This window comes from Emydura macquarii, unplaced genomic scaffold (genome assembly GCF_026122565.2).
Source record: "Emydura macquarii macquarii isolate MOO-44397 ecotype Brisbane River unplaced genomic scaffold, CSIRO-AGI_Emac_v2 contig_1002, whole genome shotgun sequence".
Classification (NCBI taxonomy): Eukaryota; Metazoa; Chordata; order Testudines; family Chelidae; genus Emydura; species Emydura macquarii.
Window position 1 is genome coordinate 1,392,841 of NW_027131139.1, and position 71,447 is coordinate 1,464,287.

Here is a 71,447-nt window from a genome sequence, read left to right on the forward strand (position 1 = left end):
ACCATCAGTGCTCACTGGAACATCCTGGGACCTGGGGGATTCCAGGCACTAGTCCGCCTTCCCACGGCACCATCCCTCAGTAACTCAGGATAGCCTGAGGGAGGCGACATTAGCCCTCCGTGGTCTCTAGGAGAGGAATCCTACTCCTAGACCGATGAGAGGGAATCCACCACCTGAATCATCCCGTGTCAACCATCAAAGGCGCAAGAGCCAGGTTCGAGCCCTTCAACATCGGGTTGGCCCCAGGGTCAGTGGCCAGTTCAATGGCCATATGGAACCCGTGGGGGGTTCCCCATGGCACCAGGGCCCTACTCTTACCAGTGGTCAGGAAAATGCTCGGTGGTGCCGGTGGGCCCACAGGAAGCTCAGAACTCAGCATCGGATGCAGGTACCAAGCTTCAGGAGCAAGCATCTACATCAGTCCCCTTGCATGAGAAGGAGATATCACCACCTCCACCAGCACTGCCATTGTCTTCTTCATCCCCGGATGAGGCAATCACCGCAATCCCGTTGGATGATTTTTGAGCCCACCAAGAGCTCCTCAAAGAAGGTGGCCTCCAATAATGGGGTTAGATGCAGAGGAGCTCAAGGAAACCCCGGAGAACCTCTTTGATGTGCTGGCAGCTGTGGCACTGGCCTGGGTGGCTGCCAGTAAACAAAGGCATACGCAAAGTGGCCAAGGCCCTGTGGCAAACTCCATCTTCTCTGCCATCAACACCCAAAAAGACCGAAAAGAAATACTGCATCCCAGCCAAGGAATTTGAATATCTATTCACATACCCTCCTCCTGGGATCGCTAGTGGTGGCAGCCATTAATGACCAGGATAGACAGGGTCAGACGAGCTTGACCCCCAAAAATAAAGACTCAAAAAAGATAGATTTGTTTGGGAAGAAGATTTATTCAACAGCCAGCCTCCAATTTAGAATTGGCAACCACCAGGCATTGTTGGGGAGGTACAATTATAATATCTGGGACTCCCTTAAAAATTTGGAGATGTGCAGCTGCAGGAGCAGGCACAGGACTTTGCCACCATCTTGGAGGGGGGCAAGGCAGTAGCCAGGGCCGCTCTGCAGGCAGCTTTGGACACAGCAGACTCGATGGCAAGATTATGGCCTCTATCCCAGGAAGTGAAACAGTCCATCCAAGACCTTACGTTTGACAATAGTGTGCTCTTCTCAGATCAGACCGACACTATACTCCATGGGCTAAAAGATTCAAGAGCCACCCTCAACTGTTAGGCCTATATACATCGCAGGCCTTGAGATGACAGTTTTGCCCTCCTTAGCAGCAGCCTAGGATTCAGGCTCCACATTTCACCCCTACAGGAGGAAGGATAACAACAGGGGCTTCAAAAGACATCACTCTGCCCTGATCTCCTCATCTAGTACCCACCCGGGGCCCTCACGGCACTCAAGCAGGCAATGCCAGTCATTTTGAGGCTGCGCCCAAGGATGGCGTTCCAGTCTCTTTCCAGGATCCATCTTCATAGTTATTCCTGAACCGACTCGCCCTCTTCCTCCCTGCATGGGCCCAGGTTACATCAGACCATTGAGTCCTCAGCATCATTTTGGCAGGCTACAGCCTACAATTCTCTTTGCCCCCTCACAACTCCACCCCTCTTCAGGGAGCTCTTGTGACAAAGTGGAGGTATTTCTTGGGGGGTTTCTCTGAATGCTGTGTGCGTGCCTCAGTTTCCCCCCATATGTTACTCATGTACGTTGGTGATGAGATCCGGATGTGTGATCATTTCACGTCAGACCTCATCATGTACATCCACGCTTTCCCACTCACAATGGCCTGGACTCGCTTCAAGCTGCTGGGCTATATTGTGGTATGTGGTATACCACACACGTCTAAGGCTCAGGCCACTACAGTCATGGCTGGCCACAGCATATACCCCAAGCAGACACAGCCTGGACCACGTGGTCACAGTACCCCCACACAACTTGTCATTGCTGAGTTGGTGGTTCAATCCCCATTCAGTGATGTAGGGCATGCCCTTTGAAGGGTTAGTCCCCTTGGTCACCCTGGTGTCCGATGCCTTGGACTTGGGATGGGGGGCTCACATCTGTTCCAATCACACTATCGAAAAGACCTGGTTGCAGTGTCAGGGAGCTCAGGGTGATCTGTCTGACTTGCAAAGTATTCCTTCCCTGCGATACTGCTGCGATGTACTACATCAACAGGCAAGGCGGGGCTTGCTCTCCAGCCGTGTCAAGAAGTCATGCGCCTGTGGAACTTCATTGGACACAATATTCACATCACGGCACCTCATCTCCCAGGAGCCAAGAATGCCACAGCAGACCTCCTCAGCAGATCCTTCTTACCCTGCCACGAATGGTCACACCACTCAGAGGTGGCCAGCATGATCTTCTGGAGGTGGGGCTCTCCCAAGTGGACCTTTTTGCATCCGAACTGAACAAGGTGTCCTCAGTTCTACTTGATGCACGGGCTCGACGAGGGGTTGCCTTCCTTTTCTTGTGGACGGAAGCGCTCGTACGCCTTCCTGCCCATACCACTGATACAGAGTCCTGTTGAAAATCAAGAGACAAGGCAGATATGACCTGATAGCGCCTGCATGGCCGCGTCAGCATTTGTTCAGCACAGTGCTGGAACTGTCAATCACCCTACTGCTGAAACTGCCACATTGGCCCAATCTCTTCTCTCGGAACCGGAGCCAGCTCCTACATGCAGACCTAGAATCCATATATCTGAGGGCATAAAGACTGAGTGGCTAAACCCTGTAGAACAAGCGTGCTTATCTCAGGTCCAACAAATCCTGATGGACAGCAGAAAACCCTCCAGCACATCGTATCTGGCCCAGTTGGAAAGGTTCATCTGCTGGGTGTCAGACTGAAAAATCTCACCTCACCAGGCATCAATCCAGGCAATTCTAGACTGCTTGTTCCATCTTAAACTTCAGGACCTAGCTAAAGGTCTTCATTAAAGGTCTATCTGGCAGCCACCCTCCGATCCAAGGGGAATCCATTTTTTCCCACTGCAGGATGGTTAGGTTCCTGAAAGGCCTAGGGAGGCTTTACCCTCAAGTTCGGGACTCATTGCCCCCCTAGGATCTGAACCTAGTTCTATCAAAGCTCATGGGGCTCCCCTTTGAGCCCTTTGCTACCTGCTCCTTGTTGCTCCTCTCCTGGAAAGTGTCCTTCCTTGTAGCAATCACCTCGGCGTGGAGGGTGTCTGAGGTTAGAGCAGTCACCTCAGGGCACTGTACACAGTGTTCTATAAGGACAAGGTCCAGTTGCGACTCCACCTGGCCGTCTTACCCAAGGTGGTGTCCCAGTTCCACAATAACCAAGACATATTTCTCCCAGTGTTTCTTCTGAAATCACATGGCTCAGAAGAGGAACAAATGGCACACACTTGATGTCAGGCATGCCGTAGCTTTCTACACAGAGAGGGCAAAACCCTTCCGTAAGACTATGCAACTCTTTGTTGCAGTGGCAGAAAGAATGAAAGGCTTACCAGTTTCCTCCCAGAAGATCTCCTCATCGATAACTTCCTGCATCAAATTCTGTTATGAGCAGGCAAATGTTCCTCTGCCGGGAATCACTGCAGCCCATTCCACCAGAGTGCAAGCCTCTTTGGCAGCTTTTCTGGCGCAGGTACCGATACAGGACATCTGTAAGGCCACTATCTGGTCTTCAGTCCATACCTTCACATCCCATTACGCCATCATCCAGCAGGCAAGGGACAGTGCCAGCTTTAGCAGAGCAGTGCTGCAAACGGTGCACCTGTGAGCTCCGAGCCCACCTGCAGGGGATATTGCTTGTGAGTCACCTAGAATGGAATCGACATGAGCAAGCACTCGAAGAAGAAAAGATGGTTACTTACCTTTGTAACTGTGGTTCTTCGAGATGTGTTGCTCATGTCCATTCCCTGACCCACCCTCTGTTCCTGCCATCGGAGTTGACGGCAAGAAGGAACTATGGGGGCGTAGGGCCAGCGATGCCTCATATACCGCGACATGAGCACAGGGACCTAAGGGCACCAGAGGTGGCCCTACAGATACTGCTAAGGGAAAAAAATTCTGGTGACCATGCAGGTGGGTGTGCACACCCCTAGAATGGAATCGACATGAGCAATACATCTCAAAGAACAACAGTTACAAAGGTAAGTAACCGTCTTTTTGAAACTCAGTCAAGCCAGGATCCAGGGTTCAAGACTTGTTGCTTTGCAGTATAGATATAGCCCCCTTAGACTCATGTTCTGGGAGTCCAGCAACAGTTTCCCACAATCCATGGGCTGACTTTCTGTCTTCTGAACAGTAAAGTGTGGTGGAAAGTTAAGTTTTTCCATATTGCAATATGAACAAAGGGTGAGAGTGGCCATGTTTTGGGATGGCAGTAAGAAGTCTGGGATATGCAGACTCAGGCCCACATAATGCAGTGTAGACAGTAGAGCCCCAGGCTGAGAGTAGCATTGGGTTCAACAATTCCTAACCTGGGGTTACAAATGAACGTAGATGGTCAAGTCGTAGGTTAACAAACACAGGGTCTGTTAACTTGAGTTTTACTTATTCTGGGCTTATTTTGCAATGCAGTCATACGCTTTGTGTCTGCCTGTTCAAATTCAGCAGCCAGCTGGTCCACTTTGCCCTTCCACACTGGCAGCTGCTTTTCCCCCTTTGCCTCACAGATATTATGCAGTAGTCAACTTGCGATGCTAACCATGGAGATGTCTTTCTTGCTGAGATGAAGAGAGAGAGCCAGCGCCTCTGCTGAGTCAGTAGCTGAATATTCCCTTCGTGCTGTCGAGGTGGCCAGTGTACAGCTTCATGAGCCAGGGAGGCAAAGAGGCAGGCTGGGTCCCCCCAGAACTACTACCGGCGTTTCATCATTGCCAATGGCAATCCATAGCTAGGAAAGAACATCTCTGCTTGTAGCTTTTTGAAAAGTCCTTTGCTCTTAAAGATGCGAGCATCTTGCACATTCTCTGACTGGCCCACATTGATATCAGTTAAACATCCCCGGAGATGCACTAGCACTTGCATCATCACAGAAAAATAAATCACTGTCTGGTAAGATGGGATGGAGCCAAAATCGGGATAAGATGTGCCATGCATTGCCATTTGCCTCACCACAGTTTAAGAACCCCATTACTGCAATGCCATCCAGTATTTCTCAGATGTTACCAAGAGTCCTGTGTAGAAGATATGGGGGAGGGGCTCTGCACTTCTGCTTTCCTTTCTTGCCCCCTTCTTGCCTTCAGCTGGTTAATTACCTTCACTGTCAAAAATGTACATCTAATTTCGGTCTGAATTTGATTTAAGTTGATAGATGTTGATTTCAGCTGACACTGAAATTGCCAAAAAGTATTTTAGGGTGTTGTGGGAGCCGTGTTGGTCCCAGGATATTAGAGAGACAAGGTGGGTGAGGGAATATCTTTTACTGGACCAACTTCTGTTGGTGAGAGAGAAAAGCTTTCAAGCTACACACTGCTCTTCTTCAGGTCTGGGAAAGGTACTCAGAGTGTCACAGCTAAATACAAGGTAGAACAGATGGTTCAGCATAAGTGGTTGACACACATTTCAAGGGCCCAATATGCCAACTTCTGCATGAGCCACCTCGAGGAAGAATTTCTTGACAAATGCATCATGACATCAATATTCTTCAGAAACATGATGATATTTTCATCCTCTGTACAGAAAATCTAAACTCCCTTATAGATTACCACAAAGCCAACCACCACCACCCGCCCATACATTACAATTTCTCTAGAACACTCCCATACTATCATCAACTTTCTGGACTCACAATCAGTTTCAACAATGGAGCCCTACAGACAACTGTCAGGCCAGTCCGCCCTGAGACCTGTTATTGAGCCACTGCAGCTAAGCTCAGCTATTACATGGTACTAAAGTCAAGATTTAGAAATATTTCAGAAATTATTACACTAACTATTGGGGTTGGTCCTGCTTTAAGCAGGGAGTTAGACTAAATTTGCTCCTGAGGCCCCTTCCAACCCTGATCTTCTACAATTCTATGACTGCAACTCTAAGCATCTACACTAAATGTCTCTCTCGCTGATGTAACTTGCTGGCTACGCTGACTTAATAACTTCACTTCCATGAGAGGTGTAGCGCTTAGGTCAACATAGTTAGGGTGATAATGTTAACGTAGACACTACGTTACTTACGTCAACTTTAGTGGCCTTCAGGAGGTGTTTCACAATGCCCCACTGTGACCACTCTGGTCACCAGTTTTGTGACCCATCCGTGCCTTGGGTAGCCCACCTGAAAATGCCAAGGTCAGGCAGGCTGCAAAAAGGAGAGCAGATTCTCCCAAACTGGTGGCTAACACTTCAGTAAATTCACCAACCAGTCACAAATAGGGCTTCAGTTCCCCCACATTGGTTATCAAGAAGCTAAAAGCAAGAAGCTACACAGCCCCTTTATTGTATTTCAGTCTCAGGCTCCCAGTCAGCCACTAGGTCCAGTAAAGGGATAAGTTATTAAAACTCTCTTCCCTTTACCAAAAAGGGAAATCCCCAAAGGGTCAGTCACAGTACCAGATCAATATAAGCTTGGATCTTACCAAAAATATCACGCTGCCAGCCACTCCTTTAGTAACTAAAACTAAAGGTTTATTATAAAAGGAACAAAACAAACAATAAGAGAAATGTTAAATGGTCAAAGCAATCAGATACATACAAATGATTTGAAAGTCCATATACATCAGGTTTTTTAGTAGAATTGTGGAGTTTCCAGGCTTGTATAGTCCCTCTGGTGCACATCCAGTACCTGGATAGGTCTCAGTCCTTGGTTTCACAGCTTCAGTTGCAGATGCGTTGGTGCAGAGCAGTGGTTCCCAAGCTGTGGCCTGGGGGCCAAAAGTGGCCTGTGACTTCCCTCCTGCTTGCTGCAGAAGGGAGCTGCTGCCTAAGGACCTAGGCAGTGCGTGTTTCCGTGGGTCTAAAAGACGGGTGCAGGCCTCTTGCTGCAGCCAACGGGATTGGAGATCAGTGCTCCCCCGGCTACAGCAGGGAGCACAGCAAAGTGCTCTGCCTGGGTCCATACGCGCTGGAGTTCCTGCTGGAGCCAGATGGCAGGGAGATCAGTGCTCCCTCCCCTGGCTCCAGCAGAGAGCAAAGCACTTCGCCTGGCTCTTTAGGTGCTGTGGTCTCTGCTGGAGCCAGAGGGAGGGGAGCGTGGATCTCCCATCCCCCTGGCTGCAGAAGGGAGCCACAGCCTAGGGACCCAGGTGGAGTGCACGGGGGGCTACAGGTTTCATGTGGTTCCCCTGCTGCAGCCAGGGAGATGGGAGATCAGCAAGGAGGCAGTCTCCTCGCTGAACTCCTTTCATCCAGCTGCAGGGGGGGTGGGTGCTGCTGGCAGAGACTGGTGGCCCTTCAGAGTTGTAAAAATGATATCTGTGGCCCTCGAGCCAAAAAGGTTGGGAACCACTGGTAGGAGGCAGGAATGAAGACTAAAGACAATATAAATGTGGTTCAGCTGCCTTTTATGTCAACTTGCCATGCTACTAGTGTGGAAATTTACAGAAACATGATGGAATCCAGGGTCACCTGGGCAAGTCCTGGTGACTCATAAAGGTGTAGCCCTGGCTTCTCTCCCTGAGCTCATTGTACCTGTGAGTTTCCTTAATGGGCCGTTAAGCAGGCTTATTGCTGCTGCCATCCTATCTGGGGTGTCACCCAGAACCACAGCACAAGTTGAAATATCAATGTCTCATACATATTTTGAACTTATATCACAGATACATACACACACACGCGCGCGCGCACTTATCCATTTTAGCGAGTTACATCCTTACCAACAGTACCTGACATGGCATATCCCATACGAATTATTGTAATTTTGCAACACTGATATTAAATTATATTCTAAAAGTTTCCCTTATTCCAGACAGCATCACGGGTTTGAACTCCGCTGCTCAGAAGCCAGGTACACACCCCTCCCCTTTCCAGGCCTCACAAATTTTTGAAATTCCATTTCCTGTTTGCTGGCTGTGGAGAGCTCTTCTAGCAACTGCCCAGCTGACCATGCTGGCTTCATGCTGCAGATGTGCTCCTGCCTGGAGTATGCAGGAGGTGGTGAATCTCCTGGGTCTGTGGGGAGAAGAGTCAGTGCAGGCACAGCTCTGATCCAGCTGTAGAAATGTCGATATCTATGAGCAGATCACTTGGGATATGTGAGAGAAGGGCTGAAGGAGGGACCCGCAGGAGTGCCGTGTGAAAGCCATGCTGCTGCAGGCGTCCCAGAAGACAAGGGAGGCTAATAGTTGCTCTGGTGCGGAGCCACAGACATTCCGCTTTGACATAGAGCTGCATGCCATTGTTAGCAGAGACCCCACCACCACCTCCAAGAGCCCCATGGATATTTCAGCGGAGCTCGAGTCAGGCCCCTGGAGTGAACTGTGAGGAGGAGGTGTTGGAGAAGAAATAACATGGAGGACAAGCGACCAAGGGATCCTGTGGTGCAGCAAGCCAGGATCTGTTTTTGACTCCAGACTAGTCGAGTGAGTCCCTACAGTCCAGCACAGGTGAGCCTGATGCAGGGGAAGGAACCTCTGGTAAGTATCATAGAAGATTAGGGTTGGGAGGGACCTCAGGAGATCATCTAGTCCAACCCCCTGATCAAAGCAGGACCAACCTCAACTAAATCATCCCAGCCAGGGCTTTCTCAAGCTGCACCTTAAAAACCTCTAAGATTGGAGATTCCATCACCTCCCTAGGTAACCCATTCCAGTGCTTCACCATCCTCCTAGTGAAAAAGTTTTTCCTAATATCCAACCTAGACCTCCCCCACTGCAACTTGAGACCACTGCTCCTTAGTCTGTCATCTGCCACCACTGAGAACAGCTTAGCTTCATTCTTTTTGGAACCCCTCTTCAGGTAGTTAAAGGCTGCTATCAAATCACCCCTCATTCTTCTCTTCTACAGACTAAATAATCACAGTTCCCTCAGCTTCTCCACGTAAGTCATGTGCTCCAGCCCCCTAATCATTTTTGATGCCCTCTGCTTGATTCTCTCCAATTTGTCCACATCCTTCCTGTAGTGGGAGGGCCCAAAACTGGACACAATATTCCAAATGTGGCCTCACCAGTGCTGAATAGAGGGGAATAATCACTTCCCTCCATCTGCTGGCAATGCTCCTACTAATGCAGCCCAATATGCCGTTAGTCTTCTTGGCAATAAGGGCACACTGTTGACTCATATCCAGCTTCTTATCCACTGTAACACCCAGGTCGTTTTCTGCAGAACTGCTGCCTAGTCAGTCAGTCCCCAGTCTGTAGCAGTGCATGGGATTCTTCCATCCTAAGTGCAGGACTCTGCACTTGTCCTTGTTGAACCTCATCAGATTTCTTTTGGCCCAATCCTCCAATTTGTCTAGGTCACTCTGTATCCTATCCCTACCTTCCAGGGTATCTACCACTCCCTCTAGCTTAGTGTCATCTGCAAACTTGCTGAGGATGCAATCCCCTTCCTCCAGATCATTAATGAAGATGTTGAACAAAACCAGCCCCAGGACTGACCCTTGGAGCATTCTGCTTGATACTAGCTGCCATCGAGTCATTGATCACTACCTGTTGAGCCCAATGATCTAGCCAGCCCTCTATCCACCTTCTAGTCCATTCATCCAACCCATACTTCTGTAATGTGCTGACAAGAATACTGTGGGAGACCGTAACAAAAGCTTTGCTAAAGTCAAGATATATCACATCCACCACTTTCCCCACATCCACAGAGTCAGTCATCACATCATAGAAGGCAATCAGGTTGGTCAGGCTTGACTTGCCCTTTGTGAATCCATGCCTACTGTTCCTAATCATCTTCCTTTCCTCCAAGTGCTTCAAAATGGATTCTTTGACCACTTTCTCCATGATTTTTCCAGGACTGAGGTGAAGTTGACTGGTCTGTAGTTCTCCGGATCCGCCTTTCCTTTTTTAAATATAGGCACTAAATTTGCCTTTTTCCAATCATCTGGGCCCTTCCCTGATTACCACGAGTTTTCCAAGATAATAGCCAATGGCTCTGCAATCACATCTGCCATTCCCTCAGCACCCTCAGATGCATTGCATCCGGCCCCAGGCACTTGTGCGTGTCCAGCCTTTCTAAATAGTCCTGAACCTGTTCTTTCACCACTGAGGGCTGCTCACCTCCTCCCCATTCTGTGCTGCCCACTGCAGTAGTCTGGGAGTTGACCTTGTCTGTGAAGACAGAGGCAAAAAAGCATTGAGTACTTTAGCTTTTTCCACATCATCTGTCACTAGGCTGCGTCCCCTATTCAGTAAGTGGCTCACTTTCCCTGACCTTCTTGTTGCCTACTTATCTGTAAAAACCCTTCTTGTCACCCTTCATGTCCCTTGCTAGCTGCAACTCTAGTTGTTCTTTGGCCTTCCTGATTTCACCCCTGCATGCTTAAGCAATATTTTTATACTCACCCCTAGTCATCTGTCCAAGCTTCCACTTCTTGTAAGCTTCCTTTTTATGTTTAAGCTAACCAAAGATTTCCCTGTTAAGCCAAACTGGGCACCTATCATATTTGCTATTCTTTCTGCACATCAGGATGGTTTGTTCCTGCAGCCTCAATAAGGTTTTTTTTAAAATACAGCCAGCTTTTCTGGGCTCCTTTCCTCCTCATCTTAGCCTCCCAGGGGATCCTGCCCATCAGTTCCCTGAGGGAGTCAAAGTCTGCTTTTCTGACGTCCAGGGTCCATATTCTGCTGCTGTCCTTACTGAACTCAACCGTCTCGTGGTCACTTCTGCAGTTTGCTTTGATATTGCAGGTACACATTTGTTCATTTGCTCTTTTTTACACATGGTAGAAGAGGTAGTGAAATAACCAATAGAGACAGAGTTGCTATCTATATCTCATTCCCCTGTACAGTTAGGCAGAGGGAGACCTGCAGAACAATTTGTTTATGTGCACTGTCATGTCCCATGAATCCTCCATAGAGATTTTGAGGAAACTTTCCTGGAGGTAGTCTGCAATCCTCTGCTGAAGGTTTCTGGGGAGGGCTGCCTTATTTCTTCTGCCACGGTAGGACATTTTCTCTTGCCACTGAGAAATTACTTCAGCAGGCACCATTGCAGTACACAAGGCAGCAGCATACAGACCCAGTCTGCAGCTGGACACGGTGCAGGAGCTGTTCCCTTTCAGTCTCCATTACCCTAAGGAGTGAGTTATAAGCTAAAATCACCACCACCTGTGGAAAATGCTGCCAGTATTCATTTCAATTGCTCTATCTGCATATAGTCATGCCCATGAGCTACTCCCCACCCCACTTACTGTCCCAACTCTCCCCCTCCTCTCCTGGCTGCACTCACTGTGGTGGGACTGCTGCTGTGCTCTATGAATCCCAAGGAGAAGTGAGAATGTAATGCTTGCAACTTGTGCGGCTCAAGCGGAGTGAGTTCAGTATACCAACTTTCCATTCATCTTATGAATACACTCAATAGTACCTCTGTGCATTGCATCTTTTGCAGCTGGAAATGTGGCCTTGAGGGTCTCTCCATCCACAACAGCGGAGCGGCTCAGCCAGATAAGGAAGAGGATGCAGGATGACATGTTCCAAGAGATCCTGAAAGCCTTTGGTGCTTTGGATACCGAGCACAGGACTTGGAGGATCGCCCTCGCGGCAGAATGGAAGGGGTTGGGTGGAGAAAAGAAAAGCACAGGAAAAGAAGAAAGACGTGCAGCAGGAGATGCTAGTGCTTCTCAAGCGGCAAACAGACATGCTGGAGACTCCTGTTGACTTCAGGTTCAACAGAACCATTCTCACCTCCCTCTGCAGCCCACAGCGAACTGCATTCCAGCACCTCCCTGCATCTTCCTCCCCCCACCACATTCCATGTGGCGTTCAGGGCTGTTGCATTATTCCTACCACTCCAGCCTGGGAGAGAGTACAGACAATCAGACCCGGACATACACTGACCTGAGAGAGAGACAGGTGGTGTATGTATTTGTGAAATGAGAATGGCTGTTCGTTCCTTTTCAAAGGCTCTTTTCCTTGTATTTATAAAGTTTCATTCAGTTATAAATATGGATTTGGAATAAAAGTCTATTTATGGAAACTTAATTCATCTTTAATAGTTCACAATATAAACTGTCTGGGTCTGACATCATGCACAGAAAATAGCAATAGGTGCATTTGCAATGTTATATTACTACATGCACAGCAATCATTACATGATTCATACCAAAGGTACAAAAACACAGTGTAAGGCAGAGCACACTACAGCAACACACATTACTGTGGCTCACTATTAAAATGATCTTTCAAAGCCTCCCTGAGCCACACAGCTCCTTGGTGAGCTCTTCTTATAGCCCTGGTATCTGGCTGCTCAAAATCAGCAGACCTTCGCCCCAGTGGAAACTTTTTCCCCTTTGCTTCACAGATATTATGATGCACACAGCAGGCAGGTATAACCATTGGGATTTTTTTTTGCTGAAGTCTAATCTCATGAGTAGACAGCACCAGCGCCTTTCAACAGCCAAAGGCACATTCAGCCATCATTCTGCACCTGCTGAGCTTGTAGTTGAAGCACTCCTAGCTGCTGTCGAGAGGACCAGTTGTGACACACTGTACCTCAAAGTAGCACCCTTTCACCCCCATATTCCTCAGTGGTGTATAGTTGTGGTATTTCATACAAAGCATACCTTGCAAGGTATCATGTGTAGGGCCTTATGTCCATTTTGCTCAATTTCATAGTCATAGGATTTTGAAAATAGTCAATTTCACAGTTTCAGATGTTTACATCTGAAATTTTAGGGTGTTGTAACCATGGGGATCTGGATCCAAAAGAGGGTCATGTGGGGTTTGAGGCTATTGTAGGGGAGTTGTGGGATTGCCACTTCACTTCTCCACTGCTGCTAGCCGGGGTGCTGTCTTCAGAACCAGTCAGATGGAGAGCAGCAGCTGCTGGCTGGGCGCCAAGCTCTAAAGCCAGCACCACCAGCAGCACAGAAGTGAGGATTACAGGGTGGAGGTGGGGGTTACCAGACATTCATGTTTTCCTGGCAGCTTTCCTGCACAGGTAGGAGGCTGACAGCTGGATCTGCACCCTCTCCATGCAGGTGGGGGGCTGACAGCTGACCCTGCAGCCTCCCCTCACAGGTCGGGGGCTGTCCCAGCCAGCAACCATGGAGCTTCCTGCAGAAGGGGGAAGTTCCCAGAGGGGGGTCTGAATACATCCACAGGCAACCCATGTTAATTCTGCTATCTTCACCACAGAAGCTTTTGAGGATCCTAAAATGTATGTTATTGGTTTTGTAGGGCTCGGGTCCGCCAGTTTGAGTTATATTAAAGCTGTTAAAATTAATAACAGAGATTACATGAGATGTAGAGATACAGGAGCACAAATTTTTTTGGTTAAGCTGAATGTAATCCAAGAAGCTGACACATTACTTGGGCAAACAGCAGAGCTCTTAATAATGGGTGGAACCAGGATTCCTGTGCCTCTGGCTAGAATTCATACAGCGTGTGAGGGCCTGGAAAGCAATTTAATTGTGGGGGTGATAGAAGGTGTCCCGCTGACATGCTTGTTGGTAATGTTTTTTTTTTTTTTTTTTACAATGGTTGTTTGTAGGGTAACTCGCAGCAAAAGGGAATATAGTGTTAAGGTCCCACAAAATGATAATAAAACTCTTAGAATGCTGAGCAGGAGGGTAAAGCCTTCTGATTCTTCTGCAGCAGAGAGAAGCAGCCTGCTTCCAGGTGTGAGGGGTGTCGAAACCGGTCCCTGCACCACAGCTAAAGGCAGCACCTCCTCAGTAAGGGAGTGGGGAGACCACCTGTCAGTGAGGGTATGTCTACACGAGAAACGTAAGTCAACCTGTATTAGGTCAACTTGCATCCTCACCAGGAGCACTTCTACCGACCTAAGAGGGCAGAGTGGGGAGCTGAGAGCCTGGTTTCTCAGCTCAGCTGGCAGCTCCCTGCTGGAAGCCTGGCTGCCCCACACACTCCCGGCAGGTTGCCCCATTCTCTGCACTCTGCAGGGAGTGGAAGAAGCCACCAGGGCTTCTCCCTTCCCCATTCCCTGTTGGAAGCCGGGGGAAGCCGCCCAGGGCTTCTCACCCCCAGGGCGCAGGATCCAGCTTCCCTGGGCTTCTCAGCTCCTCCCTCCTCTCATTCCCCCGCTCATGAAGCCTTGAAATTGACAAGGCTGCCCTGCTCACTGAGGGGAGCAGGTGGAGGGAGGGCCACCCTGGCCTCTGGCCCTGGCTCCCAGCTGGGAACAGGGTCCAAAGCCATCTGGGCATCTTGCCCTGGATCCTAGCTAGGAGCAGGGTCTGAAGCTGCTTCAGTTTCTCACCTCAGCTTCCAGCCCAAAGTGGGGTCCAGTTGCCCGGGCTTCTTACCCTGGCTCCCAGCCCAGAGTGGGGTCCAACCACCCAGCACTCCAGGGAAGCAGGGGGTAGCTGCACAGCTCCTGCCTTGAAATTGACAAGACAGCCAAAAGCAGATGTAAGGGATGCAATGTCCACACACACACTGCATTGCCCTAACTACATGGACACAAGCCTTATGCCTCTCGTGGAGGTGGAATTATGATATCAGTGTAGTAGGGCACTTACATCAGCAGCAGGAAGACAGTAGCATAGACAGACAGAATTAGGTCAACATAAACTGCCTTATTTTGACCTCCCTGTGTAGTGGAGACTAGCTTGAGAAAGCTGTTCCAACTGTTAGCTGTGAGCACTTTGCAGCTGAACAAATGAGAGATCCTGCTCTAGGGAGCATACAGAGAAGTGTCCAGAGGGGAGCCCAAAGAAGGGTGATGGCCTCTTAGAACACTGAGGAAGTGGGTGAGGGTTTCTCTAACTCTGCAGTACGGGGAAGCAGGGTGCTTCCAAATCTGGGAGGGACTGAGACCGGCTCCTGCAGCCCAGCAGAAGGTAACACACACTCAGGAATAGGGGCAGGACAGGTATCATTAGTGACTGAGAAAACTGTCCCAGTTGTTAGCTGGTAGCGTTCTGCAGCTGAACATAAGACAGATCCCACTCTAGAGAGCATAGAGAGATGTGTCCTAGAGGGGACACCAGAAAGAGAAAATGGGGAAAGGGTTTTTGCATGAGATAAGCAATTGGCTTTGCCTAGCCAGCATCATGGGGAAGGAATAGTGGAGGCACAGTTCAGGAACCCCATTGCTGTAAAATCATCCACCTGACTATGTTCTGCACATTGCCCAGAGTTACAGTCCTTTGTAGCAGGACATGATCAATGGCCCTGCATGCTTGCATCAAAGCAACCCCCTAGGTGAATTTCCCAACTCCAAATAGATTCCTGACTGATTGGTAGCAATCTGGCATTGCAAGCTTCCACACAGTGACCACCAATCAAAGCAGCTCTCATTTTGGTGTTGCTGCATCAGAGGGTTGGGGTGAGCTCCGCACACACTTCCAGGAATGTAGCTTTGTGCATCTGAAAGTTCTGCCAATGCTTGTCATTTCATACCTGCATAAGGACACAATCTCACCAGCCAGTGCTTGTTTCTCGGGCCCAAAACCAGCACTCCAGTCTGCAGCTGCTCCGTGAATGTCAGCAACAACCTTGAATTGTTTCTTTCTAAGTCCCACAGCAAGCTTGTCTCCAAGGAATCGTCATGTTCCCTGTGACTCCTCTGGCAGCTCTGCAAATACTACAGGATCAAGCGCATTGTGCTCACAATGCTCACCACAATAGTTCAGAGCTGTGCAGGATCCATGCCGCTCACAGAGATGGTAGATGCGCAGGTTTGCAAGGCAAAGAGGTATGAAACATTATGGGATGCAGATAAAATTATAGGATTGAGAAAACTGCATCATGGGATGTTGAAACAATGTTCCCAGTCACCCCTGCAAGCCTTGTCTGATCCCATGAGGAAGTGCAAACCCTTCCCAAAACATCCTGTGCTAGATGGTGGCAAGTTGCACAGTGGGATAATACCCACAGTGCACTGCTCTCTGCATCGATGCAAGCACTGCTAGTGAGGACACACATTGCTAACACAAGGAGCGTAGTATGGATATGCAAAAGCTATTTCATTACTGTGGCGGCTGTATGTCCCCATAACTTAGGTTGACTTCATTTTGTAGTGTAGCCTTACCTTGTCTGTGACATGAAACCCAGTATAGTGGTGTGGGGCTAGGCTGATATGGCAGGGACTAGCTGCTTCACTGAAAATGAAACCAGAAAGGCCAGCGCAAGAGCCTGAGCTGAGATGAAGCCATGCTTTGCTGGGATAGATTTGCTGAACTCCAGCTGAGCAACATGAGGCATGATGGACCAGATCTGTGCTGGACACTGGCAATAGGTATGCTCAACTCACGTACTAGGCACACAGTGCTGTGACTGGGCTGGGGAGCTGAAAACGGGCATGCTTGGTGCACAGCACTGGAATCGAAGCACTGAGACAAGAGGGTGAATGAGAGCATCCATTGAAATGAATGGAGCAGTTCACACACCTCAGAGACAATATTTCAGACTGGCTTGACCACGTGTTCTCTTTCATTTGCGAACATTCCACTGAGATGAATGGACCGCTTCACACCTCTGGGAGTGTCATATGCTGCAAAGGGCTAGGTAAAGATCCTTCCCAATGTATTAGACCCAGATTTGGGGAAAGGACTCAATCTCCACTCTCTTCCCATTTGCTACCTCCAGGTGGTACAAGGATGCCTCACAGCCCCACCAGCTTCCTTCTTCCCCATGGTCCCTCCAACCTTACTAAGGTCCCAGAGGGGCCAGGAAGAAGTGGGACCTGATAGCTGAGGGATGGAGACGTGTGACCAGATTTGCAATAGGGATTTGAGTGGGATTTGTGATGCAAATGCAGGACAATTTCATTGAATCATACAAGATTAGGGTTGGAAGGGACCTCAGGAGGTATCTAGTCCAACCCTCTGCTCAAAGCAGGACCAACCCCAACTAAATCATCCAGCCAGGGTTTTATCAAGCTAGGCCTTAAAAATCTCTAAGGATAGAGATTCCACCACCTCCCTAGGTAACCCATTCCAGTGCTTCACCACCCTCCTAGTGAAAAAGGTTTTCCTAATATCCAACCTAGACCTCCCCCACTGCAACTTGAGACCATTGGTCCTAGTTCTGTCATCTACTACTACTGAGAACAGCTTAGCTCCATCCACCCTGGAACCCCCTTTCAGGTAGTTAAAGGCTGATATCAAATCCCTCCTCATTCTTCTCTTCTGCAGACTAAACAAACCTAGTTCCCTCAGCCTCTCCTCATAAGTCTTGTGCTCCAGCCCCCTAATCATTTTTGTTGCCCTCTGCTGGACTCTTTCCAATTTGTCCACATCCTTTCTGTAGTGGGGGGCCCAAACTTGGACACAATACTCCAAATGAGGCCTCACCAGTGCCAAAAAGAGGGGAATAATCACTTCCCTCGATCTGCTGGCAATGCTCCTACTAATGCAGCCCAATATGCCGTTAGCCTTCTTGTCAATAAGGGCACATGGTTGACTCATATCCAGCTTCTTGTCCACTGTAACCCCCATGTCCTTTTCTGCAGAACTGCTCCCATTTGGTCAAGGAATTCCTGAGATATTACCCCCACACAATTTTTTAAAAAGTGCTCTATAACTGTGGTTATTTAGCTTATGTGATTGCCCCCCCAATCTTTGTGTCTGTAGTAGTTCCTCCCCTTACCCTGACACGCAAGTACATATACTGATATATGTGGCGACGGTGCTTCACTTGAATCGGTTTTGGCTTCTTTGTTTTTCACTTGAGTTGGGTTTTTTCTGTTGCACGAATGAGCCAACGATCCATTGTAATATGAGCAAAAGCAAAACTGCAATTGTGGGCCACACTTATAATTAAAAGTTCACACCCAATGGTAGCAAACGGATTAACATACAGATGGCAATGATGAGTTTGTACAGGGCTATGCAAACTTAACAGAAATCTGTCAAAATGCACAGCTCCAGCTGAGAACCCGATATGTCTGGAGGAATCTGCTTTACTAGTTATTCATTGCTGTGGGTAAAATGTGTGCAGTAAGATTTTTTTCTCCTAAAGCTTCCCATATCACCCCCTCCCCCGTGAATACATTCCATGCCCCCTGAGCAGGGCCTGCCCCCCAGTTTGAGAACCTGTGCTCTAGAATACACACACACACATATATAGGGAAATTGCCTTAAAAACTTGGGTGCTGCAACAGAGTTGGGATAGATTTTGTGGTACAAATTTTGGGTCATTTGATCAAGGGGTTCTCAATAAACTGCCCACCACAAAATGAGCTTTTTAAAATTTTCACCATGCTCTAAAATCCATGCACATAGTGAGATTCTCTTGAACACTAGTACATCACAATAATGGTAGAGATGTATTTTGTATTGAAAATGTGGGGTCATTTGGTTGAGTTCTAGATACAGTCCCCCAATAAGGAGGTGAATGTAATAATCACATTGGCCTAAACCCACATTCTTAGTGAGATTGTCTAGAAAACTGGTGTTTTGCAATAGAGTCTGTGGTAGACTATAGAGGGATGGTGGGGAGAACACCCATTGAGATGAGTGGGTCAGCTCATACCTCTCTGAGCTATTGATGTCTGGCTGTATTCATTTCAATGAACTTAGCTGAGAACATCCCATTGAGATGAACAGGCCACTTCATACCTCTACAATCCTCCTATGCTGTACAGAGATGTGCAGAGCCCCCACTCCCTAAACTAGCTCCTGAAATAGAGAAGGAAGTCAGGGCTTCCCCTGCCTGCTTCCAGCTGATAGATGATCTCCTCACAGCTGATCGGTTACCATGTTCCCTGCTCCCCATGGTGTCTCCAGCACTACTGGGACATGTAGTAGCCAGGAGGGCAAAGGTGGTAGATGAGAGGCAGTGAGTTGTTCCAGAAAGACTCCCATTGCCCCACCACAGGTGCCTTTCAGTCATGCCCCTCTCACTACTACCACCTTCTTCCTCAAAAAGCAAGGGAAATTTTTGCCCACAAAGTTTGTTAAAACGGATTTAAGATTGCCTAGCACCGCCTTGTATCCTTTCAAAATGTTGAATGCACCTAGACTTAAACCTCTAAAACCATGAAATACAGCCCCACCCTACAATCTGCCCTCTTTGAGCAATGCCCCAACCTGCCCCAGATAATCATTATAGCACACTAGCCCCCAGATGTGGAGTGCGATGGGAACACAGCACATAAGCGCAGTCACACAAACTGTCAAACCTTGTGTTTTACTAAGGCAACACTGTGATTAGGTCATCAGCTGGCTATACCTCATCTACACTCAACCACTTCATCTAGTCTGCACAAACCACCCAAGTTGCTTAGTCTTATCACTCTATGACCCTTCCTCCTAAGGATTCCCTTGCACTTGTTTTGTAGCACTGGTTAGAAATCCTCACAGCAAGGATAGACCATGGTGCTTCTCTGCTTGCACAACCTACATATCACAAAACAGAAATAGAGGTGTATGATCCTTCTGGGTGCGATGCACCTCTCCACATATTGCAGCGTGACCTGTGGTGACCTGCTGAAAGTAATCCCTGTACCGTCCCTATCACAAGGCAGCTGGAATGCATGCAGGTAAAGAAGAGAATACAGTTCTGTGGCATACATCACATCACATCACATCAAATGGCACATTCCCCATTCTGCTTATTATGCAACAGCCCAGGCTGAACCACACTTGCAGTATATTCCCCAGGGATCTTGCCAACGCCAGTGCCAGAGTTAAGGTTGTGAGGCAGGGCCAGTGTGTATTCCCTGAATTCTGTATTCCCTAGTTTTCAGCGGGTTCGGTCTAGGTGCACTCAATGTTCAGAAAGAGTACAAGGCACTGCCTGGCAACCTGAACACTACTTTAGTTTAGTCTTTTGACAGCACGCTGGCCTACCAGACAGACCACTGGACTATGACTCAGGAGACCTGGGTTCTAGATCCAGTACTGCCTCCAGCTTGCTGGATGACATTGGGCAAATTACTTCCCCTCTTTGTGCTTCAGTTTCTCCATCTGTAAAATGAGGGCCCTGGCCTCCTCTATAAAGTATTAGCTACTGGTGGAAAGCACTATATAGGTGTTAGGTATTTTCATTATTGTGACTCTAAATCCTTTTTGAACTATCAAATATCACTTGGGGCATGAACAAGTTTCTGTGTGATGGGGTGACTACCCCACATTTACCCTGCAGGGTTTAATACAGGCTAGATGGGCCAATTAACCCATTAGACAGCTGATTAAGGAAGGTCAGCTGGGCAGCAAAAGGCAGACAATGCCAAGAGAAAGGGAGGAGTGAGTGGAATTACAGGTGGCAGTCACTGCCTGGGAAGAGGGAGAAGGCTTGGGAACTGGTAAGTGTAAGAAGAGAAGGGGAACCAGTAGTAGGAAGAAGCCCCAGGGATAGAGCAGTGAGGCCAGAGAGAGAAGCCCAGACTGCTGAGCGGAGGGTCCATGGGCTGGAACCCATGAGAAGAGGATGGGCCTGAGTTCCCCTACCAGCCACTGGGTGACACCAAGGCAGTGAGTGACAGGAGTGTCTAGGACTATTGAAGAGCTAAACCCCCCCTGGAAGGTGGGGACATGGCCGGAGCGCTGAACCATGAAGATGCTGTGGTTCCTGAGGCTGCTAGAGGAGCTGCAGATGGACAGAGTAATGGTGTACAAACTGAGTGGGGGGTGTCGCCCTCAAGCTAATCCCAAGAGTACCAGAAGGAGGCACCAGTCTGTGTGCTGTCACCCTGCACCCCCATTTATCATCCTCTTTGTCAGAATGGAAAGGTGTCACATTTTAGGGATCAACCCAGACCAGTGAGAGGTTGTGACTGCTTATCTTATAACCCTGAGTACCTTAAAATGCTCTGCTGCTGTAGCTCCCTGTACGTTGAGAAGCCCTGATTCAGCAATGCCGACTCCAGTAGCCTGCTTATTAACCCACAGCCACACACTGGTCTCCACCAGCCTTTGTTGCTACAAGCCAAGTGATCCCAGCACCAGCCCATACCTCAATTTCCCCAATGCTTTGTGCCCTGGAAGGTCCAGCCCTCTCCTAGAACATTCAGGGGAGTAATAAGGTCTGTTGCTTTTAAAGAGTCAAAAGCACAGCAGCTTGTTGCTTTAACTGGAGTTAATAATCTCTTCATGTCAAACACAGCACTAGGTTGATTTTAGAATAAAAGTAAAATGAGTTTATTTAATATTTAATCAAAATGAGAGAGGTTTTAAGTGAGCTCAAGTATAAAGATAAAGCCAGAAATGGTTACAGATAAATAAAAATGAAAAACACTACTTAGTGACTAAGACTTAACAAAACTACATCTTGATTCAAGGTAAGATGCTCACCACACCTCCCTCCAGCAAGACGGCTGACCACCACGCGTTCAGGATCTCCCACAAAATTCAACATGCTCAGCTCCTTTGTCATCTTAGGTGAAAGATTGCTTGGGGCTCTTTGTCCCTCTCTTTTATAGTCCAGGGAACTTCTGAAATTTATTCTACTCAAAGTTCAGTGCTCCTGCCATAAGGAAAGGTGCCAGGGAGTCTGATGGAAGAGGTTCATGCTACTTACTTCTCCACTAGGGCTTTCTATAATAAAAATTGATGTCCTTGCAGCCTCTGATATGCTAGTGAATGGCCACTTGACCGTGATTGCCAATTGCCTGTGATTACACCTGAACAAAAGCATCAGCCTTTCCCTTGTCTGGAAAAAACTTGTTTACCCACTCTGCAGACTTGTGTAGTTCAGATATAGAAATAAAATGTATTTCCTTCACATTTGTACAATCCTCTGGGCAGTCATGGTAAAAACACCATACAAAAATACTAACAGTGTGTTATTGATTTTCCAACAATGCCTTCTATGACCTCTATTTAGACACCGATTATGACATAAATAAATGGGATATACTGGTCAGGCCAGCTGACACTTGCCACCAGATATCAGTGAGCCCCTTGCCCTGTGACAGGGCGATGCTCTTGAGTCACCAGAGCTGGCTGGCCTGTCACTCAGCCCCACTCTGCAGCAGCAGCGAGTTGCTTTTGTCTGGCCCCCAACTTTGCCTTGTGTTGGGTGGCCCTACCAGGAGCTCAAACTCCTGCTGGCAGAGCTCTCAAGGTCATTGGGATGCACAAGCCGCCTTTCCCTGAGCAGGTGAGGGTCCCAGGCCATCTCAGGGTTATTAAGGTGTGATGAACTCACCAGGAGGCAGCAGGCTCTGAGCTGCCGCTGGGGCCAAGCAAGCTCTGTGGCTGCACAGCTGGCTCAGAGGTTTGGGCCTAAGCCCCAGGCCCAGCTGGACTCCCTGGGTAGTACCACACCTGGCGGATGGTACCTGGGCACAGCCCAACCCCTCACAGCCAGCCCGCGCCCTTGGAGCAGAACAGGGGAATCGCCAGCCATTTCCGGCCACTTTACTGCGGGGTGCCCCCGTCTCCCCCTCCTCCAGGCAGGAGCCGCCATTTTCGAGAGAGGCGGTTGGGGAAGTGGGCTGGAGCCCACCACCGTGACCCGCCGCATCGCTCCACAAACCTCCTTCACCCCTTCTGTGACTTCCAATATGGCGGCCTCTCACTCCCAGGCGCTCAGCCCGCTTTTCCAGTGCCACCCAATCACGGCGGCCAAGTGCTTTGATTGACGGCTAGTAGCACCGACGGAAATGGGCCAACGAGAACGCTCGAAGTCGCCACGGAAAAATCGTCTAAGCCAATGGGATCTTTCGAACGTCTGGGTGGAGAAGAAATATTAACCAATGGAAGTAGGGAAAGGGCGGTGCTTTGTGGAGACCGGGCTAATGGTTACGAAGCGGGGCGGCACTCGGGCGTACGCCCAATAGAGCGTTTTGGGGGCGGTACTCGATAGCGGCAATGGCCAATGGGCGACGGGCGTATGGCGCCTGCGTAGTGAGCGGAAGGGCGTGCTGCGGTGGAGCCGTTGGACTTGGCTGAAGGGAGGAGAGGCGACGAGAGTCATGGATCAGGGATACGGCGGTAAGTAAAAGGCGCAAGCGGCGCGGAATAAGGCCTGGGCCGTACGGAGAGCGCCGGGACATCGCGGTGGGCCTCACGCGTTTTCTACTCCCTCTCTGCAGACCCCGCTCTTTTTGGGGGGGCAATCTACCTTCGGGCAGTCTTAGCCCCGCCTACCGTGTGGAGATGACGGTGCTGATTGGCTGTCGGACCCGTCCCTCAGCGAGGGACCCTGCGGATTGGTGGGGTGGGGGACGGTGTTGTGAGGGAGTTTGTCTGTTTCCCCCTCTCTCGTGAAAAGTGGTGGGGGGCGGGGGGAAGCAGGATCCGTGTGGGGGGCAGGGCAAGGGGGGAGGGACTGCTCCTTCCCTCGGGAGGGGAAATGGAGCGGGCTGCGGGTCCCATTTCTGAAGACGACACAAAATGGCGGCCGCCCGCCCCTCGCCGCGTGTGCGCGGCCCCGCGGCCTTCTCTGTCCCGCGCGCGGCCCCAGACGTGCTGTGGGAAGCCGCTGCCTCTTCGTCTCTACAGTGGGGCCGTACGTGCTGTGTTGCCGCCCCACTCCCAGCTCTCGCAGAGCTGCCATGGGGAGCCTGCCCGTAGCTCAGGCCCGGCCCAAGTCAAGAGCGCCGTCCCTTTCCTAGAGACACCCCCCAACAACGCGGGGCTCTGGCCCTGCCCTATCGCCGTACCCCAGTGCAGCTCTAGTCTCTGCCTCTCTCCTCTGTGTCTCCACTGCTACGGCTTCCCCCGCCCACGGTGTGGCCCTTCCCTTCCTCAGCCACCCCCCAGCACAGCCCTGTAATGCCTCCCCAAATGGCTTCGTGTTACATGGAAAAGAATATCGGGGGCTGTAATAGTAAACATTAAAAATAACATCCACATCCTCAGACCTTGGGAAGGGATGGAAACTCACAAATGTTAAGTTATAAGCTCACTGGCGGGCGTTAGAAGCAACTTTCCCTGCGGCATGATGTTCTAAAACTGCCTGCCTGGGGGTTAGCAGCTGGAACTTGCCATTCACTGCCAGAAATTGGATCACATCAGTGGTCCATCTGGTCCAGTAACCAGTCTGGCAATTCCTATTTTCCAAAGCAGACCCTCTAAACTCCCACTATGCACACGTTTTCTACCCAGAGCAGAACCGCTCTAGTCGTGACCCCATGATCCTACCACTACAAAGCAGATCAGCCAGTGCAATCCTGTTATTCCCTATATGCTACACTAAGTCATTTCACATAGCTGCCACCTTTGAGCAGCTCAGTCACAGCATAGTCCATCAACCTGCTAATATTTGAACTTTTGGGTTTAGATGTTTCAAACTTGGTTTTTCTGATGACAGCTGTGGAAGCAAGGATGTGATTGAAAGGAACAAAAACAATGCCAGCTGTTACCTAAATAATTCCCTTTTTAGGGAATCTGATGGTTTGGGTTCTCAGTTTTTTGTCAACATTTGTGTGCTCTGAGATCTTGTATGAAAGCCACACAGATAGATAGGCACCTTAAGGATAGAATATGCCAGATGGAACTTTAGCACATTTTCATAAATGATAAGTTCACTGCCAGGCTCTTTAGATAACACAATTTTATTTATGTGCGTATATCTATACGCTAAAACCTTTCCCCCTCATGAGTAGAGTAACAAATATGTGTACGTGTGCAGTAGAGGGTGAAGGGTGGAATTCATGAAGAAGACAGATTTGACTGCCAAAAGGTTGTATGAAGATTGTTAAAACGATGAGAAAATATCTCTTCATTTTATTCCAAAGAATATCGGTTTATTGATATTAGGCTGCCTTGCTATGTGTCAGCTTTAATGTTAGGACAGTCATCTGTAGGTGCTAAGCATTGTCACTATGATGGTAGATGCCAGTAGGTGACTTGTATGTTCTTAGATGATGATAGAGGATAAAAAAACTGCCCTGACAACGGCATTTGAATCCCTAGTTGGCCACTTAAATTTTTCTTGCTGACCAGCTTAGGCATTTCTTATGTTAATTCTAAGCTTTCTTTTTAAGCCATTGCATAGATCTCCCCCATCTTGAATTATCTTTTAAATATTTTTGTGCCATTATATTCTGCCACTGGTTTGGACAAAGGATTAAAACTACATTCCTTAAACTTCTCACAACTATTTACTATTCCTTGTGTGTAATCCTTTAGCGTTTCCTAATTATCAATGTGCCTCTCTGGAGAGGAAAATAATTCGTACATAGAAAAATTAATCAAAATGTAATTTTCAGTACAATTGTCTACTGTACCTGGATTGAAATGCTGCTGACTATGGGACATGTCAGAATGCTGCCCTGACCAAAATATGTATTGCTTTCTCTCAATGTTTGCAAAATCCTTGGTGTGTAGATAGCAAAGTAGATAACAAAGAATGCAACAAAAGCAGATTGCAGTTCACTTAGCATACTCTTTCAATCATAAAACCAAAGTCAATGATGAATGTGATTTACAGGTACAGCATGTCTGTCTTGTATAGAATCAGGAGGCTGAGTGTGAGAAGCAGTTTTGTTACAGATTTGTAGATTCCAAGGCTGGAAGGGACCTTTGTGATCACCTGGTCTGACCTCTTGCATAACACAGGCCACAGAACTTGCGCAAAATAAATCCTAGGTCAGATCTTTTAGAGAAATGTCAAACCTTGATTTAAAAATTGTCAGTGATGGAGAATCCACCATGATCCTTGGTAAATTGTTCCAATGATTAATCACCCTCACTGTCAAAATTTGGAAATAAAGTGTAATCTACATTTGTGTGGTTTCGACTTCCAGCCATTGGATCATATTGTACCTTGCTCTGCTAGATGATTATTGCCCAATATTAAATATTTGTTCCCCATGTAGATACTTGTAGAGTGTAATCAAGTTACTCCTTAATCTTCTCTTTGGTAAGATAAATAACAAATAAGCTAAATAAATGGTCCAGTGGTTAGGGTGTGAGACTGGGAGCTTCAGCACCTGGAGTTTTATTTCTGGCTTCTGACTCTTGGAAAGTTGTTTGTCCATCTGTAAAATGGGCATATTTATCTTTTAATAAGATAGTAAATATAATGAATAAAACCTATATTTACCTATGGGGAGTGTTTCTCCAAAGCGGAGGGTTCCATTATACCCTGTTTTTCATCTCAACTTAGAACAACAGATTTTTACCAAATTTTGTGAATTAATATTAGAGTGGAGTGGGAAGATGCTCCTGTGAGAGGCGCTCAGTGCCCTGCTTTAGGGAGAAGAGTACCAGTAAGCATGAAGCCACAAAGCAAGACTAGTCACTGCACCAATTTGGCTTACCATTGACCAAAGGCATTTTGAGCCTTGACTGCTCCTTGAGATCTTTTTGCAGCACTATTTTTGAGCGGGTTTTTTCTCTCTCTATTTTTATGGCTTTTGGTCCTTGCTTCCCAAATGAAGTTTGCATTTGTTTTGTTCAACTTAGCGTGTTTCCCTGAACTTTCCAGCTTGTATTGAATTTTTGCTCTCTTCTCTGGGGTGGTTAATAATCTCTTTTGTATTATCACAGCTTTGACCAGTTTGTTCTTTGCTCCTTCTTACTAAGTCATTAATAAATGTGTCAGTGCTTGATCTTGTGACTCCACTAGACAAATGCTTCTAAACCTGATGCTGAACTGTTAATCGTTGCCCTCTTAACTTGGGTTTAAAACAGGTTAGAAAATCCATTTTATAAAGGCTTTATCTAATCTGGATTTCTCCAACTGTATAATAAGAACATTAGATTCATGATGTTATGTCTATATGGAATGCCTGGCTGGGGTTTGCATTAACAACTTGTCAAGAGATGGAGGTGCACACTCAGTTTTTGTATAATAGATCTCATTGCAGCTGCCCTCATCTTTAATTTGGAGGTGCGGTCTGTGAATACTACAGGTTCCGTCATACAGAGTAGTCTGGCTATGGACCAAGATAGAACATTACATGCTACGCCAAGTAGCCTTTGCAGACTGTAGCCTCTGTATCAAAACTGGATGGCTGTAGGTTATATTGTAGAGCTACTTAAGCCTTTTGTGGTCTTTCACATTTTGTACATACTAAGTAAGCTTTAGTTTGACATAATTTGTGTTAAAATTCCCCAGCATGGGTTTGTTTAATACGAGCTAATTTTTTGTGTGTTACAGCATTGTGATCCAGTGACTAGGGCAATGGCCTGACTCCAGACCTGGGTTCTTTTTTTGGCCTCCGCCATTGACCTGCTGTGAGCATGGGCAGGTCACTTTCTCCTCTGTGGCTCTGTTTTCCCTCCCACTCTGTCTCACAGTGTGAAGAGAGAAGAGCTTTGGGGCAACTTCTCACTATTTTTGTACACTGCCTAGATACTGATCTGATCTGGGCTCTCCAGGTTTCATTGTAATACAAATATTTGCTCCTCTCTGCATCCCCTTTTATTTCACATTTATAAGAGGATTATTTTCTATTCACTCAAGTGATGAACTTCAAAACTGAAATATTAAATGACAAACTAAAGTCACTAGGGCTCTGTGGTTGTAGGTGTCTGTACACATGTTATTTTTAAGTCTGAGACTTTATCATTAACTTTAAAAAATGCACTTGTTTGTTATGACTGGATTTAAACCAGAGATCTCAAACTGTGGGGCACACTAGGGGGGTGCAGAAGAATGTTAAGCGGGGCACAGCAGGGCCTTGGCCAAACCCTATGGGGGTGCGGGGAGGGAGCACTGCCTTGCTCTGCCCCAAGGTCTGCTCTGGCCCCACCCCCTACTGTGGCTCTGGTCTTGGCTCTCGGTTCCGCCCCGTCTCCTGGCTGCTGGCCTGGTTCCCTGACTCGGCCACTGGTGCCTGGCCTCGGTCTCTGCTCCCCAGCTGCTGTTCACTGCTTGGCTCCTGGTTACCACAACCCTGCTCCCAATGTAGGCTGCCGTGGCCCTGCCTCAGCTCCCGCTCTCAGCCGCAGTCCCTGGCCCCGCCCGGCTCCTGGCCCCACCTGTGGCCTGGCTCCCAGCCCCATTTGGGGGGGGGGGGCACAGATGGGTTGGGGGATGCTACCTAAAAAGTTTGGGGACTACTGATTTAAATCTTTCCTGCAGTGTCCATGTGCAGCCCAAACAGAGCAGTCTAATTATAGTATGTAAAAACCAGAAAGTGAAACCATTAAACAGAAGTGAAAGTAAATAATGTTGCTCATCCTGAGAGAAATGCATAATGTGAACAGCCTAAATAGTGAAAAGTACATATCAAAACTTGTAGACTTTGTAAAGTGAAGGGCCCATTTTAAAAACATTTTTGATCTGTGCCTTTTAACCTTATGGTTCCTATTTTGCTGTAACATTTGCCATCATGAGTGCTACAGTAGCTTTTAGCGATGTACTTTCTTGCCTGCTCCTATTATAATTGTTATTTGATAGTAATCGCTTGATGAACTCCTCTTGAGGGATACTTTCTAGACTCAAGGTTTTTTCTTTGTTCAATATCAGCATGCATTTCTCCTTATGAAAATGCAGATTTAGTTGCCAAGTTAACGCTAATTATTGTAGGGAAATATCCAATATGCTCTTCTAAATTCCCAGGATTCCTGTTCTAAATGCAGTTTTGGAATAGAGCATTCAGTGAGTAAATGTATAGAATCCTTATTTTTAAAATATATAAATTAAACATTAAGACTAAATTCTCCTCAAGTCTTCACTAAGAGGTATGGACTTGTGGAACTAAATTAGGGGCAAGAGTCTCTACAAGGCAGCAGAATTTACAACCCAGAGTGAGAGAGGGCAAAGGAGAATCCTCATCCAGCCAGCTCTGTGCTGTTTATGGCCCTGTGTGCTGTGGGCCTTAAAATCCCACCCTAGATGTTTTGGAAAAGGGGTGGAATCCAGAATTGAGGAAAGAGTGAAATGAAATACTTGATTTCAAGGGTGAAAATTATATTGGCTTTTTTGAAGTTAATAATAGTATTTGTGGCTAAAAAGAAAGTGAGAAATAAAACCAATACTTTGCCTCCTATCTCTTCTCCACCAGGTAACAACATGTGTATTACCTGAGTGCACATAGTGACTCCATGGAACTGGAGCATTCTGGCTAACAGTTCTTGAATTTGGGTAGTAGTGCAGTCACCCAGATTTTCATAAGAGACTTATTTGGCTGACTTGAAAATCAGAGTAGTTGCAGGTTCACTATCTTGGCTCAGGTTGGTTTATAACTGCAAAGAAGGTGCTTATTTTGAAAAGAATTTTCCTATAAATTGTGGATTTTCTTATCTTTTTCAGTGTTTCTGCTTTCACTTAGATTATTTATTTATCTTTGTGTTTAGCAATGTGTTTTTTAAAAGCAGGGCCCCAGGGCCCCAGATGCCTAACACTAAAAATACTCATGCAAACAAAAATAAACTCAACTCCCTCCCTCAAACCAATAAAGAAACAAACAAAAACGATGCCAGCCACAAGTGCTGATCTCTAGGGCAGCCTTCATTCCATGAGAGCCTGGGGAAATGGTAACATATCCTTAAAATAGCTTAATATATTTGTTTATTTCTACAGGTTATGGCACCTGGACCACTGGGGCCACCAATGCTCAAGGTAAGTTTCACAGTTTCAAGCTGAAGTAGAGAATTGCATTTTTTTAAAATAACTTATGTTTTGTGCCTTTTCCTTTCTAATGTTCTGTAACTGAAAGTGTAGCATTCCTCATTTTTGGTTTATAGCTTTTACCCTTCTCTATAATCACACTGAGTAAGTTTTTGTAAATGTTTAGTCCAGCTTTTCAAGGAATACTCACTTCTGTGCTTTGGTGTTGTCTCTGTTCTTCCACCTCCCCACTATTTTCCTGCGCTCTTATATTTGAAGGTTGCTTTCCAGACCTAGGCACTGATCCAGCAAATGCTTGGGCACATGTTTAACTTTATTCAGTGGGCAAGTTATGGTGAAGTTAAGCATGTGCCCAAGTGTTTGCTAGATCAGAGTCCTACTACTTCATCTGTTTTATATCCCTCATCTTATCCTCAATCTGAATTGAGGAGATAGAAGCAAACCATTTCCAAGAGTGTTTTGATCTTATTAAACATTGACTTTGAAGCTTTCTCACAACAGTTTTGCCAATAAGCGTTTGTTGAAACTCGAGTTTTTAATAAAGAGTTGCAGCCTAATTTCTGCAGTTGCTTATGCCCTGTGGTCTCTGCTGAGAAACTTGAGAACTGATGTGTGGTTGTTGAAGCAGTCCTATACTTTTACAGTTCCTCTTTGTGGGTTTTCCTACCTTGAAGTAGAGTTAATAGAGGTGGAGACAGCTAGTAATCTTAAGCCTGCTGTTGGTGAACATGGGTTAAAGATAATAATGCAAAATAATATTTATTGAGATGCAACAAATGTTTTCTTTTTGAACCATAAACTGGGAAGAATATTTGTTTTTGTGACTGGATAATCTGAGTGTATTGGACCCTGAGTTATTTGGTCTGGTATTGTACTTTGCATCATCACATTTCTCTTGAAATAAATCAGAAACAGTTCTCATATAATATAATGTTCCATTTAATTCTCCATTACTTATTATATTTTCATAAAACAGTTCTTCTGAGTGCCATTTCTTTTTCTTTTCTGCTAATGTGAAAGGATTTTTTTTTTTTTTGGCAGCATTAAATTGTGACATTCATGTTGCCTTTGTATGCTGAACACCATTGGGTGATTCTTCTAAGGTTGAAATAATGCTTTTGTCTTTTTATTCCGTTAAGGTACATATGCAGCAAATGCAACCAATTGGCAAGGTATGTGTTATAAATACATTATTTTTGTGTCTTTATGCTCTGTTTAACTTCTTGAGTTCCTTATTTATACCTTGCTCTGTCATTCTGCACTACATTTGGCTTCAAGCCAGAATGAACTCTAACAATCTATTCTGAAAATAAACCAGAAAAATTAGCTCAAGGATTAGGGTGGAAGTTCATTTAGTTTGTGTCCACACTTACTCATTTGAACTACTGCAGCAAAACACGTGTTTGGATAGTGATCAGTCTGATATCAAACCTTTCCTCTCAAAAGCTAGAATTATGCTCTTGAAATTAAATGACACCTTTATTGTGTACAGTGAGCACTGCTGTACCTGCCTGCTGGTACAGCTAAAGGATTTGTCTGTGTTTCTATAGTAAATCCTTTGTGTTGGGTTTAGAATTTAGTTTTTCACTCTGGGGTGTAATTGGTCTTGGTTTGAAGTATTTTTAAAGCTGGCTTTTGTGCCTTAATTTGGGAAGAACTAACTAGAATGACTTTTAGTTGTCTTTTTCTCTAGTCTTCACTTCTTAAAAAATTGGGTATTATGTAGCATAGAGGGCTAGAGACCTCTGGTGAAGTCAGTAGGGAAAAATGAGTTTCTCTTATTTGTATTACCATGGTGCCTAGAAGCCCTAGTTATAGGCACTGTACAAGCACAGAACAAAATATGGTCCCTACCCCAAAGAATTTAGTCTGAGTATAAGACAAGAGACAACAGGTGGAGAAATACAAGGAAATGAGACAATATTAGTTCTCCTGACAGGCACTGGCATAGGTTGTCAAGCTTACTGTAGGCATAATAGAATGGAGGGAGTTTTGAGAAGGGTTATTGATGGCATATTTGGCAGCAATTTAACTAGAGCCCTAGAATTGGCATAGCAAAGGGTATTGCAGGTCAGAAGTAGCAGTGGAAGAGCTGTGAGAAAGAGCTTGCATTTTAGCACAGGGCTCAGAAATTCATCTTCTCTTCAGAATGAATACAGCCATGGCTTGATGGGCCAGTGCTCTGCTTGTAGCACACTGACAGGTTGCATGTGTGTAGTGCTATTACAAAAATTCTTTGTGCTGTCAAATGCATCCCAAATTCTGAACCTCTAGGTTTGCATAATTAGTACCCAGTAATGGCTGCAGTGCAATCAATGCTTTTCCCCCTCACCAATGTGTTATTTTGCTATAAGGTGGCTTATGCTGTTGTCAGAACTAGAATATGACTTATTGCTTCAAATTTTCTGGTTAGTCTATAAAAATTCATGTTAATATTGTATTTATTCTTGGATACCTGGTTATAAGCACAGCAACACAGGTCTCAAATTTTAGCATAGCTTCATGGAGCTATGCTACATGAGTAGTGCACGTTGGCAATGCGTTACACTGTAGATACTGAAAATTATAATAGCAAATCTTTATGGTAGTGCGGGATCGCGCTCATATCTGTTAAAACCAGGCTGGACAAAGCACTGGAATAATCCCACACTGGATCATGATAATTGACTGATTGCAACAGATATTTTCTGATTTCTGTAACTTTTGGAAAACTGGATTTTCCTTTATGGAGAAACTGTCCATACTTGTTCTAGTCTGAAAGTTTTAATCAAATAAAGATCAACTGCAACCTTGTCTGGTAGAGCTAGTTCATTAGAATCCATACTCCTTCCATGAGCCTAAATTCTGTGACAGTGTATTCCATTTTCTTTTCTTTTTCTGCAAGGCTATGAAGGCTATGACTATTACGGCACCCAAACCACCGCCTCTAATACAGCTGCCACATATAACTATGCTGCAGCAGCAGCTGCTGCTGCCGCTACCACCACTACGTGGGAGACTCCCAAAACTACCGACATGAGCATGACTGCTGATGTCAACACCAGTATGCCAGTTGCAACTTACAGTACGGAAGCTGTGGCGAATGAGAACTCTGACTCCATCATAGCCAAAATAAACCAGCGTCTGGATATGCTGTCAAAGGAAGGCAGTGGTGGAGGTGGGGAAGGAATGGAAGACCAGGAAAGGTGACTTAACATTATTCTTACTTTTCACAGAGATTGTTAAATCTGAAATCACTGTAATTTCAAATTAAATTTGAAACCTTGTATAGCAGAGGGAATGTCCAATATTAATTCCTCTTAAACAGACGCGTTAGCACAAAACACAATCTTGATCTCTCAGCCCCAAATTATGTTATCAATCCCAATTCAGCATAATGATATATTTTCAAAGCTGGTTTCTCTGTTCACACTTAGTTGTAGAGAAGCTTACTTTTATTAATGATAAGATGCTGGAGTGAGATGTTTGATCTGCAACTATATTTTCTACCGTGCAACTATACTTTTTTCATAATGCCTTGTAATCTAAATAGTTGGCACTGGTAGAGCAATCAGTATGAAAAAAAATACCAGTTGCTTGCTCTGTTACCCAGGCAGTAATATACATCTTGACATCAGTTGTAGGAAGGAAGAAATGAAATACATAACCTTTCTGTGGCATTGGTACCTGCTACTTTGTCAGCCAAGATGCTGATGGATTTATCTGCCTTAATTCCACACCCCGAGGTAGAGCCAAAAGTTTTCCTCTTTTGGATTGCTTATTATTTACTCTACTGACATGTCAGGAATGTTGCAAGTACATTAGAGCCTCTATGTACTGCCTCTACCCTGCAAAGCAGAGGTATTTCTTAGCTCTCCTCAGAGCTACTACTTCAGGCAGGAATTTTGCTCTTTTGTCCCACTATCAAATTCTCCAGTTAATTCCTATTTCTGCAGCTGTGTACTGTTAGGCTTCCTGTGTGCTTGTAGTTCTCCTAATGTGCCAGCCAGAGAGCTAACTGGCAGTGAGGAAGAGAGATCTCTTGGCTGTACCAGTGTGGGATTAAGGCAGATAACCCCATCAGTTTTTTGATGGACAGATCAGCAGATACCCATTCAGAGAAGGTAAAATTACACGTCAAGCTTTTTCAGCTGTATTTCTGATCAGACATATTTGTGCAGACATATTTGTTCAGCAAACTTAAAATTTTTAGTTCAATTTTCAAGTCACCCTACAAGGAAGGACAAGCTGAAGTGAGATCCCGTGTAAAGGTGTCACTTAGCGGGGACCACAATATTTCTTCATTCTTTGCATCTTCATTTTTTGTGTCCTGATCCTAGTTTTAACCCCAATGAAATCTGGTTGTAGATTTCTCTGTAGCTTTTGTTTGGCAGAGCATCGCTGTGTGCTTTATTAGCTACTGATTGGATTCCTTGCTTGCTGTGCAGCTCTTTCAGGTTTGAATCTTTCGAGTCCTATGACTCAAGGTCTTCAATGAACGACCGTGATCTGTACAGAGCTGGCTACGATTATGGTGAAGTTGGAACTGATCGGAGTGATTCCTTTGGAAGCCAGTTTGACAGCCGCAGGAATCAGTCCAGCAACAGAGGAAACAGCTATGGTCTCATTAGAGGGAGGGGCCAGAATCGGATTCAAAATCGGGCACGTCTAAACGCTTTCAACCGCACCGACCGCTTCATGCCATCTTCAAGTACTGAGCGACTCTCTGCACGCTGGAATGAGTTGAACTATATGGGTGGGCGGAACATGGGTGGGCCCTGCCCCAACAGGCTCCCTTCCCTCTTCTCCCAAGCTCTAGTCCCTGACTATTGCGATTATGGGGACTATGGTGATTACGGGGATTATGGAGACTATGGCGCCTACGGGGACTATGGGGATTACGGAGACTATGGTGACTATGACTATGGCATGATGGGAATGCCAGGAATGGGAAGGTATGGTAACATGGCATATGGAGTCGGCAGGCAACAAAACAGAGTGAGTACAGTGCCGTGGCATCTGAACGTTCTTATGGTAAGAGCCGTCAAACCACTTGTTCTTGGTATAAAACCTTTGCTAGTTTGCTTTTAGTCATGTAGATGCCCTTAAAAGGCAGGCAGTGCATTGTTAAACTAGAGCTACTGGGTTTATCTGTGAAGTATGCTCTTCCTGTTAGTACAGGGTATGTTTTCCTTTGATAATTGCCAGGTATGACAATCATCTTTCAAAGTGTCAGCACGCTGGTGTGCTGTTTCTCTGTATAACCGAGATATAGTTTCTGAGCAGACTTTTTTTAGAAAAACTTAAGTATTTGGGAGGCAGGGAACCATGTACAGTATTTTGAGTACCCTCAGCACAGCTCATCTGCTCAGTCTAGCTGTACTTAATACAGTAAGTCCTTTTGTAATCTAGAAGGAAGGTTACAGGGTCACATGCTTTCAGGAGCTCATTTCATTAAAGATGCAGAAGGGTTGGAAGATCTGGAGCTTCTTGGCTGATGCTGAAAAGATGGTCAGTAAGATACTTCACCCATTTTGTGTTTCTAGCCCAAGAGGAGGAATTTCCGCAACCGCTCAGGGGGGCGATCAGACAGTGAAGGAGGAGGGCGCAAGCGGAAACAATCCCAAAGCGGAGATGAGCCAGACAGCAAACAGGCGAAAACTGACAGTGAAGGAGATGACAGCGAGAACGGTACAGTTCTGTTTTTGGAGACTGTTTAATAAGGCTGGTGGCTAATATCACTGATTAAGTGCTTCCTCTCTTCACTAACTGACAGCCAGCACTACAGATATTGGTTGTTCGATCTTAAAATTTAGTGCTCCTTAATCTGAGACTATAGTATGTCACTGTTATTGTGCTCTGCCATGAGGTGCCTCCTAGCTTTCAGGTTGCACCACAGTGCTCTGGGGATTCAGCAGAGAAGTTGGTGCTCTAAATTCATCATTAAGGTACAGACAGAACTTGTAGCAGGGACTGCTAGACAAGGGAGGGAATAGCCAGCAAGCTGTGTTTTGTACTGGTGGTTAGGAACTGGTGCTCTGTAAGTAAATAGGCAATATAGTGCTGGTGTCTAGTAATTTGCGGTAGGAGGGAAAGGACAGCCTTTCCCCACCCTGGTTAAATGGTCTATCTTGTCTATTTGGCAGATGATGGTGAAGGAGAGGACAAATCTGGAGATGAAGTAGACAAAGGTGTAAGTACCTTTCTAGAGCTTCCGTAGCATGAATGTGAATTTTCTGAACGTGTCTGCTAGATTTTTTTCTTAGCTGCCTTTATTAGATTAGCCTCACCTGAGAGTGAAGGGTGATGTGAGAGCATTGTAGCTAGTGTCCTTACTTCGTATCCCACACATCGGGGCCAGAATTTTTAAAAATAGCTTAAAATTGGGCTTCTAAGTCCATATTTACACATTTTCCCTCCCCAAAAATACTGAATACCCTAATGCTCCCTCTGACTGCAGTAGGAGAAATATACAACTGGCCTTATCGTTGGGATGCTATGAACGCTGCTTTCTAGACCAGCACAGTGCTCTTTTCCTGTTCCACGATTTCAGAGGGAGTATGATCTAGGGATTAAGACAGTGGGGTTAAACTCCTTATTAATCATGTTTATTACAGTAGTGCCTAAGGGCTAACCAGGGATGGGACCCACATTGTGCTGGACACTGTACAGACACAGAACTGTCTGTGAGTATGACTCCTAGTTTTAGCAACGAGAGGTGCCACGTATAAAATGTTAAGACTTGCAAAATAGGATCTCAGTGTCATATTTTGAAATAGCGTGTAGCACAACAGTTTTTTGCAAATTTTGGTTAAATATGGTTTGATCTAAAACTGTCTACACTGTGTATACTCTGTCAGTGACTGACAAATTAGTGCAGATATAGCTTGTATGGATTTTGTATGTAATAGTTGATGTTGATGATGGCTGTCTTTGTTTTTGTTTTAAAGGAGAATGAGGGTTATGGTGAAGATTGGGAGAAGAAAGGTAGGGTGATTTCTCCACTTCACATGCTTCCTGTGGACTTGATGTACTCTCTTTTCACTTGGAGCCATCTGGAGTTCAGCTTTCAATCAAAGGCTTATAAAACTTAGGAGTGTGCTGTGTCATGACAAGTACATCACACACAGGCCAGGTGTCTGAGCAGCTGCCCTGTGCTTTAGTGTAGTCTCTCTTGCAGCCTTATGGAATAATGTTGCTTGCCCTTGGGGTGGGAGGTGGGTGACTCATATCCAAGCCCTGACAATATGCTCACTGCTATACTGAAGAGCCAGTCACAGTGCCTGTCCCAACTTATAATCTAAGGTGGAAAAACAAAACACCAGTTGTCCAGTACATGGATAAAGCAGGATTTTCTCAAATAATGACATCACTTCTTGGGTGCTGGTTTAACAGTGACACTTTAAATTGGAGACATCTCTGTCCAGAGCAGGTGGAAGCATATTAGATCAAGGGTTAGTTTGAAAGCCTTATGACCTCATATGAAAACCATTCAGGTCATTGGTTTTTGTTCTGAATTCCTTTGAGCTGAATAGAGAACAGAAAGCCCAAATGTGCCTGGGCCCCCATCTGCTGTAGTGGGGGAAGGGCCTATTATGCAGAGAGTTTTTTCTTAAAAAATACAGATGGAGGTGTCCTATTGGGTCTCTTATAACCAGAACAATCTCCCCTTGCCTCCATATGTTCCTTGTGTTTGTGCTATGCACAGCAGGCAGGTTGGTTGGGCTTTATACCCTAAGGGGAAGATTTTCACTCAGTCACTTGCTGAGTAGGAAGAGGGACTGGAGTCTTACTGACATCAACTCATAAAGCATATTCATTAGTTCCAGAATGAGGGAAATGGCTCTGAAGGGACTTACACCACAGAGTTGGCTAATCTGTGGGATCAGTTTGCGGAGTAAAGGTAGTGGAACCACTAAACACTGAATTTGCCCCTTTCATTACTCTTGGCTGGAATTTTCAAAAGTGGTCAGTGTTGGCCTAATTCAGTAGTTTTACCATTGACTTCAGTGAAAATAGTTGGGCCAGGGCTGAGCAATTTGAAAATTACACCCCTTGTCTGTATTTGTTCTTAATTCTACACATGCTAGCTCTTAAGTTAGTCACTTCTAGACAACTTCTCTTACGCTTTCAGGACGTATATGAGCCTTTTAAGATTCACAAGCCAATGTTTGTTTGAAATTATGATGTGCATAGTTATGGGAATGTAGAAAGCAGCCAACAGTGTTTGTGGCTTATTAAATGCTGAAGGAAAGCAGACTCTTTGAGCAAGATAGCTTCACGTTTGAGTTAGCATACTCCAGCCCTAGGACTATTATATTTGTTACGCAGAACACGACTTATTGGAAACCACACATGTTCTTTATGGGGAATTAGTGCTCTCCCACTCATAGGATACTCTTATGGCTGACGTGGTATGATTTGACATTTGGATGTTTATCCAAACCTTCCTCTTTGATAACCAAATGCTGACCATCAGAGGGTCCCCTACCTTTGGTGTTACCACAGTACAGGCAGTGGGAGTAGGGTTCTCTCTGTTGTGTTCTAGTTAGTTGCTCCATTCAAATCCTGCATTCTTCCAGGGATTTGGAGACCTCCCAGTATACACCACTGTGCACTGGCAAAGCCCTAGAATTATGCAGTTTGATAACATCAGGCTGTACAGCAAAGATAAAAATACCATCTTTAGTTCAGTTTCAGACTTGGACTGAGGTTCAGTCCATTTCTCCCTTCCCTGGCTCACACTTAGTTGCCCTTCTTGCAGTGGCCTTAAAACCCCAATGATGTAAATTTAACTATAAATATTATTCTTTTTCTCATTGAGGATTTTGGAGAAGCAGCACTCCAGTGGCTTCAAAGCTCCTCTGAGAAACCAAACAGCAGTCATGTTTATCAGTGATAGACATTTTGCAATGCTATGAGAGGTGTTTTGAACTCCTGGGGTGCTTTTCTAGCATCCTGAAAGTAGAAAGGGAAAAAGGTGAGAGGAAAATACCCAGAGCAATACAAGATGGAATCTGCTTCAGTTCTCAGGTAAATGAGTCACTGAGACTGTGCATTACCGGCACTCGACCACCCAAGGAAACCCAGTCTATGAAGGTGGGACACTAGTCGTGCAGGGGAAGTTGTGTAAAGGTGTGTCACTGTAATGTAGCTACCCCAAGAGAGTGCCTTCACAGTCAACTGTGAGAGAACCAGATTCCATTCGTGGTTGCTGTCTTCACTGAAACCAATAACTTCTGAAGTTAAGTGATGGAAATTCCCTCTCAGTCACATGGGTGCCAAGAACCAGGAATGGAGTCTGTTACAATTGGTACGACTCCGATGTTTAGCATGGAAGCTAAGCAGCTTCCCAGAAACAAACACAGGATACCTGTAGGATAGAGAAGCGGACCTGAAAAAACAAGTCAGACAGAGGAGCTGCCAGAGATGAGGAGGGATAGGGACAGGGATGTTAAAGCCTGGCATGGGAGGGAAGCACAGTAGCTCACATACTAATAAAACCCAAAGCATTAGATTTCTGCCAACTAAAAATGTTGACACTAGATGTTATGTAGCAACTTTAAATGTGATTCCCTGTAGCATCGGGAGATGGCGGTGATGATGATGATGATGACATGAAAAAGAGGAGGGAGAAACAAAGGAGAAGGGATAGAATGCGTGATCGTGCTATGGACAGGTAAGTGACTACATAGGAAGGAATCAATAAATCAGTTTCCCAAAGGCAGTGCTGTGACTCATCATCCCCAAGTTCTCTCTGGCATCACCTGACCCACTGGCACAGAATTGTCTTTGGATCCCTGTAGGAGATTTGAACTCCCTCCTGCTCACAGAGAGAAGTGCCAGTTTGGAAGTTGGCACAGTGGAATCAGCACTTCAGTTCCAGCCCATCTATCTTCTCTGTACTTTGTAACTCCCATTAAAGAAAGACAATACCTACAATCCCCTAATAGTTACACCTGTAGAAGTAATTCATTATAACCTTTATGCTAAATACAGAGCATTGCTATTTTAAAAAGTAAGCATACTAAAGACTAAATGACCAGTTAAGATAACTTACCAATTCAGTACATATGTACAAATTAACAATAGTATTGTCAAATGAAAATTCACCTTGTATATTCCAACAATAGGCTTAATTCTGACCGTAAAATATACGTATGTTCTTTCAACATACACATACATGCTACAAAGCAAAATTACACCATTTAGGATAGGAAATTAATAATACTGCATCAGCTGAAAGTGGAGAGGAAAGTTTGATAGGCAGAAAATTCCTCAAATTGGGATTTTGTCAGGATGCTGGACCTAATAATCTTACTCTTGTGAAAAGTTTCACTGTATAAATAGTAATGTGTGGTACAATAATCTTTCTTCAGAATCCAGTTTGCCTGCTCTGTGTGTAAGTTCCGTAGCTTTGAAGATGAAGAAATCCAGAAACATCTGCAAAGCAAATTTCACAAAGAGACCTTGCGATACATTGGCACCAAACTCCCTGATAAAACAGTTGAGTTCCTGCAGGTACGTGGTTGGCTCAGTCTTTCTTGAACTCTTGTTTGAAATTCCTAGAATGAATGGTGTGGGAGAAGGCATAGGGTAAGTGAGGAATTCTGTTACATGGGGTGATTGGATTGCCCAGAGATTGGTAATGGAATATAGAGCATTTCATACAGAGCCTACTGGCTCCAGTCTAGCTCATGCCAGCATTCACTAAGAGTTACCATCTGATGGCTCTTTACTGGTTCATGTGAAATGTGGTGTCAGGTATGTCCAGTTCCTAGTGGGTCATTCAGATAACTCTCAGTTGGCGCCATTTAAGCCTCAAGTTGGCAGGCTCAATAGAGAAGCCAAGGAATGAAAAAGCCATAGAGATGGACCTTCCCCTCCTCCCAGATCTAGAAGCATGTCCAGGTGATGTGTCAGGCAGCTTGCACTTCTGCTGCCTGTGTTGCCCTCCTAGATGATGGATAGATATGTCAGTCTCCAGACTGTCAATAGGCATCTTTCGGGAACACAAAGGTCACCTGAATATTTTCAGGAGACAGTTGCTACTGTTATGGTGCTATTGACTACTGTAGCATGCTGAGACACATGAAGTCTGGCTCTGATTGAGTAGATGTTTCTGAGCTCCTTGTGGGTGTAAGGGGGGTGCTTGGCATATCCCTTAATTATTCAGTTGTGCTGTCTTCCTCTCCCTGTGGGTTTTCTTCACAGAGCTCTCATTTCCCTTTTGAGTGGCATGCTGTAGGTTGTGCTGCTTATTGATGCCATTGGCTTGTACAAGTAGTGGAGAGTTTCATTCTCTCTTCCACTCCCCCCAGGAATATATAGTGAATAGGAATAAGAAAATTGAGAAGCGTCGTCAGGAGCTGACTGAGAAGGAGGGTGCAAAGCCGAAAGCAGACCCTTTCAAGGGTAAGTGTGTATACCTGGAGATTATTTGTTTTGCAGTAGTGCCTAGGAACACCAGTAATGGACCAGGACTGCTTTGTGCTAAATGCTGTACAAACAGAACAAAAAGACAGTCCCTGCCCTACAGATTTTACAGTTAAGTGTTGCCGGTTCAATAACGCTAGATCAGTCAGCTCTTAATTAGATCCAAGATGCCACAAACTCTCTAGCTCCCCTAGCAGAAAACAGTTGTATTACTCTGATCTGATGTGGCTCAGAGGATCAGTGGGAACCCAATAGCACTGGAGTGGTGAGTGCTCAAGGAAAATGCTTGGCTGTGTGGATGCTGCTGGGTGAGGGAAGGAAAAAGGAATCATGTGCTTTTCCTTTCTGGAGCCAAACTTCTTAAAACCCCCCCACTCCTCCCAGATAAAACAGAAGCTAAACTTGCCACCCACCCCCAGCTTCAGCACTCACTTTAGCTTGCCCATCTGACCCCAGTGACTGGGAGATCGGCTAAAACTGACTGCATCTTGAAAGTTAGCAAGAAAGTGATCAAGCGTCATTTTAAGAGCTAATGGCTTACTCTGTGCTCTATTCATTTGTGTAGGCAGTTGTAGTTTAGCCTTACTTCCAGATGTTATATCACCCTACATGAGTGCCATGGCAGCTTTTGTCAAAATAGGAGGCCTCATTATCAGTTAGGTGGGGAGAGACTGCAGATTCTCTGCATGGTTTAGTGAGAATCTACTGCAATGTTACTGACACGGAATACTGTGACAAGTGAAAATGTGTGGCAGTGGAAGATGGGAAAATGTTCAAAAGCAGAGGGTTTTATTGGCTTTGTAAATATTCAGTTGAACACTGCAGATCCCATGTTCATTTTATATTTAACTCCATTAAAAGCTGTGGGGTTGGTCTTTTCCTCTCTTGTGCTGTTGTAGAAATGGGGGCGGGAACATTTCCACATAACCTATAAGGTGTTGCTTAGTACACAATTCCCAACACATTTTCCTACAATGCAGGACTTCTTCAGACACAGCTAGTTAATGAGAAGGCATTTGTATTAATGATGTGAGCTTGGGTCCTGTGATGGGTGGATACATTTGAATTAAGCTGTGCATTGGCCAACATTAAGCCAGTCAACAGGTTTTTTGATGATAATATGCTGTTGGCCTCTGAAAATGGGTAAGAAAAGAGTGAATATTCCAAAACATAGGAAATCATTTGTGCTGTCCTGCCTTTGAGACTTGTGCGTGGCTTCAATAAGACTCTTGCAGAGGCAGGCTCACCTTTGTGGCTAAGGTACTTGCCCTGGACTCAGGAAATCTGGGTTCCATTCCCTGTTCTGCTTAAGGAAAGTCAATGATTTTGCATTTGTGTCTGGTGTTAAGATAAGTGGTGATATTTGTGATGTGCTCTGATATGGCAGGAATGGGGTACATGTAAGAATCTAGATTGGTGAGACGAGTAGCTTCTCAAATCCTGCATTTAGAATGACACGTCTGGCTGGTTCTCAGAAAGCAAGGCAGAAATTGAAAGGAGATGAGATGCTGATGTCAAATTACTGTCAGTTACATCCCAAAGGAAGTTTTGTGATATTTATTTACAGGAGTGGTGAGGAAGTGTTGATGGGACTCTCAGTACATTACATAGCAGGTCATTTTTCCAGGTAACAGCTACTCAGAATGTTGGCTAACCTGTTTGTGTCACCCCAGGTATTGGCCAGGAACACTTTTTCAAGAAGATTGAGGCAGCTCACTGTATGGCTTGTGACATGTTAATTCCTGCACAGAACCACCTCCTCCAAAGACACCTGAGGTCAGCTGACCACAACAGGAACCGCAGGGTAAGCAACCATGCTCACTTCTGGCCAGCAACTCATTAGATGATTTAAAGTCATTTCATCTTTAACATTGAAAAAACCAACTGAGTGGCCCAGTAAGGGCTGAGGGTTTCTGATCACTTAGGGCTCTTTCATGGAGGAATGCCAACTTGCTTTCCAGATGCTAGAAATCCTTCACATCTTCTGGCTTATTGTTCCTGACCTGATGTAATGCAAAACCAACAAGTAAATTGCATTGTGGTCACTGGCAGTTGTGGAAAGATGAAGGAACTGGCCATGTGGATTTTGTTCTTCTGTAGGTATTAGCAGGTAGGTAGGTATTAGCAGCTGAACTGGAAGGGGTTGCAGTGCATGTTGGGAGTGAGAGAAAGATGAACAGAAGTGGTTACCAAGTGAGACCTGGTCTTGCCTTTTGTAATCTGCCCATCCCACAGCATGTCAATGAATTTGAGAACCATGGATCATTGATAGAACCTGAAGTTTCTATATGCTGACTGTCATATATAAGGAGCCAGAACCTTGAGAGCAGCTCTTCTTTTGAATCAGGAATGAGGTTTTGGATGGCATTCATGCATTTTAAGTCTAGAAGGGAGCATTGTGATCATCTAGTATGACCTTCTGCATAACACAGGTCAGAGAACCTCCCCCAGTAATTTCTGAGAGAGTCTGGCTTTTCCTTCCTGTTTTCTTGGGATTAAACTGCCCTGACTCAGGAATGCTGTATAAACTACGTGCCAAATGGGGACCGACGAGCTAGGCAGCAGTTCTGCAGAAAAGGACCTGGGGGTTACAGTGGATAAGAAGCTGGATATGAGTCAGCAGTGTACCCTGGTTGCCAAGAAGGCTAATAGCATATTGGGCTGCATTAGTAGGAGCATTGCTAATAGATCGAGGGAAGTGATTATTCCCCTCTATTCGGCATTGGTGAGGCCGTATTTGGAGTATGGTGTCCAGTTTTGGGCCCCCCATTACAAAAAGGATGTGGACAAGTTGGAGAGAGTCCAGCGGAGGGCAACAAAAATGATTAGGGGGCTGGAGCACAAGACTTACGAGGAGAGGCTGAGGGAACTAGGTTTGTTTAGTCTGCAGAAGAGAAGAATGAGGGGGGATTTGACAGCAGCCTTTAACTACCTGAAGGTGGGTTCCAGGGAGGATGGAGTTAGGAGGAGGGAGGTGAAGCACTGGAATGGGTTACCTAGGGAGGTGGTGGAATCTCCATCTTTAGAGGTGTTTAAGCTGTAGCTTGACAAGCCCTGGCTGGGATGATTTAGCTGAGGTTAGTCCTGCTTTGAGCAGGGGATTGGACTAGATGACCTCCTCAGGACCCTTCCAACTCTAATATTGTATGATTCTATGATTTTGAGGTTGCACTATTTTATAGCACGCCTTAGTAAAACATTTTTAAAAACCTCCCTTGACAGAACACTTGAGGCAGGCACAATAATGATTCTAACAGAAGTCATGATGTTAGATGAACACCTAAACCAGCATTGGCCGCAATGGAGTTCGGAGCATTACAGCACATCTTCCAGCAGCCCTCAGTCACAGTTCAAAGGGGAGTAATGCATTATGAGATCTGTAGTCTTCAAAGGCTACTCTTTCATAAAAAGAGAGGCTGCAATCACTTCTCTCTATGCAAATTAAATACAGTTCTTCTGCACCCAGCTTTAGCTGGCTCATCATTCAATGGGGGAAAATGTGAGTTCCTTTTCAAAACAAAACTTCCTTGAAATCCTTCCCGGAACAGTTAAACTGTAATCCAGTGACATTTAATCATATCTGTTCCTTATTCCTTTAGTTGCTCTTCACAGTTGGTGCTGCTGAGTATGGTTAAGCTTGACAATTTGATTTTTGTATTTTTTCTAATTTTCACAACTGATACTGATTTTTTTCTCTATTTTTTAGCAATTTGTCTTTTTACAATTGCTGGAAATTAAGGGGGAGTTGGGCTCCCTGCTTGGCCGAGGGGCCCAAGACACTGGGGTGCAAGGTACAGGGGAGGCTGTGGTCCTGGCTCAGCAGAGGAGAGACCTGGCCCACTGGGGTTGCTGCAAGTAGGAGGACAAGCCCCCCAGCCACCAGGTGCTGCTGAACAGTTCCTGCCCAGGATGGCTTCTACATTCCCAATTTGATGGATGAATGAGTGGGTCTATGAGGGTCTGCAGAGGGTTCCCTGCATAGCCACAGGGCTGGTGATATCCAGTCCCTGCAGGCACAAGGCGCAGAGAAGGCAGAGCTCTGGCTAGGACTGCGAGGAAGATGATCCCCTAGCAATGGGGAGTTCACCCCACTGCTGAATGGTTCCGTTCCTGGCAGGAGCCATTCAGCAGCGGGTGATCTTCTCCATGGCAGGGGGTCCGTTGTCATCCTTGCAACCCTGGCTTGGGGGGACAGTTTTCCCTGCCTCTCATACCTTCAGGGAGTTGGGGTCACTATCCCTGCAGCCATTCAGGGAGCCCTCTGCAGTCCTGCTGTCACAGAAGTGAGGGAGCAAGGCTGCAGAGGGGGCTCTGTGCTGCTGCAAGGCTAGTGACACCCAATTCCTACGGGGCGGCGGGGCAACAGTTCCAGTGACTGTTACCGATCAACTTTTTTTTCATCAGTTGCAGTGTCAGCTGAAATCAACATTCCCTGACATCTGTCAGTTTAACACTAAATTCCTACCAAGCCTAAGTATGGTGCACCTGCTCGTTTGGTGCCAGCCAGTCTGCTGGAGCTCTCACTGATATTTTGTGCTGCTAGCTTAATCTGCTGGCACTTTAAAATTTAATAGCATTCATTTTTAAGTCCTAAAATTTAGTTGTCTGATTTTATTGTAAAGTATTTGAGGTATATGCTCATATCTAATTTGGAGGGTGGAGGAGCAGTTTCAGTCAGAATTAATAGTCAAGGCAGGAAATCATTCAGCGCTTCATGGTATTTGGATGTAAATGCATCCAGAGCACAGCAGAAATTGTTCAGGTGTCTTGTTTCCTGAAATAAACTTACTTTGGTAGTGAAAAGACCTAAGAGTCTGCTGCTTTCATTGGGGAGTGCTACAGTTCTCCTTCCTCATCCAGCATTCTTGTATTTTGGTGACCATTCCAGCTGAGGGTGCTTAAATGCACTTCCCTGCACAGCTTTTTTTTGCCAAATTGGGCATGCCTAGGGCAGAAACATGCACCCTATGCAGAGCAGCCTCTGTAGAGCAGGGCTGGAATCTGGAATTTCCCCTTGATAGCATAGCTAACTAGGAAACTAACATCTTGTGACCCGTGTCTGTTAAGCTCTTCCTTCACGACCCGCAAAGTAACCCTAATGTCTGGTTTCCTTTTCAGATGGCTACCGAGCAGTTCAAGAAGACTAGTCTCCATGTTGCCAAGAGTGTCCTAAATAACAAGCATATTGTAAAAATGCTTGAAAAGTACCTCAAGGTGAGTGAGTAGGAGAATTGCCAGCTAGTCTTGCTTTTCCACAGAGCAATGGGGATACACGCCGGCTTGGTCCTGAACACTGAACTGGTACAGAGCTGAGTATCACTGTGTGTGCTGCATGTTGGTGACAAAACTTGCTTCTATATAGAACGGGGAGAAGCATAGATACCACTCTGCTTTCTTATGCATAGGCTGTGCCTCGGGTCTGGTTTCTTTATTTTCTTTAGAGGCAGTTTACCACTTTTCATGTATTTTTTTAAACTTACATATAGTACCTACTTCAACCCCCAGGTGCATGCAGATTAGTTATGAAACCACCCAACCAAAACATAACTAAGGGGACAAAATATCAAAAGGAACTCCACTACTCTAAAGCCAGCCCTCAGGCAGTGGCCTGAGGGGGCATTCACCCTGGTGTTGAAAGGAGGCACAAGGCATAAGCACCATCAGGGCGCAAGTTGGACTTAAGTGGTGCCTAGGCCTCATGCTGGCCACCTGCCTGGGGTGAATTTCACCCTGCGTGAACAGTTAGGCTCTGAAACTTTCCCAGCAGGTCAACAAACTCTGAGTGACAGACCAACAGGGGAATCAAATTCCAGAGTCAAAACACACTCCCTCTAGGCCTTCTCCATGTCCCTCGAGATCAAAGCAGGGGAGTATCAGTGAGAGCATCCTAGCCGATCCTCACTGTCAGGATGGAGCATGAGGACAAAGTCAGGGCCCACACTAGGTAGGATTCTGTAAGTCAAATCAGCACTTTGAATTGCACCCAGAAAGAAGCTGGAAGCCAGTGCAGTCTTCAGAGTATGGGTGTAATATGTTCCATGTGGAAGCGCTGCTGCATAAGCAGGCAGTTGTGTCCTGCACTGACGTTTCCAAGTTGCCTTCGAGGGTATGCCCGTGTAGAGCACATTGCAGTAATGCAATCTGGAGGTGACATGGGCGTGGGTAACTGGCGAGGTCCACATCTCAGGAAGGTCGCAACCTCCTTGCCATGCGAAGATGAAAAGAAGCACTTTTGGCTACTGCTGCTACCTGGGAATCCAGGAGCAGCCAAGGATCCAACAGGACCCCTGATTGCAAACTTGGCTAACAGGGCAGGCAAACCCCCTCAAATGGGGGGAGCAGCTGTTTCCCCTGTTCCACCGGCATCACTTTGGTCTTATCTGGATTGAGCCTCTGCCGACTAGCTCTCATCCAAGCCCCAGTCTCTGCTAGTCACTAGCAAAACTGAGACTCCACTGGGTCCAGTGAAAGAGACTTTGAGCTGAGAGTTATCAGCGCATTGATGGCACTGCAGCCCAGATAGTGAGGCTGTCTCCCCTAGCGGCCTCTCATACACGTTGAGCAGGAGGGGTGACAATAAACCCTGCGGTACCCCACACGAGAGAGCCCTTGGGGCAGACGAGCAATTGCCCAGTGCTACCCTCTGGGATCTCTCAGAGGAAAGAACGGAACCACTCAAGTGCAACTCCGTCTACCCCTGCCAGGGTCCGCAGGCACATCAACAACACCTCATGATCAACGGTATCAAAGGCTGCTGGCAGACCTAAAAGAATCAGCATGGGCACCTGACCTTTGTCCATCAGCAGGAGGAGATCTTCGACCGATCCCAGCACGGTCTCCGTACCATACCCAGGTGCAAAACCAGACTGAAAGGGGTGAAGGAAATCTGAGGATTCCAGGTAATGCCAGAGCTGCCTCGCCAAAACCTTCCCCAAGGAAGGCTGGAGACAGGGCGATAATTGACAAGACTGTCAGCGTCAAGAGATGGTTTCTTGAACGTGGGCCTAATGATTCCTCCTCTGAGGGATGCTGGCACCTTGCCCTTCTAAAGGGAGGCTGTGACAGTCTCCACCAATAGTGGACTCCATATTCCCCCATAGATTTTACTGGCGATTATGGACATGGGTCCAGATCGCAGGGTATAGCCTGGAGTTCCTCCAGAACCTCAGTAGATAAAACAGGTTGGCTGAAATCCAGCCAGAGAAGATTGCATTTTGTTTGTCCTCCACCTGCATGGATCTGCTCTTGTGGAGGCAGCCAGACTGATGTGAATCTAATCATTCTGGTCCATGAAGTAGAAAACTCCTTACAAGCAACGACTGTTGCTAGGCAAAGATGGCCCAGATTTACTAGGCTGTCTGCCACCCAACACAGTTCCACTGGTCAGGATTTCACAGACACTGGTGGAGAAGGAGAACTCTCTCCTGGTCTCCATCACAACCATGGCATAAGAGTTCAAAAACTCGTAGTCACGCTCGATTAGATTCTCGGCAAGATTTCTGCCACTGGCATGTTATCCTCACTCACACTTCATCTGTTGCAGGCTGCCTGCATGCCAAGGTGATCTGAGAGGGAGTTTAGGAGCTGCCATACCATGATCGAGAACACATCATGCAGGGGTTCTGTCCACAGGCTGTACAATATTCTCCCTCAGATAACTCTGAAACCCACTCTAAGCCAAATAATAAAAAAAGGTCCCCTGTCCCAACAGGAGCAGAGGTGAGCTCTGATCTCAGCCTTATTCAGGTTGAACGAGGCTAAAATCCTTATGGACTTGAATGCCTATGAAAATTATGAATAACTGCCCCTGAAATAACAAAACCCAATTCGTTATCACTTAGTGTGGGATGGAGAAAGCAGGAACCACTTCCTGAGACTACCAAGATGGTTTTCACTTGAGAAACCATTAGTGATACAAACACTTCAAAAGATACCTGGATTTCTTGGCTCCCAAAGATGGGGTGGTATGAAAACTATTATTTCATTTGTTGATCTGCCTGGACCTCTCCCAGTGGGAGAGATTTCCTTGCCACTGGGTTGTATGCTCAAGTGGGACTGGACAGAGATGAAAAATTTGTTTTAATTGCTTTTTTGAAGATGAGTTCCTCCCACTTGAGATTCGGCACCCTTGGTTTGCCTAGGTATTGCAGCACACACAGTTCTTAGACTATAACCACCCCCACCCCCCGCCCCTGGGTGACTGCACACTGAATAGTTTGCAGTACAGGAGAGTCGCATATAATTTCCATTCCTGCAAGGCAGAGGCTTTCCCAGCAATAAGTAACGTTGCCTATTGATATGGAGCCTTGACAAACACTTTCCTGGGGTGCTTTTCATGATACAAATTTAGAGTGCACAATTTTTATAGGAGCTTTGGGGCTTGCTCTGATCAATTTTCACAGTTCTTTCCTGAAATTGAGGATCTGTCGTTTCCAATTGATCTCTGTTGCAAACCTCTGAACTTCAGTGTGAGGTTTCCTCTAGGAGAAACTTAAACTATACTACAGGCAAATGACTGCTGTCCTTTCCCATCTCTTTGTCAGGGTGATGATCCATTTACAGATGAAATTGTTGACCAGGATGTTGACGAAGCAGAAGCTTTGGAAGGAGGTGATGGTAGTGGTGAAGGGGCTAATGAAAGTACTACTGCAGAGACAAAAGCGGAAGGTACTGGGGATGCCGGTGAAGGTACTGGAGATGCAGGTGAAGCTACAGGAGATACAGAAGCCCCTGAAGCCATTAAAGCAGAAGGAGAAGAAATAGAAAAAGCTTCTGAGGAATTGCCTGAAAACAAGGAATTGCCTGAAAACGAGGAATTGCCTGAAAACGAGGCAGAGCAGCAGCAGCTATCGCCGCCGCCACCACCACCACCACTGCTGCCACAGGAAGAAGCTGAGGTTGCGACAGAGGCTGAAATAGAAGAAGCAACAGACACAGCGGTGGTTGCAGCAGAAGAACCATCCCCTCCTCGAGACAATATAGACGAGACAGTGGCTTCTGCAAGAGGTGAAGCAGAAGTACAGCAGATGGAAAAGGAAGAGGAGAAACCAAGTGAGGTAACAGAGTCCGGAAACAGTGATGCAAAGATGGAAGAGGAGGCACCACCTGTAGCAGTGGAGCTGCCGCAAGAATAACTGTGTGAATGTTTGTGTGAAGGTGACTTGTCCTGCACAATTGTATAATCCATGATTTTGATTTTTTTTTTTCCTGTCTTATTCAAATGCAGTACCTGAATGTGCATTGCCAGAAATACGTCTGGCTTTGTTTTTGTTCAAGGGGAGGGACCCAGCTGTTCTGTTATGGGAGCAGTCTTGTGCTTAACTGTCTTGTTCCGTAGACTTGCTTAGTTCTGCTTTCTACATAATTTTTTAGGTTGAAGACTGCAGGAAGCTGTACATTCCCCAAGAAACACTTGAGGTGCATCATCTTTTTGAATTTTAGAATGAAAAGCAGGATTTGCAAAATAAAAACGTGATGATTAGATCCTGACAGCTGTTTGGTTTTTAAGTGCAGCACTAAAGCAGTATGATTTCTTTTGCAACAGAGACTTGGTCCTTTTACTAATTTGGGAGCTGATCAGTATCTTCAACGTTATTGATCCCTACCTGTAGGGAATATTTACCATTTAAAATACTCCCTGGAAAGGAGAGGATTTTTCGTCATGAGATCCAGTGGCTTCATCTGTCAAAACTCCAGTACTGCATGAGCATTAGGGTCTGTGGTTTTACTGTTTTTAAGCACCAAGTTGGTTGTCTAGAAATCAGGCCACTCTTTGTATAGCACTGACTTAGAGATCTACTTTGAGGGGAGTAAATTACCCCTCCCTTGAAAACCATTTTTCCTTCCTCCTAAATTTGAATAAGGTCACAATAATGTCATTTACAGTGCAAAACTGATTGCCAAATGCTGTCACAGGGTTATTCAAACAGTACCAAGATCAGCAAATGATAGGAACTGCTGACTTAAGTGTTATTATCTATGCTTGTGGTATAAAGTGTTTAAGTCTGATAATAGATCCTCTTATCATTTTGAATAAACCCAGAGTTCTTGATCTTAAAGTCTAAATAAACTTCTGAATTTGGGAAAAAAACCAACCACCACCACCTCTAATTGTAACTGAGCTGCCTGTGAAATGTCTGCATTTTGAGTGATCGTTAAGAGATTTGTAAAACGAAAACCACCAGCTCCATCTCTGGGTCTCTCGGGGTCTGGACGGATATAACACACTTCTTACCAAAGACCTAATGCTGGTGGTGCTTTTTAAAAAATTCTGTCTTCCACAGTGCGTGGAGGGTTGGGAGGCTGCAGTAAGAATCATGTCCATTTCTCCCTCTGATCCCTTGTACCAATACACTGACGTAACATTTCTACGTGCAAAGGGGAAACAGGTATCAAACATGATTGTCTGTCTGGCTGAGGATATCTGCCTGAAATGGCAGCTAAGTTTTGCTATAAATAGCACTTCGTAACCGCTAAATCCCTGGCACCGAAGATTGTGGCAACCATACATGGGTCTGATTATCAGGGCATCAAGAGGTGAAAGATGCTGCGTATACTGATCATTGGCAAGTCTTTTCCTGATAGTCATTGGCACACTTTATAGAATATCCGTCACTACGTGTTCATATAGCACTTGAGTTTTCCAATCTTGTTGGGTTAGCTGAGCCCTAAATTTATAATTCAAAGTAGCAAATGGTGCATGTGTTCTAGTTACAGTTCAGGAGGTTAGTACTGACCATGTGCACACCCAAACCCAGCTGGCTCCTTATAGAACAGCTCTAATGTGGACCAAGAAGAACAGTCTATCTTGGAAATTGAAATGGAGGAAATATGAACAGCCTTATGTGCAGATTCCTTTTCTACTTGTTCATAAACTTCTGCCTGCCATGTGTGGTTGTATCAAGATGCTGTGGGGGAGAAGAGGCAGTGAGACTGAATTACAAAGAGAAGAGCACATAAGAGCTTGAACACTAGTGCAACTGGCTGGTATTCAAGCTAAATTTGTAGAGGCTTTTCAGGGGGAATCCAAGTCAGGCAGGTGAAAAATGCATTTTGCAAGTAGCAAGGTAACCTGGTCTCTGCAGATGGACTAATGCTTGCACCACCACCTCTCTCGTTGCTTTGTCGTGGCTGGGTGAGAAAGTTTGCTTTCTCTTTATTCTTGCCACACAGAAAAGGAAGCATTTTAATTGCTTAACTAAATTAAAATGTAATTTTGAATTCTCAAATCCAGTAGTGCTTGTGGTGTAGTAGCTGTAAATATGTGAGGCTTCTAAGAATTGCATGAGATTTTTGTCTCAAGTGCTTATTTCTTGCTGAGATCTGATCTTCAGTAATCACAACATTTCCAGGATTACTAAGGCCCCTGTAGAACTGATAGCAGCAAGGAGATTGCCTTGTGGGTCCAGTAAAGGCATAAAGCTGCAGCCTGGGCCTCTCCCTCTGCTTTTCCAGTAACCGAACTATGCCCATACATAGTTAGTAAATTTCATTTACTGCCAGTGCTCTGAATTCTCCTGGGGAAGAGAAAGACAAAACTACAGTAGGAGAGGCTTTATCTGAGTGGGGTTTGGTTGAATTTCTGGTTATTGCCAGCTAGCATCAATTGCTCTTATTTCTAATTGAGAAGTTCATTTGGGAAGCCATTGTTGAGTATCATAGAATCAGAGGTGGAAGGGACCTCGGAGCTCATCTAGTTCAGCCCCCTGCTCAAAGCAGGACTAACCTCAGCTAAATAATCCCAGCGAGGGTTTTGTCAAGCTGCAGCTTAAAAACCTAAATAAGTGTACAATAATGTACATACAAGTAGTGCTTCAAATGAGTGCAAATTTGCTGTGCACATCTTACAACGCTTCCAGGACTGATGTGATGTCTTGGGGATCATGCAGACCCGAAAGGCGTTCTGTCATCGCCTGCCCTGCAATCTTGGGGTGCCTTTATGCTGTGCTGCTGTGGCTCAGGTCCCTGATACCAGTATCCTACCCACAAGCAGAAAGTTTCACCTTGGCTTGTACCAGCCTAGTTACTCCTTTCAGGGTGACACCAACAGCCCTTCCAAGACTCAAGTGTCCCCAACTCTTATTGTTCCTGATTTCATAATTGCCCAGCTATTAGATTCATTCCCCTCTGGTTCGTCACTCCTGAAGGCATGAAAGCAGCCCGCTAGGTTTCAGCTCGCTTTGGCACATACATTTCACGCAGTTTTCACACTGAAGACTTGGTTGGAGTAAAACTCAGAAAAGGTTTATTTCATAGAAACCTCCAGATTCAAAGATGAAGTAGTGAGGGAAGGAACATCTACAAGCTACACACAAAAAAAATTGAAAAGTGCAGTTTCAGGCTTTACACTTTTATATGTGATAAAATTGCATTTCTAATACAAGTTACCTGTTGCCTTTAAACAATTCAACCAGCATATCTCCTGACTGTAGGGGGGCTCCAGCATTTCAGAGACACCTTCCTGCTTTACAGGCTGTGTCTCAGTTTCTAGATGCCTTTCACTTCAAGCTCCTTACATTTTTTAAAGGGTTTTTTTCTACAGTCACTGCAGATATACAGAATTGGGAAATGCCCAATTGCCTCAGTGTATTTTCATGATCTTTAATGGCTCGTTGCCTTTTCCTTGGTTCTACAGTGGATTGTTATTTGCTTCTTGTTTTGCATTAACACTGAGGTTGGAGGTGCCCCTATCTGCTGTGAGGTGTAGTTGAAATTGTAGTACAGGTTATAAGCAGCATTTTCTAGATACAGAAATACTTAGATTTGTAACCATAGGTTGTACACATCTCAAAAAGACCGAGATCAGAACATTACAAGCTTTTATGAAAGATCTTATGACATTTTTATACACAGTAATACTGTATATAGCCAGTTGCTTCAATTACATATTCCTTAGGATTCAGAACTCCTCTTCCCTTGTGTCTGGTCACAACCGGCCAACCTGAAGAAGATAGGAGTAGAGGAATGCCTTTTGAACTCTACTCTTCCACACTAGACATAGCAAGAAGAGCCATTCGGCTTCGAATGTTGCAGGGCAACATTTTATTTGTCATCTGATGTTCTTTCTTGCTGTCATATCTAAATGGGGGTTTGCTTAGTTGGGTTGAGGAGGATTTTGTTTTGCTGAACATGTATATTTGTAGAACAAATTAGTAGTTGCATGGTTTCAGGAGCTCTGGCTTTTCACAATGCAGCGTCTAGATCGCTCACTTGGCCACCTCCTATAACACTGGTGGCTGCACAAGATCACATGAAGCAAAGTTAGTCACATCTAATGCAGTAGCATCACCTTCATGTCCACTTCCCTCTCCATATCCTTACCCCCAATAAGAATAAATTATTGGCTATAGCATGTAATTGAAGTACATTTCTATTTTAAATGTGGCATAGAATCATAGAAATGTATGGCAGGAAGGGACCTCAAAAAGTTACCTAGTCCATTTCACCCACCCCTTGTCCTAAAGCAGGATTAAGTATTCCTAGTCTATCCCAGACAAATGTTTGTCTAACTCATTTTTTAAAAACCAAAGATTGGATTCCCAGTGTCCCAAGGCAACCGGTTCCAATACTTAAGTATGCTCATAGCAGTTTTTCCTAATATCTAACCTAAATCTCTCTTGTTGCAAACTAAGACAATTACTTCTTGTAACTTCAATGGATATGGACAACAATCCATCATCAACCTCTTTATAACAGCCCTTAACATAGTTGGAGGTTGTTATATGTTCGTCCCTCCGTTGTCTTTTCTCAAAATACGTGCCTAGTTTTTTAACCTTTCTTCATAGGTCAGGTTTTCTAAACCTTTTATAATTTTGGTGGCTCTCCCGTGGAGACTCTCCAATTTGTCCATATCTTTCTTAAAGTGTAGTGACCATAACCCTAAATCCTGTTCTGCAGTGCGGTTGCCTATTCCCCATTTTGTATTTGTGCATTTGATTTTTTTTCCTTCTGAAGTGTAGTATTTTACATTTGTCTTTGCTGCATTTCAGCTTGCTGATTTCAGACCAGTTCTCCAATCTGAGACAATTTTCAATTCTAACCCTGTTCTCCAGTGGGCTTGCAGTCCTTCCCAGCATGGTAGTAGCTGCAGATTTCATAAGTATATTCTTCACTCCATCATCCAAGTCTTCAGTGAAAAACCTTGAATAGTAGTGGATTCAGCATAGATGCCTGTGGGACCTACGCGATCCATCATCCCTAGTTTGACAGTGAACTACTGATAACTACTTGAGTACAGTTTTACAACCAGTTGTGCTCCCATGTTACAGGCATTTAGTCTAGACTATATTTCCCCGGTTTTCTTAGGAGAATGTGATCTCTCTCTGCTAGATCAAAGAGCCTGTTGTTAGATATTCCCCATGTAGATAGTTGCAGACTGTAATCAAGTCATCCCTTAACCTTCTCTTTGTCAAGCTAATATAAGGTGGGACTGTGTCAAAAACCTTACTAAAGTCAAGATATATGTCTGCCTCTTCCCTTCTAACCACTAACTAGATGAGTTACCCTGTCAAAGAAGGAAGTTAGGTTGGCTGGTCAAAATTTGTTCTTGACAAATCCATGTTGGCTGTCCTTATCTCCTTATTTTATCCAGGTGCTTATAAATTGATTCTTTAATAATTTGTTCTAGTATCTTCCCAGATGTTGAAGTTAGGCTGGCTGGTCCATAGCTCCCAGGTCTTCCTTTTCCAAGACAGGTACTGTTTGTCCCTCAGTCCTCTGGGACCTCATCTCTGCTCCATGTGTTCTCAAAAATAATTGCTAATGATTCAGAAATTCCTTCATCTGATTCCTTAAGTACCCTAAAATGAATTTCAATAGACCTTACCAACTTGAATACATCTTAACTTCTGTAAATATTCCTTAACTTGTTCTTTCTAGATTCTGGCCTACGTCTCGTCCCCTTTGTAGTTAATATTAGTTGTGTAGAATGAGTCAACTCTTCATCTGGGTGACAACTGTAAGGGCTTGGTGCTCAATCCTCAGTTGCTCCCGGTTGAACTATTCAATTTATTGACTTGGCAAAAGGTAGGACCCATCATCTGACTGGCCTAGAGAGCAGACTTTACGTAGGCAGGAGTAAGAGCCCCTGGGCACAGAGGATGAAACACTCTCTTTTGTGTATTAAGTGAATGGCTTGAGTAAAACTGTAACCTGCCAAAGCATCTGTACTGGCTTATAGAAGTCCAAACTTCTCAGCCTAGTGCCTGTGCAGAGCAAATGTTAGTTCCTGATTACTTTGTAATTTATTTTGTTCATAATACCAGTTCCCTGTCCTCCTAGTGATGCTTTCTCCAACCACGTGGAAGGCATTCACCTCAGGGGCGGCGAGGGAGCTCAGGGGTACAGTCAGTCCCATATTTCTACTCCTGCTGCCTTTATTCTTTAACATTCTCACAGCTCGCTCTCTCCCCTGGATTCAGGCAGACTGCAGCCTCTCCCTACATTAGTTTAAGGGCTTTCAAGCAGCAAGCTACTGCAGTATGTGTACGTGAAGGTGCCAAAGGCCTTCAACTCTGAATAGCTTCAACTACTCAAAGGCTTCATTTTGCTAATATGCAGACCCTGTGGCCTGACTCAAAGTCCATTGAATTCTGTGGCTGGGGGGGGTTTGGCCCAGTGCTCGTCCAAGGACCCAAATTCTGCATCAGATGGAAAGATTTCCAGCAGATTCAGTTGTTCGAAGCTGAAGGCTTTCATTTAATGAACTATGAGAATTAGTGATACAGCTCAGAGCATGAGTGTGTGCTGTGTCTAGCACAGTGGGCTCCTGGCTCGTGCCTAGGGCTCCCAGGCTCCTCTGTGATATGGATAATAGTATCGGGGGAGCGCTGATATAACAGTGCAAACTTCCTGCTACTCATGTGTCTTCTCCAGGGAGCCCAACTGGGTGACTGTGCTGCAATATTTTCCCTTTCCTTTAGGTGGCAGCATCTACCCAGAGCAGGCTTAGGTCGTCACCACTGGCTGCTGCTGTCTGAAGTTCTCTGCAAGGGACACCTCCGAGAAGAGTGGTGGGAAACCTTCCCAGGGAGGTGGGAGCAGGGAGGAGGGTCTTTTGCATACACGGGAGCATCACATGCCAGCTATAGCCTCAGTTAGTTCTGTAATCAATAAATGCCAGGGTGGATGAGATACCTGCCTGCCATGGGACACCAGCATTGCGGGCTGGGGGCAGGGGACTGAGCTGGGGCCGAGAGGCGTTGGTCTATACTCACACACCAAGGGGCACTGACTTGGGGCCGAGGGGCGCTGGCCTATATCAACACACGGAGGGGCACTGTTATATACCCACTTGCCCAGGGCACGGACACACAACCAGGCACCCGGAACATCATTCAGGAATGTGACTCAGCGTTTGCATTTGACATGCCATGTTTTATTTGTGCCTGAGGAGCACCTGGGCCCCTCCAGTGCCACAGGGCAGAGTCCAGTTCTCCCTCCTGCACCGCTAGGGCACAGGAGTGCACCTCAGTGCAGCATCAGCGCTCTAGGCACACGTGGCTCTAGCAAGCTTGCTGGGAGAGCGTTGGGGAACCTATTTCCAGCTGGGATCACAGACTGACCCTGGCTCCCTTCCCCCAAGGAGGAGAAGAGCCTGAAGCCCCAGTCCCTGGTCAGGAAGCAGCAGGGGGTAGAGTTCAGTTTCCGGGGATAGTGCTCACTGACCGCCAATGAGGCATGCAGGGACTAGCACGAGTCTAGACACCGTTTTTTGCAGCAGTTTGACTCCAATGAGTTGTTGACAGATTTACTTACTGTGTAAAATCCACAGGTCAGACACATTTAACATGTTTTACATCTGGCTTGTATCAATTCAGCTATTATTATTGTGTGTGTTACCACAGTGCCCAGGAAGGGTGGTCCTAGACTAAATGGTGCCCCAGGCACAGAGGGTTTTCAATGCCTGCCCCCCATCTCCCATTTGTTAAACTTCTGACTACCTTATTTTTATTGCGGTTGTAGCCCATTGCATTACTTCGATGCACGAGTTGCATGCACGATTTATCCCTGTTGTATAAGATGATACATTTGCACGGTAGGATCTGTACATCTGTATTTATTCATGCCATAGTTAAGCAAATAAAAAAATTCATTTCCTCTAAGCTTATAGAAACTTTTAAATGTTAAGAGTAACTGAAATGTGCTAACATCAAGAAATGGAACTATGCACCAACACTGGGTGGCCCAGAATTAAACAGTCTGACAGTAGGTGACAGCCTTAGAAAGTTAACCCAAGTCCTTTGGCTGAAAGGTGGCTTTTCTTGCCTTTGCCCTTGCGAATTGACGCACAATATTCTAAGCGGTTCAAGGAAGATATAGTTCTCAGAAAGTCTGGAAGGTTCCGCGAGATTCTACAAAGGTCCTGAACATTCTAGGAGGTTAGTGAAAAATGAATCCACCGACAGAATAGCTGAAACATTTTACTTCAAACGTTCTTGTTTCCTTTTTGTCACTAACAAACAGCATCGTGAGCCCGGCGCTCCCCCAGCCCAGCCCCCCAGGTGCTCGCCTGGCCCTGCAAAGAGCTCACATGCAACATCACAATATTTAGTGGTTTTCTTAAAGCCCCATCTCCTGGAGAGGTGGGACTAAGGGAGACGCGCAGATTCCACTTTGTAAATAAATACGTTTTTAGCCCTCACGATTGCAGAGAAACACTGAAAACGTGAGTGTGATCTAATGTCTCAGAAACCAAAAGGCAAAGAACATGAGAGTAACGCGTATCATGATTTTTAAGACAGTGTCATGTTTTCTGAGCCCGCCTTCATAGATATTTCCCCTAAAATAATTCCTACTGAAACTAGAGCAGATCTTTTGGGAAAACATCCATGCTTTATTTAAAAATGTCCAGTGATGGTGAATCCCCCAGAGCCCTGGATAAGCTCTTCCAGTGGTTAATTACCCTCACTCTTAAAACGCTACACCTTATTTCCACTCTGAATTTGAATATCTTCAACTTTGAGTCATTGGCTCATGTCAGACCTTTCTCTGCTAGACTGAAGCGCTCACTGTCAAATATTCGTTCCCCAGGTAGGTACTAATAGACCGTGTTCAACTCATCCTTTAACCCTCTCTTCGTTAAGCGTGAGTGCCTTGAGTGTCTTGCTGTAAAGCTTGTTCTCTCTTCGAGTGATTGCTCATATTCATTCCAATATAGGTGAGTGCGCGCCCCGTGCACGAGTCTCCGGAAGCTTTTCTGCCCCTAGCAACCCCCGCGGGTCGGCTCCTGCGCCCCCTGGAGTACCGCGCTCATATCGCGATATATAGCGCACCGCCGACCCCATGGCCCCCAGTTCCTTCTTTCCGCCTGTGACGGTCAGTGTAATGCCTGCCCCTTGCTTAATCGCAAGTAGCAATCTCCGATATAGTTAATAGTTTTAATAGTTACGTGTTTTACATAGTGTAGATAGTAGTTTTCATAGTTAGTTAGCTATAGTTAGCCCTTAGGGGCTTTGACGGAGCCATGCCGGGCTCCACCGGGTTTAAAGCCTGCGCTGCTTGCTCTAAGGCTTTTCCAGTCAGCGATCCGCACGAGCGCTGCCTCCGATGCCTCGGAGAGCAGCATCGAAAGGACAAATGCCGGATTTGTAAGTCGTTCAAACCCCAGACTCAAAAGGAGCGGGATGCCCGCTTCAGGGCTATCTTAATGGAGTCGGCGCTTCGGCCTGACTCCGAACCCTCCAAGTCACCGACGGCACCGAGTGTTTCGTCAGTATGCAGCGCTCCACTGGCACCGACATTGGTACCGACTCAGAAGACGGTACTGAAAAAGAAGAAGCGGCCAGAGGCCGTGTCTATGGACTCTCCCCTGCGACCAGTACAGCAGGGGGTGATGCAGGGAATGCCCCTGCAAGGGCTGTCGATGCCGGAGGCGTGGGCAGTGGCACGCGCCCTGAGGGGCATGCCTACGCCTCCATCCCCCCCCCCCAGCCCAGGGCTTCCAGGACGGTGTCTCGGGGTAGACCCGTGCTGGGTTACCCCGGTGGGCAGAGGAGACAGGGATCGACGTCTCCCCCCAGACGGTCGAGGAGGGGGGAAAGGGAGATCCTCGCTCCGACCGAAGGTCGTTGAGCACCTCGACACCGCAGCACCGGGAGCGGTTGCGAGGTTCTGGGAGCAGCCGCTCCAGCTCCGCATGATGCGGCGACCGGTCATCAGAGTCCCGGCACCGCTCCATCACCGGCTATACGACACCGAGGGAAACTCGGCACCACCCTCGATCCTCAGTGCACAGCTCCCGGCACCGGTCGGCCTCACCCAGGCATGCCCGGCACCGGTCCCGTTCACCCACGGTGCCGAGACCTTTGGTGCACATGCGAGACCAACGTTCCCGATCCTCGGTGCGCAGCCTGGTGCGGATCCCGGTGCCTGAGAAGACTCAAGCCCCTTGGCACCGGTCCAGATCCCTGGCCTATAGCCCAACACATTCACAGGGAACCAGACACCGCTCCCGGTCTCTTAGCAGTCGTCTTTACCCAGCTGGCTCTGAGACCCACTGTCGCCGCTCTAGATCGTGGACGCCCAGTCCTGCGCGAGCTCCGGCACTGGCAGAAACCTTTGCACCGCGGCAATGCCCTCAGTTCCCAGCGTGGCGGCGTTACCACTCAAGGTCCCGGTCACGCAGTCCGGTGTGGCCTATAGCACCGCAGCGCTCGGCACCGAGTGACCCTTCGGCACCGCAAACTCAAAGCCGCCCTATACATCCCGACAGAGGGCGCAGTCGCGAGCGGGGCCACCCCAGGTCTCCGGCAGACAACCACCGTAAGACCGAGAGGCCCCAAGGGCACTCATCCACCAGCTCCAGCCGGTCGCCCCCCCGTTGGCACCGTAAACGCCATCGCGACCGCTCTCGATCGCCCTGGAGCAGATCTCCTCCCGATGTGGAGAGAGACTGCACAAAGCGACACAAGTCGCACAGCCCGGCCCCCTGGGGGCCTGTTTCGTATACGGCACCGGGACCGGTACCGACGTGGGTGCAGGGGCCATGGCAATGGCCCTACTGGGCCTCTGGCCGCCACAGATGACCCAGGGAACAGGGTCAGCGCCTTCAGTGGCAGCCCAACCGCCCCCTCCCCTGCCCCCCAGCCAGGACAGGGAGCACTCTTCGGAAGAAGAGTCTGACCCCATGGAAGGCCCTTCCACGGGTCCCCTTCCACAGTCCTCCTCCTCTTCCCCCCCATACACAATAGCCAGGGACCAGAGGACCCCGCTTCCCGATTTTAAGGCCCATCAGGAGCTATTAAAGAGGCTCGCAGACAATCTAAAAATGGACCTTAAAGAGCTCTCGGAGGAGGAGGATCCCCTCTTCGGGGTTTCAGGTTCAGCGGGGCCATCCAGGGTCGCACTCCCAGTTCACGACCGGGTCCTTAAGTTGGTCAAGCCCCTCTGGAAGACCCCCGCCTCGGTGGCTGCCACCTCAAAAACGGCCAATCGCAAATATTATGTCCCCCCTCAAGGCTTATACAACCCCCCACCCTCCGGGGTCACTGGTCGTGGATGCTGTTAACCAGAGGGACAGACAAGGTGCCCCGTCTAACACTCCCAAAAATAAGGAAAACAAAAAATTAGACCTTTTTGGGAGGAAGATTTATTCAACTGCAGCTCTTCAACTGCGCATAGCCAATCACCAAGCACTCCTCGGCCGATATAACTTAAACCTCTGGGCCTCCCTCCAGAGGTTTGCCCGTGCACTGCCCCAAGACCTGGCTGAGGACTACAATACCCTACTCCAGGAGGGCGCAACAATCGCAGGAGCCGCTTTCCAATCCCTCAGTGATGCGACAGACGCGGCGGGGAGGGCTATGGCATCGGGGATAGTCATGCGACGATCCGCTTGGCTACAATCGTCCGGCCTGTTGCCGGAAGTGCAACAGGCTATTCAAGATCTGCCCTTTGATGGAATAGGCCTGTTCTCCGACAAAACTGACAACAAATTGCACGCCTTGAAGGACTCTAGGGCCACCCTAAAGTCCTTAAGCCTGTATGTGCCGCAGGCTACGAGGCGCCAGGGCAAGCAGCGACCTCAGAGACAACAGCAGCCCGTCCCCAGACTACCCCCTCGGCCTGCCCAGCCAAGGAGAGGCAGAGATCGTTTCCGACAGTCTAACCGCCGAGACTGCCAAGGTCCTGCTGGGGGCTCTCAGCAAGGGCCGCAGAAAAACAATAAGCGCCCCTTTTGATGGGACGCTTAAGGGCGGCTCCTTCCCCATCCCCCTGGATCTCACTCTGCTCTTCGCAGACAGACTGCGTCCGTTCCTCCGAGAGTGGCAGAGAATAACCTCGGACCGCTGGGTGCTGAGCGTGGTGCGGAGAGGTTTTGCCCTCCAACTCTCAGCCTTCCCACCGGACTTTCTCCCTACCCTGTCCCTCTTCAGGGACCCCTCTCACGAGCTACTTCTCGTCCAGGAGGTGCGCTCTCTCCTCCTCCTAGGGGCAGTAGAGGAAGTTCCTCCTATGGAAAGGGGCAGGGGGTTCTATTCCCGGTATTTCCTTATCCCCAAGGCAAAGGGAGGCCTCAGGCCTCTTCTGCACCTTCGTCGTCTGAACAAGTTTATCAGGCGCCTCAAGTTCCGTATGGTCTCCCTAGCCTCTATTATTCCCACTCTGGATCCAGGGGTTTGGTATGCTGCCCTTGATTGAAAAGATGCCTATTTCCACATCTCTATCCTCCCAGGCCACAGACGTTTCCTTGCTTTATGGTAGTGGGTGGCCACTACCAGTTTTTGGCCCTGCCCTTTGGCCTTTCCTCAGCGCCCAGGGTCTTCACAAAACGCATGGCGGTGGTAGCGGCCCACCTGCGACACAGAGGCGTCCAGATCTTCCCCTACTTCGACGACTGGTTGATACGAGGAAGATCCAGAGTCCATGTAGAAAACAGCCTGGCCCTGACTTGCGCGACATGCACCAAACTGGGGCTGCTCATCAACGAGCAGAAGTCCACGCTCACTCCAGTGCAGCGCATAGACTTTATAGGGGCTACCCTGAATGCGGTTCAGGCCAGAGCCGTCTTCCCATGGCCTCGATTCGAGACCATGGCCGCCATAATCTCAGAATTGTACAGGTCCCCCACGACGACAGCCAGGCACTGCCTTCAGCTGTTGGGACACATGGCGGCATGCACATACGTGGTGAGGTTGGCTCGCCTCAAACTCAGGCCTCTCCAAGGTTGGTTGGCCTCTGTATACGCCCCGGCCAGACATTCGCTATCCAAGGTGGTCACAATCCCAACACAGGTACTAGCATCCCTCAACTGGTGGACAGACCCGAGGGAAGTGCTGAGGTGGGGTTCCCTTTGCAGAATTGACCCCCTCCATAATGCTAATAACAGATGCTTCGGATGTGGACTGGGTGGCCCACATGAGCCGCGACCTCAGCACGCAGGGTCTCTGGTCTCCACAAGAACTGCACCTCCACATCAATGTCAGGGAGCTCCAGGCTGTCCGGCTGGCTTGCAAGGTGTTCCTCAGGTTCCTAAAGGGCAGGGTGGTGCACGTCCCCACGGACAATACGGCAGCCATGTTTTATATAAACAGGCAAGGGGGGGCACGCTCCTCGGCCCTCTGCCAGGAAGCCATGCAACTGTGGGACCTTGCGGTGAGGCTCGATTTTCACCTATCTGCCTCTCACCTCCCTGGGGTCAGGAACGACGAGGTAGACCGCCTCAGCAGGTCGTTCTTACCCTGCCATGACTGGTCACTTCACTGGGAGGTGGCAACTTTTCTCTTCCACAGGTGGGGTGTTCCCCAACTAGACCTGTTTGCCTCAGCATGGAACAAGAAGTGCCCGAGGTTCTGCTCGCTCCGGGGTCGCGAGCAGGGCTCCATCTCAGACGCTTTCTTAATAGACTGGACCGGGCCCCTAACGTATGCATTTCCCCCATTCTGCTACTTCCCAAAGTACTCTTGAAAGCCAAGAGAGACAAAGCGGACATCATCCTGATTGCACCAGCCTGGCCCCGGAAGCACTGGTTCAGTATGCTGCTGGACCTGTCCATAGCCGAGCCAATACCACTTCCGAAGCGCTACGACCTGCTCTCCCAGGACCAGGGTCGCCTGCTGCACCTGGACCTGGACTCCCTCCACCCACGCTGTCGGAGTCGGCAGAAAGGGGACTGGGGGCCATGGGGTCGGTGGTGCCCTATATATTGCGATATGAGCGCGGTACTCCAGGGGGGGCAGGAGCCGACCCGCGGGGGTTGCTAGGGGCAGAAAAGCTTCCAGAGACTCATGCACGGGGTGCGCACTCACCTATATTGGAATGAATATGAGCAACACATCTCGAAGAACAACAGTTACTGGTAAGTAACCTTGTTTTTTCCAGTCCTTTAATCATTCCCTTTTCTCGTCTGACCCCTCTCCAACTGATCAACCTCCGTCAGTTGTGGGCCCCAGAACTGGACACAGGATTCCAGCAGCTGTCACAGCAGGGCCAATACAGAGGTCAAATAACCCCTCTGCTCATACTTGAGACTCCCCTGTTAATGCATCCCAGGATGGCGTTACTCGTTTGGCCAGAGCATCGTACTGGGAGTATGCATGGCCTACATTCCTGCTTGGCATGGTCAGCGCTGGGGCTGCCATGTGGCACTCCTAGGCGTCGCTAATTACAACGTCCAATAAGGCCCAGTTGTGTGGCAGGCCCCGGATGCGCTGTCTTCTGTGCCTCACCATGTGTCAGTGGCGTTAACAAGTCTCTGACGGCCTGAAGCTGGAGCCAGAGAGAACACAGGTGAGCCCAATGCTGCCAGCCTCGGCAAAACACAGTGCAGATGGGGCATGACCAGAACTTTGGGGAAGGGCAGGCACTGGTCTGTAAATAGGGTGTTGCTTTCCTCAAGCAACAAAGCAATTAGGGAACCAGCTGCTTTTAACGCTCTCTTTTCTAGCCAGAGATGAGTAGGGCCAGATTTTCAAATGAACTTCGCATGTTGGGGGCTGAGCAGTTTGCAAACCTGGCCTTTACTGAGGAGCAGAAAGCTATTTAGCACGTGTGCTCCTGAGCGTGGGTGTCGGGCAACTGGAAACCTGCCCTGGGTTATTTGGCATTTTCAAACCCCACCCTGTACATTCAAACGCCCCCTCTTAATTTCAGTTCCTGGGGAAAACATGTCATGTGAGATGGCCCTTTAAGATTTTGAAAGGTCCTCACTCTCTCTCGCTATATATATATATATACAGACCTAAGAGATAGTGATAGCGGGAAAGCAGAAGTAGGAATAAGTGGTGCTTGGGAGCCAGTCCCATTACTGTATCTTTAAGGGCTGGGACCAGGAGACTTTCAGAGAGGGTGGGGCAAGGCTCCTCTCTCAGCCAAGCAGTGTGGGGATGAACTGGGAGAAAGGGACCACCCTATCTTCTGCCTCCTTCATTATAGCAGGACAGACCCCCTGCTGGCCTGCAGAACCCTCTGAGGACTAACTGGGGAAAAGGAGCCACCAGAGACGCTGCTAGGGCTAAATCACAAACCAGCTCCCAGGAGGAGAGCAGGGGGCTCCTGTTTTGAGGACGTGACCACTTGAAGCACAACCCCAGGTCCAGGCAGGGGGCTAAAGTCAAGCTACTGGGACCTGTAACCAGGCCTAACCGCGTCCGGCAGCTGTGTGAGTCGTGACACAGGACACAGCAACAAAGGTCCCTGTCTCTGAGTGTAGCCCTTGACCGACCATGGGAAATGACTTCTGTTACTGTGTGCTAAAAGGCAGGCATTGTCTGGAGTGCTAGACAGGGCAGTTGTAGCAGTTTTCATGGTGTCCAGGGATCGCATGATGCAAATCAGCTGTTTGTGCAGAACATGAAAGTGAAGCAGCCTCCTTGGCAATGATGAAGCTGCAGGTTCCAGCTGGAGGCCTGGACAGTAAGTGCCGGGGGCTCAAAGGTGCTCAGTGGCGGGTTGGGGGAGGGGCGTATTCTGATATGCTGAAAGGCACTAACAGGAAGTCTAGGATCCCAGCCCAATCGCAGCCCTTTGTTAAAGCCTATGGGTGCTAAGCGCCCGCTTTCAGGCTCAACAGAAGGAGCAATTGAGCCCCTTCATGCAGTAAAATCAGCGGGGGCCGTGGGGACTGTTCAAGGCAGCAGGCAACCCAGGAGGTCAGAGCTGAGCTGTGTGAGTGGAGAGGGTCTCGGGTGGCAAAGGCAGGTGCTCGGAGATGGGGTTTGGATGTTGGAGGTAGAGAGCCAGGAGCAGGAGCTGGGAGCAGGGCTCTGGGAGGAAGCCAAGAGACAGGGCTTCTTGGGCAGAGCTTGCTGGAGGCAATTGCTGAGCGAGGTACCTGCAAACAGGACTTTGTTCATCATTTGTGCATAAACGAGACTACGCCAAAGATAGACCTGACCCAGCGCAGCCATTTCCCCTCCAAACAGAAGGGACCTAGCAAGACCCTGGATTCTGGTGAACCGCTCAGGCCAAAAGGGGCGACATCTCCATTGTCCTCAGAGTGCGCGCGCCCGTGTGTGTGTGTGCACGTGCCCCCTCTCTGTTGTTATCAGTGTGCATGTGCACACTTCCGTGTGCCCACCCTCCATTATCAGTGCATGTGTGTGCGTGTGTGCGTGCCCGCTTTCCATTGTTACCAGTGCATGTGCCCATTCTCCATTGTTATCAGTGTGTGCATGCTTCCGTGTGCCCGCTCTCCATTGTTATCCATGCATGTGTGTGTGTCCACTGTCCATTGTCATCTGTGCGTGCGTGCGTGTGCCTACTCTCCATTGTTTTCAGCGTGTATTTTCCACTGGGGGTGTGTTCATGAGCATATTGTGTTCCCATTAAGAACTGCTGGGAGCTGAGCTCCTGTAAAAATCTGATTGTAGCTGGGTGGCCGGCCTGCCTCTGTACATGGAGTGGGTCCAGCGCGCCAGGTCAGAACAGATGCTCCCATTTGGACAATTGAGAGCACTGGGCACCACCTGGGGCTACAAAGGATTGGCGAGAATCTGAGCGGAAGAGAGACCTGGCGCCTTAGAGCGCAGACCAGAGGTTGCTCAAGACAATCGGCCACCCAAGGTAAAACTTCAGTGGGCTGCTCCCCGCCCCCTAGGCCTTCAGTGGCAGATTTGGCCCAGCCACCCTCTGTCATGACAGAGGCTTGGCTGGGCCAAATTTGCCTATAGCTAACGTGGCTGGTGCAGGCTGAGTCAGTCAGGAAGAGGCAAGTGCAAGTAGCCTGGGCGTGAGGCTCAGATGAGAGCAGCCAGAGATCAGGGGACTATGGAAGGTCCCAGAAAAGGGGGGAGAAGGCTGAGGAGAGGAGAGCAGCGAGAAGGGGTTGCTGGCAGAACGCCCCGAGCCAGGGCTGGAGAGGGCTAGGAGCAGGAGCAGCGGCAGAGGGAGGTTCCTACTGGCTCTAAGCTGGAGCCAAGGGCTGGAGCAAGCTGAAGGCAGGGGAAGGGCTAACCTGCCAGTGTCTCCACACCACAGATCTGGCCCCAGGGGAACAGTGAGGCTTCCAGGGGGAAAGACAGATGCTCCCCTGGTACAGATAATCTCCTAGCAGAGAGGCTGTGGGGGTTCCCTGCTGGGGTTGCACTTCTGCTGGGAGTGGCTGTCCTGGCAGAGGGGGAGGAGAAGAGGACTGATGAGGAGCCTAGGTGTGGTGGAAGACACCAGAGTGTAGGATGAAGCTGTCAAGGAACTAGAGGTGATGGGAGTTGAAGGACTATATACACTGGGGCGTGAGAGAGGGACATTTTGTATGGACTGTTTTGGAATAAAACATTCCAATGGACTAGAGGATAAGCTTGCATGGAGTTACTGGAGATTCTGAAATAGGAAACTGAGGCAGACATCCCCGTCATGCTGCAGCCTGCCACAGGAGGGCGCCACTCAGTGACACTGACCCCAAGCTGACCACTTGGGATGGGAGATGCAGGAGTTCAGGGAAATCCTGGAGGGCCAGATTACCCCATCCCATGGAGCTTTAATTAAAAGTATCAACTCTCATGCAACTTGTGATAAAAATCACACGAGGTGGCCATGCTATTTGTTTATGCTCATTTCTTTATTACATTAGTCTTTAGGGCCTCAATTCTGCAAATAGGGCCCCAATTCTGCAAGGAATAACTTTTCTCATGTGAGTAATCCAGTTGAGTTAGCTGGAACTAATCTCACCAGTTGGATTACTCTCCAACAGAAAAAATGAGAGTCCTGTAGCACTTTAAAGATTAACAAATTTCTGCAGGATAAGCTTTTGTGGGCAGCAACCCACTTCATCAGATGCATGAAATGGAAACCACAGATAGGAGGTGTATATGTATATATACACCCAAAGGTGAGAAACATAACAATGGGGAGGGCAAGTGCTAACAAAGTCCATTCAGTTAGGGTAGATGAGGCCTATTCACAACCTTTGATTAGAAGGTGAGAATGTGTGAACAGTGACAATTACTACTTGTAATGAGAGAACCATTCCAAGTCCCTGTTCAGACCCAGTCTGATTGTGTCAAGTTTGCAGATCAGTTCCAGCTCTGCAGTTTCTCGCTGAAATCTGTTTTTGAAGTGTTTTGGTAGAAGTATGGCAACTTTCAAGTCAGCTACAGAGTGTCCTGGGAGATTGAAGTGCTCTCCGACTGGTTTATGGATATTACCATTTTTATGTCTGATTTGTGTCCATTTATTCTTTTGCGTAGTGACAGCCCGGTTTGGCCAATGTACATGGCAGAGGGGCATTGCTGGACCTTCTAATCAATGATTGTCAGGCCTCCGTTCTGTCCTCCTAGGCGTAGGCACTTCACCAGTGGGTGGAAGCAGGACTTAAATGGTGCCTAGGTCTGTTGCTAGCCCCTCTGCACAGGGGAAGAACTTCATCCTCTATGTGCCGGGCTCCCAGTCAGCCCTGTTCTCTGAGGCGTTTGGGGCTGCAGTGTGTGGTTTGGGCACAAGTCCTTGGACAGCTGGTAAAATCCAGTGGGCAGGTTCTTAGGCATGGTGACTGGTAACTGCTCCTTTCAGGAAGACAAGGTCCTACGGGCCCAGTTATTATTAGTGGCAGTGGACCTAGGAATGTGCCTCTGTAGTCTTTTGCCCATGCACCTGGAGGTGATGACAGACCCGTTTTTTATACATTGTTATAGAACAACTTCCCTTTGAGGATGGGTTTCTTCACCATGACTGCTGAGCAGACGTTCAGGACAACGGGCACATCAGAGCTGGGAATGTTCCCTTGGGCGGGGTTTTACAGGTGTGGGACTGCTCTGCACTGGGCAGCTCTGCTCGGTCAGTGACACATATTTGATCAATATCATATGAAGATCTGCTCACATCTATGCAGTTTGCATATTACGGCCTCACACAATAAACTCTGTGGATATAACCACAGCAGTTAGGGTTGTTAAGTGACAGCAATGGAGTCACCTGTCTCATCAGCACTACTAACCCCAAGAGCTCAAAAAATCATGAATCAGGCCCCCCCTAAAAATCCTGAGACTGGCTTCAGAATAATGAGATTTTTTTTTTAAATGTGGGGCTCTTGGTCTTCTGAGTTCTGAGCCTTTGGGGTGGACTTGGGTCACATTTTCAGGCTATTCTCTGCAACGAAAACAGCTTAGAAAATTACCTTTAAAAAAATAAAAGCTGAGATTATCATTAAATCAACTGACTCCTGGAACTGGGGCTTGAAGACAAAAGACCAAATAGCACAAGACTCATGATGAAATTGTGAGAGTTGGCAACACTGTAACACTAAGGATTTAAAAGAAAGAAAATGAGAGCATCATAAATCTTAGACTGTGCACCAAACACACAGAAATAGATGGTTACTTACCTTCATAACTGTTCTTCGAGATGTGTTGCTCATGTGCATTCCAATCAGGTGTGTGCGCGTCGCATGCACAGGTGCCGGAAGGTTTTTCCCCTAGCAACAGAGGCGTAGCAAAACGCGGGCTGAATTGCTTAAAATCTGAATGGGTGAGCCTGCTTTCAAAGCCCACCCATAGCTACGTCACAGGCAATACAAGTTGTAGGAGAGTAAAGAGTTAAAAGCTGGACAAGTGGCCAGGCCTAAGTTACAGAGAACAGGGTCAAGGGACGGGCAAACCTTGCTTCTGTTAATTGGTGTGAATTTTAGTTAGAGTCTGTTATCTCTCTTCTTCTCCTCCCTTCCTGGCCTTCTGTGCAGGGGTGAGTCTATCGCCATTCCTGTGCAAGGCGTTTTTGGTGGGCAGAAAGCATTATCTTCCTTCTCCCCTGGCATGCCTTTACTTCAAAGAATGTTAGTGTAAAATGTATAGGTTTTAAGGTGATGTGCCTGCCCTCTGTATGGTAATCCTGTAAACAACAAACAGGGGCAGGTATAATTATATTAATTATGTAGTTGTTAATATTCATTTTATAGGTGTCAATGTAACCAAATAAGGGTCTATGGGGATGTAGAAGCGTTCGGCACGGTCCGGCTGGGGCGTCACGACCCTTCCTCGGTCCCAGGCTCTGAGGAAGGCCACAGCGCTTCTACTGAGGGGAATTAGTAGCCAGGTTTAGGAGTCTATAGCCCCGGCCTTCCCACAGGCAGGCTGTTTACGCAGTCTATCGCCCCAGCCCTTAGGCCGGGCGGGCAGTCAAGCAGTCTATTGCCCCGGCCCGTAGGCAGGGTGGGCAGTTAGCAGTCTGTTGTTCCGGCCCTTAGTCAGGGTGGGCAAGCAAGCAGTCTATGGCCCCGCTGTTGGTAGTGGTAAGGGAGCACACATTTGCCCGGGGTGGCTAGGGAAGGGGGGAGGGGGACGCAGGCCCACCCGTCTCCACTGTGTCCCATCCCAGGGCCCTAGCAGTTGCAAAGGTGTATGAATGTATGAATCGATGACCAAGTAGCAGCCCTGCAGATCTCCTGCGTAGGGGACATACGCCAGGAACGCCGCCAAAGAGGCCTGAGCCCTCATGGAGTGTGCAGTTATTGGTGGAGCTGGTATGTTAGCCAGGTCGTAACAAGTTCTGATGCTAGAGGTGAGCCAAGAGGGACAATACCGGGAGGACTTTCATCCTATCAGTCACCTCAATGAACAGTTGGTTTGACTTTACAGAAGGACTTAGTTCTCTCTATGTAGAAGGCTAGGGCCCTTCCTGACATCTAAGGTATTAAGGCTTCGCTCTCTGATCTTGGCATGCGGTTTTGGAAAAAGACCGGGAGGAAGATGTCCTGGCTCATGTGAAACTGGGACACCTCCCTCAGTAGGAAGGCTGGATGTGGTTATGGCTGCACCTTGTCCTTGTGAAAGACAGTATTCAGTGGCTTTGACGTTAGTGCTTTAAGCTCCGAGATTCTCCCCGCTGAGGTAATTGCCACCAGGAAAGAATGGTTACTTACCTCATAACTCTTGTTCTTCGGGACATGTTGCTCATGTCCATTCCGAGTAGGTGTGTGCGTGCCGCGTGCACAGTCATCGGAAAGTTTTCCCTTAGAAGTACCCATCGGGTCAAGCCCCCTGGCACCATATATAGGGCCCACTGCCTCTTCAGTTCCTTCTTGCCAGCTGGCTCTGACAGAGGGGTGGGCGGGTGGGTTTTGGAATGGACATGAGCCACACATCTCGAAGAACAACGCTTACGAGGTAAGTAACCGTTCTTTCTTTGAGTGCTTGCTCATGTCGATT

The 71,447-nt window shown here is 47.1% G+C and overlaps 1 protein-coding gene across 5 annotated transcripts; it reads left to right on the forward strand.

Moving 5' to 3' along the window:
- Positions 1-22,800: 22,800 nt before the first annotated feature.
- Positions 22,801-50,923, forward strand: AKAP8 (A-kinase anchoring protein 8). 5 transcript variants are annotated; one of them, XR_010919043.1, is made up of 14 exons: positions 22,801-22,922; positions 29,410-29,448; positions 30,597-30,629; positions 32,342-32,642; positions 33,885-34,470; positions 34,983-35,127; positions 35,583-35,627; positions 39,019-39,115; positions 39,816-39,957; positions 40,758-40,851; positions 42,546-42,676; positions 45,991-46,086; positions 47,577-47,771; positions 49,416-49,547. XR_010919043.1 is itself a non-coding variant. In XM_067544618.1 (14 exons), exons 1-14 carry the CDS (start codon positions 22,904-22,906, stop codon positions 50,311-50,313), a joined length of 2,310 nt encoding a protein of 769 aa, XP_067400719.1. In that variant the 5' UTR covers positions 22,814-22,903; the 3' UTR covers positions 50,314-50,923. The 5 variants fall into 5 exon arrangements, 4 of the variants coding, with proteins under 4 accessions (XP_067400719.1, XP_067400718.1, XP_067400717.1 ...); XM_067544618.1 differs by lacking the exon at positions 47,577-47,771 and adding an exon at positions 50,245-50,923 and having other exon boundaries at positions 22,814-22,922; positions 49,416-49,928; XM_067544617.1 differs by lacking the exon at positions 47,577-47,771 and adding an exon at positions 50,245-50,923 and having other exon boundaries at positions 22,820-22,922; positions 49,416-50,028.
- Positions 50,924-71,447: the final 20,524 nt, after the last annotated feature.

Bases quoted from the DNA above. Each gene is read 5' to 3' on its own strand.
- AKAP8 (XM_067544617.1), top strand. The intron at 35,628-39,018 runs GTGTAAGTACCT...GATTCCCTGTAG, and splicing joins TGGAGATGAAGTAGACAAAG to CATCGGGAGATGGCGGTGAT. The intron at 39,958-40,757 runs GTACGTGGTTGG...CACTCCCCCCAG, and splicing joins AAACAGTTGAGTTCCTGCAG to GAATATATAGTGAATAGGAA.